General features: G+C 51.1%; 3 protein-coding genes across 5 annotated transcripts in view; 1 reads left to right on the forward strand and 2 right to left on the reverse strand.

Annotated features, from left to right (window-relative positions):
* Positions 1 to 7,951, forward strand: part of Meis3 (Meis homeobox 3) — a 12,026-nt gene extending 4,075 nt beyond the window's left edge. Inside the window, exons 6-14 of one of the 2 annotated variants that reach the window (XM_041654779.1) lie at positions 70 to 120; positions 276 to 425; positions 3,807 to 3,918; positions 4,089 to 4,237; positions 5,583 to 5,659; positions 5,828 to 5,886; positions 6,436 to 6,519; positions 7,158 to 7,227; positions 7,515 to 7,951. In XM_041654779.1, coding sequence (XP_041510713.1) covers positions 70 to 120; positions 276 to 425; positions 3,807 to 3,918; positions 4,089 to 4,237; positions 5,583 to 5,659; positions 5,828 to 5,886; positions 6,436 to 6,519; positions 7,158 to 7,207 — 732 coding nt within the window. In that variant the 3' untranslated portion in view covers positions 7,208 to 7,227; positions 7,515 to 7,951. The remainder of the gene's footprint in view (positions 1 to 69; positions 121 to 275; positions 426 to 3,806; positions 3,919 to 4,088; positions 4,238 to 5,582; positions 5,660 to 5,827; positions 5,887 to 6,435; positions 6,520 to 7,157; positions 7,228 to 7,514) is intronic. The other variant, XM_041654780.1, reaches the window with a different exon arrangement.
* An 8,381-nt stretch (positions 7,952 to 16,332) lies between these two features.
* Dhx34 (DExH-box helicase 34) lies at positions 16,333 to 39,631 on the reverse strand. 2 transcript variants are annotated; one of them, XM_041655018.1, is made up of 17 exons: positions 39,599 to 39,631; positions 35,672 to 36,649; positions 34,759 to 35,070; positions 33,833 to 34,087; positions 32,978 to 33,080; positions 31,492 to 31,709; positions 29,050 to 29,224; positions 25,912 to 26,105; positions 25,386 to 25,487; positions 23,334 to 23,567; positions 22,930 to 23,103; positions 22,477 to 22,594; positions 19,893 to 19,999; positions 18,010 to 18,294; positions 17,192 to 17,368; positions 16,872 to 17,007; positions 16,333 to 16,535 (listed from the first exon to the last, which is right to left on the reverse strand). In XM_041655018.1, exons 2-17 carry the CDS (start codon positions 36,380 to 36,382, stop codon positions 16,402 to 16,404), a joined length of 3,435 nt encoding a protein of 1,144 aa, XP_041510952.1. In that variant the 5' UTR covers positions 36,383 to 36,649; positions 39,599 to 39,631; the 3' UTR covers positions 16,333 to 16,401. The 2 variants fall into 2 exon arrangements, with proteins under 2 accessions (XP_041510952.1, XP_041510951.1); XM_041655017.1 differs by lacking the exon at positions 39,599 to 39,631 and adding an exon at positions 39,448 to 39,573.
* Positions 39,632 to 49,478: 9,847 nt separating this feature from the next.
* On the reverse strand, positions 49,479 to 50,720 carry C5ar2 (complement C5a receptor 2). Its single transcript, XM_041653255.1, has one exon. The coding sequence runs from the start codon at positions 50,713 to 50,715 to the stop codon at positions 49,687 to 49,689; it is 1,029 nt and encodes a 342-aa protein (XP_041509189.1). The 5' UTR covers positions 50,716 to 50,720; the 3' UTR covers positions 49,479 to 49,686.
* Positions 50,721 to 51,095: the final 375 nt, after the last annotated feature.

Raw genomic sequence — 51,095 nt, forward strand, 5'->3', positions numbered from 1 at the left:
CAGATGCCGGGATCCCATGTGTGTGCCTCCACACCTAGCTGCTCTTCTTTCTTCCTCCTCTGTTTGCAGATGGTCCAGGCCATCCAGGTACTCCGGTTCCACCTGCTGGAGCTGGAGAAGGTGAGGGTGTCTCACTTGCACCTGCCTTACCCCTTTCCCTGTTAACCCCCTCCCCCTACTCCCCACTGGAGTGGAAGCAGAATGTTCCCTCACGCTGCTCACCCCAGCCCTAGCTCCCCCGGGTGGCCCCCCCCAGTACCCCGCTGCCCTCCCAGGTCCACGACCTGTGCGACAACTTCTGTCATCGCTACATCACCTGCCTCAAGGGGAAGATGCCCATAGACCTGGTGATCGAGGATCGGGATGGTGGCTGCAGGGAGGACCTTGAGGACTACGCGCCCTCCTGCCCCAGTCTCCCAGACCAGGTGGGCATCAGCAGGCCACCAGGCACTTCCTGGCAACCACAGGTGGGCATGGACACAGCAGGAAGGCACAGACACCTCGGTAGTGTCTGCCATGGAGTGTGCATCACACTCACACTCCCATGTCACAACAACACACAGATGCAGCTGGATCACAGCACAGGCACAGACAGTCCTACTTAGCCTCCTGAAACAAGTCCCAACCACGAGATAGTAGCACAGACCCGACAGTCATTCACACACCGCCACACGGCTACTTCCGATGGAGCCAACCAAACAGCTCTAGGCACTGCTGGACAAACTCAGATCTGGTCACACTTGGACACAGACTGATCACTTAACGATCGGGGCTGCAGGCATATGCACACGTGCCTTGTTGCCCAGGAGCCAACCCCATGGCCTCATATTCGTCTGTGTAGACTTAAAAATATAGGTAAATAAAGAGCCATTGGCTCAGAACACCAGACAACAGTTACATATGTAGTAGCTGTGTGGATCCCAAGTCACCTCAACTGGAAAAATCATGCGACGGCCACACCCACATGCTCTCAACACATCCAGCAACGGCACAACCCAACTCCAGAGCCTGGGGTACACCCACACACTACCACACAGGAGAGTCTCATGAACCCTCAATTCAGTAAGTAAAGTGCTCACAGTGCAAGCCTAGGGACTTGGGTCTGGATCCAGAGCACCCACGAGGATGCTGGGTGAGGCTGATAGCCTGACTCACAATCCCAGCACTTGGAAGGCAGAGGCAGGTACACGGAGCAAGCTGGCAGACTAAACTAACTGTCTGGGTGAGCACTGGGTTTATCAAGAGACCCTGTCTTAGTACATAAGGTAGAGAGAACTTAAGCAAGACTCCAGACCTTCAACACACATGTGCACACATACAGATATATACACAAGTTCACACATGCACACACATACAGCCTCTTTGACCCCAGACTTGCCACATGAATGTGCTCAGGGAAACTTGCATGAGAGGACTGGGTATCACTCCCAGGGAGGTCCCTGCTCAGACTTTTACACGTCTCTGTATGCTCGAAGGACAGATCTCACACACACACACACACACACACATACACAGATGTCCCCACAGAGTCACACACACACACACAGATGTCCCCACAGTCACACACACAGATGTCCCCACAGAGTCACACACACATACGCACACACACACACACAGATGTCCCCACAGAGTCACACACACACACACAGATGTCCCCACAGAGTCACACACACACACAGATGTCCCCACAGAGTCACACACACACATAGATGTCCCCACAGAGTCACACACACACACACAGATGTCCCCACAGAGTCACACACACACACACACACACAGATGTCCCCACAGAGTCACACACACACACAGATGTCCCCACAGAGTCACACACACACACAGATGTCCCCACAGAGTCACACACACACACACAGATGTCCCCACAGAGTCACACACACACACACACACACACACAGATGTCCCCACAGAGTCACACACACACACACACACAGATGTCCTCACAGAGTCACACACACACACACACACACAGATGTCCCCACAGAGTCACACACACACACACAGATGTCCCCCCAGAGTCACACACACACACACACACAGATGTCCCCACAGAGTCTCACACACACACACACACACAGAGATGTCCCCACAGAGTCACACAGACACACACACACACACACAGATGTCCCCACAGAGTCACACACACACACGTGCATATCCACACTAGCCACACCCACAGCCTGGAAGGCAATCTATTGACCGGTGAGAAGGCTCAGTGAGCAATGCCTCTTGATGCTAAGCCTGACAACCTGGGTTTGAGCCCCCTGACCCATATGATGGAGGGAAAGAACGAACCCCTTCTAGTTGCCCTCTGACCTCCACACACATGCTACGGCACACTTATGCCCATACAACTAAATACATAGATGAAAGTATTTTTAAAAACAGACAACACAACTCTCGAATTGTGTCACAAACTAGAGGGAAAAATGGCTGTAATCACCACAATCAGTTTTGGCCATATGAGCCTGATACTGGCCACCACAGTCACCCCTACAGTACCCCAGGACAGCCACACACAGTGACACCCTGTCTGTTGGCAGTGCTGCCACCTGGGAAGTCTGGAGGAACAGCACTCAGACTCAGTTTATGTTCCGTTATATCATAAACGAAAGTTTCAGGACAAAGCATGGCATGGTGGCATAGGCCTGTAAGTCCAGAAAACTGAGGACTGGGGCAGGACTAGCACTGTGAGCTTGAGGCCATCTTGAACTACACAGTGAGTTTTCAGGCCAGATTGATCTACAGACAGACACCATCTCAAAGGAAAAAAAGGCCCACAAAAATAGTACCTGCACCCCCTTATATGAAGTTCTGAAAGCAAACTGGGGGCATGGTTCAGAAATAGAGCCCCTGCCTAGAATCCCCCAATGAGGGGCTGGAGGTGTGGCTCAGTGGTAGAGCCCCTGCCTAGAATCCCCCAGTGAGGGGCTGGTGTGGGGATCAGTGGTAGAGCCCCTGCCTAGGATGCAGGATACTTCGTGATCTGTTCCCAGCACTGAGCAAAACACAACACATTTGGAAACAAGAATTTTTCTTCACAAGTTTAGTGCAAATTCCTTGCCAAAAAAAATCCAACCTGAACTAATGAGCGGCTATTTATAGCCTGTATTTTTCCACTTAGTTAATATTCATGTGATTTGCCGGGCATGTTAATGGGGTTGGTGCTAAGGCAGAACCCTGCTCCTGCTGGGGGTAAATAGGAAACTCACTCCCCCAGTATCCTGGCTCAGAATGAGAAAGCTTGTTTGTTTTGTTCACTTCATTTATTGATCTTTCGAGGCAGGGTCCGACCCTGTAAGCTAGGCTACCTTGGGATTCATGACAATCCTACCTCAGCCCGCTGAACACTGGGTCTAATGGGCATCACCATGCCTGGCTTTCAGTGTGAGGTCTGAAATCTCAAGTATCTCTGGTCTTGAGGGTATCAGACATGGGTGTGCTGTAGATTGTGCTAGCCTGTCTGACAGTCATGGTACACCTTCACACAAGTGAGCTCACCTGACAGTCATGGTACACCTTCACACAAGTGAGCTCACCTGACGACAGTCATGGTACACCTTCACACAAGTGAGCTCACCTGACAGTCATGGTACACCTTCACACAAGTGAGCTCATCACACACTTCTTGCACCAACGACAGGGCTACTATTGTCTTCCATCTCCCAGCTGAAAATGGCACAGAAAGGCGAAGTGACTCACCTTAGATCACAGTCAGGAAGGGACAGGTGTGACCTATAGGGACTGGCCTCCCTGGGCTTTCTCACTGACATCCTGTTCTTGTTTCCCAGAACAATACATGGATCAGAGACCATGAGGACAGTGGGTCTGTACATTTGGGGACCCCAGGTCCATCCAGTGGAGGCCTGGCCTCCCAGAGTGGGGACAACTCAAGTGACCAAGGTGAGGAACTTAGGAGTCTAAGACAGAGGAAGTTTGGGAGTGTCTCTGAGGATTAAGGTTAGACTTCCTATAGGACTTCCAGGGAAACGGCTGCAGCCTGGTGTCTTGGGTGAGGGTACCGCAGTCCACTGTTGCTTCCCACCATCAACTGGGCATAACCCCCTCCCCAGGAGATGGGCTGGACACCAGCGTGGCCTCTCCGAGTTCTGCAGGCGAGGATGAGGAGCTGGACCTGGAACGTCGACGGAATAAGAAGAGGGGAATCTTCCCCAAAGTGGCCACCAACATCATGAGGGCCTGGTTGTTCCAGCATCTCTCGGTGAGAGCCTTCAGACTGGGTGGAAGCAGGCATGGAGAGAGGGAAGTCACTATCCCAGAAGCTAAGCCCCAACCAAGAGCCACCCAGAGGTGAACCTTCCCAGAAGTCCCTCCTCGCCATCCATCTACGCAACTACCCATCAATCATCTACCCACCACCCACCGCAGGATACTCCATGAGGATGTCCTGTTGCTGAGGTCACTCAGCCAGACACAGGTTCAAGTGCAAGCAGTCTAGCCTTAACTCCATCCACCATACTGCCTTGTGGATGGAGACCGATAAGCAGACAGGGAGAGGCTAAAAACAGATATGGGTAGGGCCTGGTGGGAGGAAGGTAGTGATGGAATGGATGGTCTGAGGACGGAAGAAGAGGGACACAGAAAAATGGAAACTTAGAATGGGAAATGGCGGCTCAGCCTGCAATCCCAGCCTCAGGAGGCTGAGGCAGGAGGATTCTGAGTTTGAAGACCACCTGGGCTAGGTAGGATTACTCCCTGTTCAAACCACACACGAGTTTGTCTGGTGAGGTAGTTCAGTGGACTGCAGAGCCTAAGTTTGGTCCCTGAAACGCATTTGGTGAAAGGAGAGGACCGGCTCCCACAGTTGTCCTCTGATCCCCACATGCATGCACACACACACACAGAATGAAAATATAATTGCAATTTTAAAGGGGGGTGTTGAGCTGTAGTTAAACTGGGTGGGTTGCTGGCCTAGAATGAGAAAGTCTTGGATTCCACCCGGTGCTGCATAAACAGGAAGTGGTGAGCCACACCTGTAACCCCAGCACTTGGGAGGCAAGGTCATCCTCAGCGATAAGGTGAGTTTTAGCCTGGCAACGGTGGGGCACGTCTTTAATCCCGGCACTCGGGAGGCATAGGCAGGTGGATCTCTGTGAGTTCGAGACCAGCCTGGTCTACAGAGCTAGTTCCAGGACAGGCTCCAAAGCCACAGAGAAACCCTGTCTCGAAAAACCAAAAAAGAAAGAAGAAAAAAAAAAGAGAGAAAAAGAAACCACCTGAGGGTGGAAGGTACAGCTGAGACTATATAGTGGAAGGGGGAGAAGGCGAGGAGGGACTCCGTGGGACGCCTTGAGCAGGACCGGGTGGGTGGGACTGTTTGCCACCTCTGCCTGTGAGTCCCCTCCTGCCAAATTGCCTCTCATTGCTGTGAAAGGTGGGGATGGGAATAAATCGCCAAGACTTGGTTGGGGCTTGGCCTCCTTGACCAGGGAGGGAGAGTGGCTCTTCTACCCTCCTCCTGCCTTGGGGACCAGATGCACCAAAGCTAGACCTTAGGGAGCCGACAGCAGTGGGGCAGGCAGAATGACTCTTGTTGGTGACTGCAGCACCCGTACCCCTCAGAAGAGCAAAAGAAACAGCTGGCCCAGGACACGGGGCTCACCATCCTGCAGGTGAACAACTGGTGAGTGGCTGGGCGGGGAGCTGTCCGTGGTCCTGAAACTCCATTTCCCGCGCCTTGAGCTCCACAGCCCAGATGCGGATTGCCTCTGCTGTCCCTTCTTCTGGTGACTGACTATCTGACCCCACGGATACTTACTCGCACTTTTTTCTTGCCCCTGACACTTCCCAGGTTTATTAATGCCCGGAGACGGATCGTGCAACCCATGATTGACCAGTCCAACCGCACAGGTACACCAAAGGGCAGGAAGTTCCTCCAATCCCAGGTGGGACCAGACCTATTGTGCCTCAGTCTGTGCTCTAACATCTTTGAAGGCTTCCCGAAACGCATCTTGTACCCTTGGTCCCCTCTTGGTGCTTCTGTAATTCCACCTGAGCCCCAACTCCGTTCTCTAGACTCCTGGGGCTCTTTTCTATAAGTATTGGCAACTTTTTATTTTATTTCTGAGACTGGGTCTCACTGTGGAACTCTAGCTGGCCTGGAACTCACTCTTAGACCAGGCCAGCCTTGAATGCACAAAGATCTGCCTGCCTCTGCCTCTCAAATGCTGTGGTTAAAGGCATTTATCTCCCCATCCAGCTCCAACCCTATTCTTGTGACTTCCGGGGGGTCTATCTCACTGAAACTCTCTCTGAAGGGCCCCTGGGCCTCTGCCTGTACCCCAGCCCACTCTGAGGAGCTTCCGGGCCTCAGCCTCAGCCCCTTCTGAAGCTTTGTCTTCATGCCAACACTTTTGTAGACCTCCTGGGGTTTACCATATACCCCATCCCCTTTCCTAGGGCAGGGTGCATCTTTCAACCCTGAGGGCCAGCCCATGACAGGCTACACAGAGACCCAGCCACAAGTGACAGTTAGGACACCAGGTAAGTTCCCTATCTATGCTAAACCACTCTCTGTACCAGGCTCCACCTCTCACAACACAGCTGCTAGACCCAGTTCATGAATAAGTCATGACTCACCTGTACACAGGGCGCAGAAGATAACACCACAGGCCTGCTCCAGTTCCTCCAGCTCAACTGAATTCGAGAATAGTTTATCTTAAAAGACCAGAACTATCATCACCTCCTCTTCCTCTCCTCCTCCACCCCTCTTCCTCTCCTCCTCTTCCTTCTTTCCCTCCTCCTCCACTTCCTCCTCTTCCTTATTCCTCTCCACCTCCCCTTTTTCCTCCTCCACCCTCTTCCTCTCCCACTTCCTTTCTTCCTACTCTACCTCCTCTTCCTTCTCCTTCTCTGGTTTTTCGAGACAGGGTTTCTCTGTGTAGCACTGGCTGTCCTAGAACTCGCTCTATAGACCAGGGTGGGCTCAAACTCACAGAGAGCCTGCCTCTGCCTCCCGAGTGCTGGGATTAAAGCCATGTGCTCCTACCGCCTGACTCAGAACCTTCTTAAACACTTGACTCATCTGATCCTGGTGACAGACCCTGGGTAACAGAAGGGGAGAGGAGGTCTTAGGGCATCTGTGGGCAGAAAGGCTCACTGACCCTCTCTTTGCTTTTCAGGATCAATGGGGATGAACCTGAACTTAGAAGGAGAGTGGCATTACCTATAGAGGTTGGGGTCAAAAGGAGGGTGAGTGTCTGAAGTCTAGAGATTGGCAGTCAAACTTTAACAAACTTTGTTAAACTTCAGAAGTGGTCCCAACTAGAGCAGTCCCAGTCTGGGTCCCTGAAATGAGAATTTTCCAAGCTTGGTGGGAAGATGCTCCATCCATCTCACCATCTACCCATTCATCACCTGTCTGCCCATCCATCCATCCATCCATCCACTCATCCAGGATCCATCTACCCATCTACTCATTCACCTAGCATAAGGACCGATGCAGGACCTCCTGACTTGGCCTATCTTCCCTCCCACAGGCCTCAGCCTCTGGACTGTGACCACCAGCCTTGTACTTAATTGGTTCCTGCTGGTCCTTGGGCTTCAGGACTTTGCCTCCAAAGCTCCCTCTCCCATTCAACGCCTACCTCCCTGGGGCCCCCAGAGGCTTGGGGACCCAAGAGCCCACTTGAGGGCCTCTCAAGGGCAAAGACAGAACCTCCAGGTCCTGCACCCTTCTGTCCTTCTCTTTGCCCAGGACCTGAGCTGAGAACTGGGCCAGGGTCTGCAGAAGATGGTGGATGGGGCCCCAATCTAGGACAGAGAAGGGTTTGGGGTTTGGCAAGGGTGGTCACGGAAAGAGGGTCACCTGCATCCAACGTTTAGGAGAGTTTCCTCCATCCTCCTGCCCTCTGCCTCCCCACCTCCCTTCTCTGACATTCTTCTACTTTTCCTTTTTTAATGATAAAGTCTTAAAAATCTAAATCAAAATTCTCATTTGTCCTCTAAGATTTCAAGTCCTTAGTAATTTGAAACTGAAGAATCACAAACACTAACAGTCACTGGGTCTTTCTCCCGATCCCTGCTCTGAAATACCACACGCATCAGTTAGATGCTGCTGTGTAACAAACTGCCCCCAAATTCTGTGGCTCAAAGTATTTACTCTTGTTGGGGTCATCATGCTTCTGTGTGCCCTCTTATACAAGGCACAGCTAGACTTTAAAAGTGGTCACAGGGGTCAGCAAAATAGCTCATTGGGTAAAGGTGCTCGTAGTCAAGCCTGGTGACTTGAGTGTGAGCCCCAGGACCCACATGGTGGGAGGAAAGAACATACTCTTCCCAGTTACTCCCTAACACACACACACACACACACACACACACACACACACACACGGCTTCCTGTAGAGAGGAGCATAAAGACCAGAACTGCTGAGAAGATTCGGGGGGTTAAAGTCCCATCACCTGACCACCAAGTCTGAAGACACAACAGCTTCAATACACAAGCTCCACACAGTGGAAGGAGAGAATCAGCTCTTGAAAGCAGCCCCTAACTTCTACATGCTTGCCATGACACCAGTGGGAGCTCTCCCTGCGAAATAAATGCCAAAGAGGTTCTCAGAAGGAAGCATACAAACCTTAGAAACATTTCGAGTCTCTGCATGGGTGGCCAGTTCCAGCAGCCCCTCAGACTCAGCAGTGCACAGACATGCCAGCGTGGAGCCTAACACCGAAGCCTACAAACCCCAGGGCCAGTCTGATACTTGCCCCCAAGACACCATGAAACTACGTGCAGAGCCAGGGTGCTCAGATCTGAGCGCCTGCTTACGGAAAGTGACCAGCTCCATCCAGCTTCGTGGATGGTCTGTTCCAGGTGCCCTGTGGACACCAACCCATACAAGCTCAAGCCCCTCACAGAAAATAGCCCAGTAGGTTCATAGAGCTATGGATGCGCTGTACGATAAGAGTCGTTGTCCACCAGACTGCTGCTATGCTGCTCTGTTTCATGACGAGGAAGAGTCTAGAGCAGGGACAGTATCAATCCTAGAATTGGTGTCCAGAACCCCTAGTGAGGGGCTGGGGGAGCAGCCCTGCCTGGAATCCCTCAGGGAGAGGCGGTCTTTTGACTTCTACAGCTTCCTGTGGTGCAGAGGTGGGAACACCCTGAGATTAGAACTGAACAAAGGGCCAGTGAGCCGGCTCAGTGGGTGGAGGAGCTGCCACCAAACCTAACAACCTGAATTTATTCCCTGATACCTGCACGTCAGAAGGAGAGAGCTGACTTCCACAAATTATCTTCTGACCTCCACACTTGCAGTGTGCAACTCAAACTTGTAAGAACACACACACGATAACTTAATACATTATTAAAAAATAAAATAGGAGTTTGACTGATGGCTCAGCGCCTAAGTGCACTGGCCGTTCTTCCAGAGAACTGAGTTCCATTCCCAGTACCTACATGGTGGCTCACCACAATCTGTAACTCGAGTTCTGGGAAATCTGACACCCTCTTCTGGCCTCCATAGGTGCTGCACATATGTGGTAGACATATGTGACATACATGCAAAATACCTGTGCTAGTCAAGATTATCTAGAGTCACAGAACTTATGGAATGAATATATATATATATATACACATAAATACACGTATATGTCTCTCTCTGTGTGTGAAGGGAATTTATTGGAATGACTCACAGGCTACCCAGCAATAGCCAGCTGTGAATGGAAAGCCTGAGAATTGAATGGTTGCTCAGTCCCACGAGGCTGGGTGTCCCGAAGCAGACCCAATGCCAGTGACGGGCTGACAAGGCGAGGGTAAGCAGTGAAGAAAGACCAGACCACCTTCTCTTCTGCCATGGTCCTGACAGAGGCTTCTAGCAGAAGGTGTAGCCAGACTAAATGTGTGTCTTCCTGCCTCAAGATCCGATCACAAGTGTGCCCTTCATTTCTGGAGTGTAGTTCATTCCAGAGATAGTCAAGCTGACAATCATAAACAGCCATCACAGAACACATACATGCAAAATAACCACATAAAACTAAAATATAAAATTAATCAAAAACAAGACTCCAAAATTCTTGGATATTTTAAAAAGGTGACATAGAGCCAGGTTTGGTGGGGCATGCCAGCAATGCCATCACTCTGGATCTAAGTTCTGCCAACAGCGAGACTCACTTCCTCGGCCTGACACAGCAAGGGTCTCAGCAGCTGGCCGGGGGACTGTGGGATTCTGTATAGACTCTAGCTAGTTGTAGGGGAAAGGTGGGTGGAGCTGCTTTACCAACCCCCATCTTCTCAGTGACTGGAAATGACTCCCACTTAATTCTCCCTAATTAGCAGGGTCTGATGGGCCACCCAGAAGGAGGAAAACAGGGTGGAAGGGTAATTGCACCTAAAAATACCTCTTCCTGGGGGAAGAAATCAGCACACCCTTAAGGTATGAGTGGCAGTGCCCGGAGGGAGCAGGTAGTGGAACCAAAGTGAGGGTGGAGAGGTCAGATTTGGTTCTCAGGGTGGGAGTCAGCTGTCTGAAGACAGCATGTGGTGACAAGCTGATCCTTCCGTTATTTGGAGGGATTGATGCAACTAGAACCACTGTGAGTGTGACCCTGGTTAGATGCAATACAACGTACCACCCAGGCTGTTTGCCCTGTGTGAGTTCCCATCCAGAAACATGAGTCTGTGTATCCTAATGACACACTGGAATGGTTGGCAAGTGGAGTCTGTGACATCTCTATGTGTGGAGTTGGGTGAGATGACCAGGCACTTTCCATGTTCACCCAGTGAGTCTTCCTCCTTGCCCTCTGCCTGTGGCTATGTGGCATTACGTTGATGGTGTGCTGTGGTTTGGGTGTAGTGAGTCCCCCAGACACTCAAACAGGCAGCGATGTTTCCTGGCATTGTGACACCTTTGGTATGCAAAGGCTGGCAGGTCACCAAGGGCATGCCAGAGGGTTACAGCTCAGACTACTTCCAGCCTGTATTCACCAATTGTTTTTATTTTTTTATTTTTTTTTAATATTTATTTATTATGTATACAATAGTCTATCTGTGTGTATAATGAAGGCCAGAAGAGGGCACCAGACCTCATTACAGATGGTTGTGAGCCACCATGTGGTTGCTGGGAATTGAACTCAGGTCCTTTGGAAGAGCAGGCAATGCTCTTAACTACTGAGCCATCTCTCCAGCCCCTCACCAATTGTTTTTAATATAAATGTTTTTGCCTCCATGTATGTTCACGAACCATGTGTATGCAGTGACCACTGAAATAAAAATGGGGAAGATGTTAAATCCCTTGGAACTGGAATTACAGGCAGCTGTGAGGCACCATGTGGGTGCTGGGAACGGAGCCCAGGTGCTCTAAGCTGCTGCACTGTCTTTACAACCCCTCACTGTGGTGTTTAAATAGGTATGGCCCTACAGACTCTTGTGTGTGGATGCTTAGCCTCACTATCAGGCGGTGTGGAAGAAGAGCCTGACTGTGCGGTAGGCTTTGAAGTCTCATATGCTCAAGCTACATCAAGTGTGGCATATAGTCTCCTGCTGCCCACAGATCCAGATGTAGAACAAGATGGAGCCACTTCCAAGTCCCATAGCCCTTTGCAGGAAGCAGGGTGTGGAGGAAGAGAAGGTGCCAGGCATGGAAGGCTGCTTGCAAGCCTAGGTACAAGGAAGACTGAGGCAGGAGGATCTTAAGACCCTAATCAGCCTTGCAATTTAGTAAGGCCTGTCTCAGGATGAGAGGGGCTGTCCTGAGAGGGGCTGTGAGACAAATGAACTGGGAAAGGTGTATGTTCACAACCCTGATGACATGAATTCGATCCCTAGACCCACATGTTGTCCTCTGACCTCCAAATGCACACCATGACATGCATGTGCCCACACACAAACTAAATACAAAAAAAAAAAAAAAACGGGCCTGGTGGTAGTGGCTCACGCTTTTTAATCAGGACACAGGCAGCAGACCCCTGTGAGTTCACGGCCAACTTGATCTACTGAGCAAATTCTAGAACAGTCAAGGCTACACAGAGAACACCTGTTTCAAGAAAACAAAACCAAGCAAACAAAGAAACACACTAACCAGGGCTGGAGAGATGGGTCAGTAGTTAAGAGCACTTGTTTCTCTTACAGAGTACCTAGGTTCGATTCCTAGAACCCATGTGGTAGCTCACAACCATCCTTAACTCCAGCACCAGTGGACCCAACAGGCATGTACATGGTACACATGCATGCAGGAAAATCATTCATATGCATAAAGTAAAATAAATCCAAAACAATGAAGTAAAATGAACCTGGGGACCTGATGGTTTTGTAATAGAGTACTACCTAGAATCCCCCAGTGAGGGGCTGGGGTGTGGCTCAGTGGTAAAGCCCCTGCCTAGAATCCCCCAGTGAGGAGCTGGGGTGTGGCTCAGTGGTAGATTTCCCTACCTAGCATTCTGTGAGGCTCTCGACTGGATCCTCAGCATTTAAACAACAACGAATACTAGAAATAGGCATCACTGATCTTTCTCTCATCCTCACCCCCACAAAAGGGACTGTGGCTTCATCCCTGAACCACTATGCACTGGATAAAAGAAAGTACTCCAAATTTGGGGACTGAACCCCCATCTAGGGAGACTAGGAATTTCACTGGGGGGCCTCCTGTCAAAGCAGGAGCTGATGGAGTCAGGTCATCCTCGGGGTTAAATTTGCAGTACTTCACAGCAGCCTGCTAGGGCTCCAAACCCAGCCATGACTATCTCCAAGTCTCTTGTGCACCTAGCTCCCTGGCAGGGCACAGTTGCTATGATGAGCACTGGTGATGTCATCAGCCCCCCTCCCCCTAGATATGGGCACTAGGAGTCTCTATCACTGAAATCTAGAGTACCTCAGTTTTCCTGGGACTCATCCTTCATAGCCAGAGCAGAGGCCATTTGCCAGCTAGGAGTCAGGGTCAGCTTCCCTTGGAGGCCATCAACACAAGGACCACGGAGCAGCAGTGAGCCAGGTTCCCACAAGGGGGCACTGAGGAGCCATGAAGTTTTTAACTTTTTCTCCCATTTTGATGGTTTTACTGTATAGTCCTGGTAGAACTATGTAGACCAGGTTAGTGTCAAACTCAGAGATCTATCTGTCTCTGCCTCCCAAGTGCTGGGATTAAACCCAGGTGCCATTACACCTGCCGCCCCCCCCCCCCATTTATTTCTTTAGTCGTTGGGAGGAGTGTGTGTGGAGGACAGACGACAAGCCCTCAAGAGACTGGGTTCCTCACTATCCTGAGTGAGGTAAGCCAGACCCAAAAAGAGGAACATGGGATGTACTCACTCATATTTGGTTTCTAGCCATAAACCAAGGACATTGAGCCTATAATTAGTGATCCTAGAGAAGCTAAATAAGGAGAACCCAAAGAAAAACATATAGGCATCCTCCTGAATATTAACCTTCAGCAAGCGATGAAAGGAGACAGAGACAGAGACCCACATTGGAGCACAGGACTGAAATCTCAAGGTCCAAATCAAGAGCAGAAGGAGATGGAGCATGAGCAAGGAACTCAGGACCGCGAGGGGTGCACCCACACACTGAGACAATGGGGATGTTCTACTGGGAACTCACCAAGACCAGCTGGCCTGGGTCTGGAAAAGCCTGGGATAAAACCGGACTCTCTGAACATAGCGGACAATGAGGACTACTGAGAACTCAAGAACAATGGCAATGGGTTTCTGATCCTACTGCACGCACTGGCTTTGTGAGAGCCTAGGCAGTTTGGATGCTCAACTTACTAGACCTGGATGGAGGTGGGGGTTCCTTGGACTTCCCACAGGACAGGGAACCATGATTGCTTTTCGGGCTGAGGGGGGGGGGACTTAATTGAGGGAGGGGGAGGGAAATGGGAGGCGGGTAGCGGGGAAGAGACAGAAATCTTTAATAAATAAATAAATTAAAAAATTAATAAAAAAAAAAGAGAGAGAGAGACTGGGTTCTTGCCTTCCACTAGGAGAGTCTCAGAACCAAACTCAGGTCTCAGGCTTGGCAGCAGATGCCTTTTACAGAATACCGATGATGGGTGTTGCTGGACGACAGCTTCACTTAAGTATAACCGTATCATTCACCTTTAGCATGTGAGCCACTGGGCTTAATCAATGGGTGTGGCTCGCACAATCAGGTTTGATATTATCACTACCTTTTATTTGTTTGGGTTTGCTTTTGTTTTGAGATGTGGTCTCAGTGAATTGCCCAGGCTGGTCTTCAACTCCAGATTCTCCCTTCTCTGTCTCCCAAGTGCTGACTAATTACAGGCCTTACAACATGCCCATCTTAAGGTAGTGGGTTTTAAACATCCTAAACATCTCTGTGGACATTGTGTGACAAACTTTTCCTGGGGAGGTGCAACACGGTTTACTCACCCCAGATGGGAGCCCATGACAGTATGGACACCACCAGAGTCCACGTTGGTGAACCAGTGAGTATTATTGTGGTCACTAATAGGAGAAGAGATGACTCAACGGCAGCTGCATCACCAAAGTCCACCCCAGCATGGGTGTCAGTTCTGGGAACCTGCAGCCAGCTCAGCATGTTGGCAAGTGTCCTCTCCAGGGGCCTCAGTTGGTCTAAACCTCTTCCAGGAGGCTCAGCCAGTCCGAGAAAGACTCTTTGCTGTTTCCTCGGAGGGAGGAAGAGGCCTGGTGGATCTGGGTGGCTTCAGGAACTGGGGTGTGGCTCGGTTGGGGAGGAGTTCCTAGAATGTGCAGGGCTCTGAGTTCGCCCTCAGCACCACAAGAAGACAGTGAAGTGTGGATGCGCTGACCTCCCGCGGATGAGTCAGCTGCTATGATCCACGATCATGAGTGTGCAGGGTCCAGAGCAGGGGAGACAGCCCTGCAATCTCTGTCCAGCCTGCAGGGAAGCTCCTTACAACAAAGTACACAATGCAAGACTGCTTCTGGAAACCCTTCCTCCCTTGTTTCTTTCAGACAGCTGAGAAAAACAACCAACAGTGAGTTTTGGTAGACTGTGTCTTTGAACAAAGTGCCCTACTGAGCTGAGCTGACTGTATCTGCTTTGGGACACAGGTCCAGAACCTGACGCTACAGGGCCTGCAGCACTGGCTGCTTCCATTCCTAGGCCTCAGTTTCCCTCCTAGCTTTATTGCTCCTTCAAATTCAGTATCCTACTTCTTTTCTCTGCTCCATTCCAGCTGACTGCACTCTGCACTTGTGTGTGTGTGTGTGTGTGTAAGAGAGGGAGGGAGGGAGGGAGGGAGGGAGGGAGGGAGGGAGGGACAGAGAGACAGAGACAGAGAGAGAGAGAGAGAGAGAGAGAGAGGGAGAGGGAGAGGGAGAGAGGGAGAGGGAGGGAGGGAGGGAGGGAGGGACAGAGAGACAGAGACAGAGACAGAGAGAGAGAGAGAGAGGGAGGGAGGGAGGGAGGGAGGGAGGGAGAGGGAGAGGGAGAGCGCTCAGTGGCTGGTGTCAGGTATCTTTCTTGATTACTCTCCACTGTTTTGAGACAAGGTTTTTCGCCAGCCAATGAGCTCTGGGGATCAACCTGCCTTCAGCCCTAGCCCCAGCTTTGGAGTTGCAGACAGCTGTGGCTATGCTCAGCTTTCCTGTGGTTCTGAGGATCCAAACGCAGATTCTCCTGCCTGAGCAGAAGGCACTTTTCCAACTGAGGTGACTTCCAGACTCCATGCTATTGTTGTGGGAAGCTATGGACCTTTAAGGGTGGGACCTGGCCGACAGAAGTTTCTGGGTACAGGCCTTCAAAGGTTAGTCTCTCACTTCTGTCCACTGTCTTGCTTCCTAGTCTGCAGCGATGAGATAAAATCCCCCATCCCTTAAGCAGCTTCTGTCTGGAACTGAGGTCATGGCAATGCAGAAGCAACTGCACAGCTGGGTTCCACCTCAGACTCCTGAGGCTGCATTTGTCACTAGTGGCTGGGGGTGGGGTGGAGGTTTCTGAAGCAGGGCCTGGATGAGCTCCCTAGGGGATGAAGAGGGACTCAGGGCAGGGAAGGGCCCTGTGCACCACCTGTGCAGGTTTCCATGAAGAGGCGTGTGACTAGAAGTCCAGCAGAGGCCCCGGGAACTATACCCAGCAGCAGGAGGGGCCGAGGGGGGGGGGGATGTTCAGGCGCAGCCCGTGGTCCCACATGAACATTAACAGCCCCCACCACATCTCTACCCCAGAGAGTGGAAGGACAAACCTAGGGCAGCAGACTGAGGGGCCTTGCGAGAGCTGCTAGACTCTGAAATTCCCACAGGGATTCTAGAGGCAGCAGCAGCCTAACCTGCCCAGGGCCCCTCAGGGGTACGAATGCAGGGGACAGAAGCTCTCCCTGGACCACAGCTATGGATCTCCCCACTGGGAGGCAAAGGTTCAGATGCAAAGTCAGCTTTATTCACACAGACACCCCACTGTCCCCCACCTGGGGTGCTCCCTGGAGCTCTGGATCACAGGTGCTGCCTGCGGTGTCTCAGCACCTCGGTGGGGGTGAAGAGGAAGTCCTCCCCGCACACCTGGCAGTGGTAGGGCCTCTGCAGGGCTGAGGTCTTCTGCGGTGGGGCAGGAGCAGCCTCCTCAGATCCTGTGGAGGAAAAGGGTGGCTATGGGTCCCACCCAACCCTGGTGCCAGCATTTGGGGCACCCAGCCCCAGTCCCCCCTATGGACTGGTACTGTGGCAGATGTGACAGCAGCAAGCTGAGGCAGAGGTGGCTGTGCAACAAAGAAACCATGACAGCCACTGAAGAGAAAAGCAGAGGACAGGTAAAGGGGGGGGGGGGCGGTCAGGGTATTGGACTGCTGGTCCCCAGGATCCACAATCCAGACACAGGCAGCAATACGTGATGGATAGTGGCTAAGGACAGCATCTCAACACAGGATCCTCGTACCCTTACATCCCCACCTCCTCCCCAGACTTGCCTGGATCATCCTTCGGGGCCTCGGGGCAGGTGTTCTCGTGAGCGATGCGCTCCAGGGGCGTGAAGGGCATGTGCAGGCCGCAGTGCGGGCAGGTCCAGAAGGAGCGCAGACAGTCACTGTACAGGTCGGTGTCGCTCTACAGCACAGCAGCAGAGCGAGGCGTCAGGACCCCTGCCTCACCAGCTGGGAGCCCTGGACCCTTCAGGGCTAAAACCCATTCCGAAATCTAGCCTAAGAGGGACTGTGACAGTCGGGCACCTGGAGCTTCAACCACCCACCTCCGGAGCAGGAGGCTTCAGGAGGCAAGTGACCACACTCACCGTGAGGCAGTTATAGGTGAGAAACTCGGAGACAGCATAGCCCCCCTTGGTGGGGTGGGGGGACAGGGTAGAGTTTCCAAAGAGACCAGGCAGATTAGGGGCGGCTGTGATGGTTTGGGGTCCCACATAGAGGTTCTGGGCTTCTAGGCCAGTGAGCCGTCGGAGGCTGTAGGGGACCTACAAAAGGAGACCAGAGACAGAGACAATGGAGTGGGCACCCCGAGTCAGCTCTGCCTAAGGCCCTCCCTTGGACTTTGTGGGCATGGAACCACCAGGCCTAGGCTACTCATGACTTGCTTTCAGGCCTTTGTGACCCCAGTGGCCCCTCCAACTACCCTCCCCAGGCTCTCCTCTGCTCCTTCTTGCTGATGGAACCATAGCCAACGCCGAGTTACCGTGCCCCTTCTGTAAGGTATCTCAGGCTGGTTCCCCTTTTTGCAACTGCCTAGGCCTGTCCTCACCTCCAGGAAGTCAGCCTGGAGTCAGCCCTCCCCATGGACTCCCACGGGACAGGATCAGAAGCAGCTGTCCGTTCCCACCTAAGAGTGTGGTTTCAGTCCACCCGACCCACATCTCCCTTTCTGTTCTCACCAGGGCACCTGAGACCACACACTCCACGTCCTTAGCTCGTACCATGCATGCAGAAGGCGCCTATCATTTGTTAAATGAATGACACAGGGTGGTATCTAGCATGGCCTCAGGAGCCAACTACTAGTTCCTCCCTTTAGCCCTGTGACCTCGGGTACTACTTAGCCTCTTTAAATTGAAAGCTCTTAAATGAACCCTCACTAAGTGACAGCCCTCTGGTCACACAGCACCTTGGTCGCCATGAACTGCAGCAGCTCCCGGCTCAGAGCAGCTACCTCCTTGGGGCTAACCGCTGGCGACTCCACCTCTTCCTCCTGCTCCAGCCTCTGTCGCTGGGCCTGGTGGGCCAGTTGCCGGTCCAAGGCACTTTCCCAGTGGGCACGGAGCCGCAGGGATGTTGCCAGGAGCTGGACGGCACTCTCACTATCTGTGAGCTGCAGCTCCAACCAACCATCAGCCACCAGGCGGGAGCAGTCACCGTTGGTGTCAATGGACCGGCTGAACAGCAGGAGGGACTGAAAGAGACAAGAGTCAGGAGCCAGGAAACAACAGTGCAGCTCAGGATGGCACCTCAGAGTGTCTACTGGGTTATCTTTCTGCCTACCCATCATTCACAGCCCATCCATTTGTTCTTTCCCTATCTGCCCATCCCCCACCCGTCTACTCAGTATTAACCACCCAGCAATCCTGCAGGCTCCTCTGCATGCTCTGGTGCTGCACACCCAATGCACAGCACAAAGTAGCCCCACCACCAGCCAACATTCAACTTGGAGAGACAAAGACAAAATCAAAGAGTAGAATGTCCTGGGAGTCTAAGAGTCATGGAATCTTAGCGGGGAAGGGAATGGATGCTATCAAAGGAAGTAGTATACTGATGACACCTGCTTTAATCCCAGTGCTTGGGAGGCTGAGGCAGGAGGATGGAAGCTAGAAAGACCCCAGACACAGGCACGTGGGTCTCTGACACCAAGGCAGAACCAGAACCACCTGTGCAGGGTTCGGTGGTGATATTTTGGGAACAACCCACAGGAAAGGCAGGACTGGCCATGGGTAAGTGGGCTGGAGGCTGGTGATGGTACCAAAGGGCTCAGCGGGTGATGCCCATTTGACATTCCACATCCTAAACAAGAAGTAAAAGGGGAGCGGACTGGGGTTCAGATCTCACCCTAAATGGCAAATGTCTCATTCCCACCATCCCACCGGCCACCATGCCACCCTTTTCTCCATAGTAGACAGGAGCCCTGGCTGCACTGTCTCCCATTGCATGTGAGCCCCATCTGGCTGGCACCCACGGCTTGAGGGAAAGTCCTCAGTGGAGGTCACGGGCCACAGCCTCCTGAAGGCCCTGCACAGTGCACAGTTTCTTTCTTGTCTCCGGAAACAAAACGAGAGGGGTCTGAATAGTGGGGACATCCAATTGACAGGGGGATCTGCTGGGGTAGCTTGTGACCCTAGATATGTGGTTGTTACTCCCTCTGTGTGTGGCCCAGGTGGTGATGCGACCTCAGCTTCCTATGTGTGAAGTGAATGCCTAGACCATGGAGGTGACTGTGAGCAGGACTGGACTAGGCTTGGCTTCCCACAGCCACTACATCAGAACCTGTCCCTGTCTCCAGCCGTACAGCAGCACACTCCTGCCTTGGGGCCTTGGCCTCAGAGTGTGACACGGTCTCTTCAGGACTGCGGCCAGTCAGCACGCCTCATCAGCTCCTACCACTCCTCCCCATCTCTATTTTTCTTGGTGATTTAAAACACACACACACACACGTGCACATGCGCGCGCGTATACACAAAATTTCAAACAGCCCAGGCCGGCTTCAAACTCATGAGTGTCCTACTAGGGTTACAGGCATTCGTCTGCATTCCCGTGTTCCCTTGAAGACATGACACAGGCTTCCCTGACCTGCGGGCCCAAGAGGGCAGAAGAGGGCCTGAGCCCTCAGTATGCCACTGGGTTCTGGGAACAGTGCTTGGCACCAGCAGACACTCAACAAGTTACCATGGCATAGAGTCACAAATAATGACCCACAGCCACAGCCCATGCCAGCAGCCAGCAAGGGCAAAGGGCAGCTCCTCCAAGCAACATTCAACCTGAGTCAGGCAGGAGGCCTACCTGGAGGGCGGGGATGCGGACGCAGTTCACCAGGTATGGTTTGTTGGTCTCCAGCAGGGAGACGAAGGCCAGGAGCTGGTGCTTGCAGTTCATTTGATCCTTGCCATCTGAAAGGTGAAAAGCAGCCAGCTCAGGCCCACCTGACTCCCAAGCTTGGGCTAGGGTGACTTTCGGGTTATTGCAAACACTCTGCCACAGTCTGTGAGCTCTGGGCTGCCTGACACTAAGGAACTGCTGTCCACCTAGATGAGGTCGTCAGCACTGTCCTGACACAAACAGTCCTTGCTACTAAACGACATGAAGTCTGGCATGTGCTTTCAATCCTCTAGGTGGTATAGCTGCTTGATGCCAAGCCTGACAACCCGAGTTCTATTCCCAGGACACACATGGTAGAAGGAGAACTGGCTCCCACAAACTCTGCATGCATGTAGTAACATGTGTGCCCTGAAACACACAAAGTAAAGAAATGCAAAAACATTACTTGTAAAAATACAATGCTCCAACAACAACTAAAAAGAAAAAACAAACACGATGCTCCAGCAGGAAGGTAACAAGGGGGTGCACAGAAGAAACAAGGCTGACGGAAGGTGACAGTTGTTGAGGCTGCCTGAGAGCACCCAGGGCTCACCCCTACCTTGTATGACTGGAAATTTTCAAAATGAAAAAGAGGGAGAGAAGCTAAGGATGTAGCTGGGTAGGGCACTTGGCTCACTTATTTGAGGCTATGGACTCAATATCTTTTTTTTGTTTGTTTGTTTTTTTGTTTTGTTTTTCGAGACAGGGTTTCTCTGTGGTTTTGGAGCCTGTCCTGGAACTAGCGCTTGTAGACCAGGCTGGTCTCGAACTCACAGAGATCCGCCTGCCTCTGCCTCCCGAGTGCTGGGATTAAAGGCGTGCGCCACCACCGCCCGTGGACTCAATATCTTGTTGTGGACTATTTAACTATGCAAAAGTGTGTTGCATTGTTTATGCTATGGAATATGACTAGCTGTGTAAAGGTGTGTTACATTTGTGTACGCTGTGAAATATGACTTTAGCTGTGTACAGGTGTGTTATATTTGTTTATGCTGTGGATGAGTTTAGCTGTGTAAATGTGTGTTACATTTGTTTATGCTGTGGACTATGACTTTCACTGTGAAAAAGTGTGTTACATTTGTTTATGCTGTGGACTATGACTTTCACTGTGAAAAAGTGTGTTACATTTGTTTCTGATGCATTGATGTAAGAATGTGTTACTTTTTATGCTGCATTTAATTATGAAAAAAAATGTGTTGCTGCTTCACCTTGCCTGCCTAAGGAACCTGACTGGTCTAATAAGAAGCTGAATGGCCAATAGCTAGGCAGAAGAGGAACAGACTGGACTGGTAGACAGAGAAAATTAAATAGGAGAAGAAATCGAGGCTTGAGTGGAGAGTGGAAAGAGAAAAGAGGAGGCAAGAACAAGGGAAAAAGAGCGGGATGTGCCCAGGGCCAGAGCCAGGCAGCTGCCAGGCAGCCAGACAGAAACAGCAGGAAAGAAAGATGTACAAGGAAGGAAAGAAGGAAGGGAGGAAGGAAGGAAGGAAAAGATAAAAGCCCCAACGCAAAAAGTGGATAAAGAAAAACAAAATAAGAGCGAAGCTAAGGCTGTGAGTGTTCATAACTAACGAGATGTCTCTGTGTTATGATTTGGGATCTGGCTGGTGGCTCAAAAGAAAAAGCCTGTTACAATATCTAGTACCACAAAACAAGAAAAAGGAAGGCAGGAAGGAAGTGGAACTGGCAGAGGGGGCTGCAACCTGGTCATGGTGGTCAACAAAGTTGATACTACTCTACACCCCGACACTAAACCTTGTCACCCAAGGAGGGTGAGCTGGCTCCTGAGTTTGCAGTCAGGCTTCAGGGTGATGTGGGATTCCCCTCTGTATGCTGTTATGTTTTATTACCACTGGTTAATAAAGAAGCTGCTTTGGGCCTGCACAAAGCAGAAAGAGCTAGGCAGGGAAAACTAAACTGAATGCTGAGAGAAAGAAGGCGGAGTCAAAGAGAAGCCATGTATCCTCACCAGAGACAGACACACTAGAACCTTGCTGGTAAGTCACAGCCACATGGTACATGATACACAGATTAATAGAAATGGGTTAACAAAAGATTTAAGAGCTAGCTAGCAATACGCTTGAGTGATTGACAAAGCAGTGATTTAAATAATACAGTTCTGTGTGATTATTTCGTGTCTGGGCAGCCTCCCCACAACATCAGGGGACACAGTGCCAGGCTGGGGCTGGGCGCCTGGGGCTGGGCGCCTGGGGCTGGGCACCTAGGGTTCTCCCTGCATGTCTGCACAAAAGCTGGGGAGCGTCCCTCCTTAGGACCAAGCTGAGGCTGTGGCAGACTGACCAGCACAAGGCCAACCGAGGTGCCATCGGCTGGATTCAGGCAGCAGCACAGAAGTTCAGCACTGTATGCTGCCCACAGCTACCTGGCAAGGCTTCTCCCCTCCCACAGCACAGCACAGACGGTGTGTCAGGAGCCCTGGAGAACACCCGAGTGAGCAACCTGAGCTTGCTGTGTCACCATCCCTCAGGTGCCACCAGGGCCACTGTACCTTGACTCCCTTCACGGCCTGAGGTCTCCTGCCCCTGTGTGTGCAATACCTCAGGGCTGTTGGCGAAGACACAGGTGGGGTGCAGCACGGTGCCCTGCTTGGCCCGGGTATGGAAAATCTGAAGAGGCCAAAGACAAGCATTGAAACAGAGGCCACAGACCTGCTCCACACAGTGCCCAGTCCCCTTTTCTCCTCCCTTGGGACAAGTTCCCTCCTCCATGACTGTACTCAGACGCCTCCTCATCTATGATGTCCTCCAGACCCCTGCATCAGCTGGGTCTGACCCAATGCCTTGCCCTCCTCCAGCCCTGCCCCCTCTGGCTAGCGTGCAGAGCAGCTAGCAGCCCAAGGAAAAAGCCAAGGGTCCTTCTGTCACACAAAGCTATTGGAACACAGAGGTGCTCAGGAAATGTTAAGTGACAGACTCAGGACAGAAGGGAAAAGAAACCACACCTGGTCCGAGTCCTTGCGGCCACTGTTGAACGCATCAGGCACAGCTAGCTGTGGGTAGAGGCCCCGCCCCAGCACCAGCTTGAGTAAAGCCAGCTGGTCGCGGGTCAGGTCCTGGGCTGAGCTGGCTGCTGCCTGCAGCTGCTCCAGGTTGTGCCGAAGCTTGAATTTTACATCCTGTAGAGACAAGGATTGATGGTGGCCCCGGTGCCAGCTCTGGGGATGGACACACACACACACACACACACACACACAGGAAGGTGCTGTGCTAGGATGCACGGGTTGGAAGGGGCTATGGAAATCCTATGGGGTGAGAGCAAGGTAGAGTCTTTAATCCCTTGGGGGTGGCTGTTTCTCCTGTGTTGTACACCCCTCTATGCCCCTGACCAAGTACCTAACTGTCTCACCTGAATGTCAATGCTGTCAGCCCTCTGGGAAGCAGAGCCCTCATTGTCCTCATCACTGGAGCAGCCATCTTCCTGCAGCCGCAGGACCTTGCGCCTCCGTCCTCCACCCTCCTCATGCTGCCGCTTCAGCTGGTGCAGGGCCCGGCGCTCTCTGCGCTGCTGCAGCCGACTGTAGCTGTCCCCTGGGGCCACTACCTTGGCCCCACTTAGCAACCCATGATCCTCCAACAGCTCCTGTGGACAGGAAGGCCACAGGGGAGTGGGCACAGTTAGTGGGCTCTGGGCTGACATAGGCTCCTTGAGTCAGTGTTTTCCCACTGCAAAATGAGGGTGCCCCAGTTCCCCTGCAGAGCTGAATGGGAATCTTTTGCCCAAGTCTTGAGTTCTGTGCCCTGGAAAGGGCTGTTACTAGTTACCTTAGAACTGGTAACAGCCCCAAAACTGCACAAGCACAGGTGGTTCACTGGGACACCTGTTCGGGCACAAGTGGTTCATTGGGACACCTGTTCAGGCACAGATGGTTCGCTGGGACACCTAGTCAGGCACAGGTAGTTCACAGTAGGGTCATAGCAGCTGCTCCCAGAGCTGCCTCCAGGTTCACTTGAGGTCTAGAGTGGGCCACACATCCTCTGATCCCAGAAGATTCCTCTCAGAGCCGAGTTGTACCTGAGAAACTGTCAGGAACACCAAATCTCAAGCCAGACATGGCCATGCAAACCTGTAATACCAGCACTCAAGAGGCTGAGGCAGAAGGATCATGGCCATGCATACCTGTAATACCAGCACTCAAGAGGCTGAGGCAGAAGGATCATGACTTTAAGGCCAGTCAAGGCTACATAACAAGGCCCTATGAAGAAAAGTGGGACTGGAGTTTCTGCTCAGTAATAGAGTACTTACCTAGCATGAGCAAGACCCTGGGTTCAAGATTTAACACCACAAAAATACAAAAAGAAAAGAAAAAAAAAGAGCCAGGCAGTGGTGGCACACACCTTCAATACCAGCACTTGGGAAGCAGAGGCAAGTGGATCTCTGTGAGTTTGAGGCCAGGACAGCCAGGGCTGTTACATGGTGAAACAGCCTCAGGGGAAAAAAATCCCATCAACCTGGACCCTATTACTCCAGAATTCAGTGGGAGCTGGAAAGACCTGAGTCTCCCTTCGCCCACACCCTGGCGACAGTTTCATCAACAGTCCTCAAAGGATGCCATCTCACGGGCCTGTTCCCCACTGTGTCTGAGAACATGGATGCTGTATGTGTGCACATGCGAGTGTGCCTATGTCCTGACACACAACACATCAGCCTCTCACAGTGCCTGGGAGTAACAAGGGTAGAATCACAGCTCCAAAAGCTGCAGACATGGGGAGGGAATGACTGGGCCCAACATGGGGATCCTGGAAAGGTTTCTGAGCCCCAACTGGCGCCCCTGCAGTCAGGGTCATAGACGACCCCAGGAACGCCTGTTATGTCTACTCTACAGATGCCGCTGGACCACGGCAAAGCCCAGTGTATCTGAGTTTCCTGCCAGCAATGGAGAGACAGAAGCCACATGGGGGCCAAGTTCATGATGGAGAGCATTTACTCTGTCTTTACTCATCTCCAGGGACCACAGTGACACCCTGCCCACACAGCCACACGCATGCCTGTCAGGCAGCCATCTAGTGAGCTATGTATATTTGCTCAGTGGGATTCGTGGAGGTTGCAAGATTGTCACTACTTTCACGTTCCAGTTTCCATGGGAAGCTAAGGCCCACCCAAGGGACAGCATGCCTGCAGCCACACTGTCAGAATGTGGCAGAGCTGGGACATGCTGCATGATGTTGGGCTCCAGACACACTGGCCGTCCTGTCACGTTACACAGTCCCCAGCACTCAGCCTGAGCTGAAGGTGCTCCCTGGGGCCAAGGGGGGCTTCCCCATCAGGATGCCACACGCAGTGATCCATGCACCTTCCCAAGGAACCCTCTTCAAGGTCCACACTTTTCCACCCTCCTGCTTGTCTGCTTGGACAGTGACGTTGTGAGGCCCTGGTCACCAAGAAGAGTCTGGTCCTCACCTTGAACTGGCGCCGCAGGTTGGCCATCTCGTACAGCCGATGCTCCTCCACACCCCGGTGGCGGCACCACTTGCGAGAGTTCCCACTCCGCTCAGACTTCACCTGGTTGAGGGGCAAACACCTCAGAGTCAGGGCCTGGTTAGCTTGAGGAGGGAGCCCCAGTACGGGAGGCCCTAAAGTAAGGACAGGCTGGGAGCCTCCCCCAGGACTCAGCCTCAGCACTGTACAAGAGCACCCAGACAGCATGCTGGGTTAGGTGCCCCGAGTCATGACTCTGAACTGCCACTGATGAGAGCTCAGGAATGGTGGGCAGGATATACAACGTCCCCCAGCAAGGCTGGTTTTTTTTTCCCAGACAGGCTTTGGCAATCCCAAGCTCCCCATTGATCCTGGGCTGGACCCTGACTGTCCCTTGGCCCCAAGACATGAATGGCAGGGACAAGGAATTCCTTAGGTAGATCCAGGGCTCAGATACATGAGCTGTGTAGAATGACAGAGGCACCCAGCCCACCCAGGCCAGCCTCACCTGCACCCAGGCGTTGAAGACATTGAAGAGCGTGAAGGGGTCACCCTGGTCACTCTCCAGTGGCCGCCGGGCTGTGGCACAGTCCAGGCTGCTCTGGGCACTGCGGGTGAATGGTGACTGGACGCTGAGGGCAGCAGCAATGGTCAGCACAGGCTCTGCCAGGCTGAACATGGAACCCAGGATCAACATCTTCCCTGTGGGTGGCAGGGGCAGAGCTAAGCCTCCCAGACCCTAGGAAAGCAACCTTTCTACTCTGGGGGGACTCTGGGGCCCTGACTGAACCTCCTTTCCCCTTGCTCACAAAGAGCCTCAGAACCCAGATGGACAGATTCAAACCCACAAGCTGAGATCTGTGATCATGTAACCTTGGACAAGAGCCTCCATCGCCCCATCTCTCCGCTGGAGGTGACCAGCGTTTCTACCTCCTTAGGCCCACGGGGCCCTGTTGAGTGCTGGTCACAACTCTGACCACCTGTGTACTCCCACCAGCCCTCCCTGGCTTGTCCTTAGCTCTCTATGGCCACAACTTTCCTCCCTGAGTGAGAACTGCACGTGGCCTGCCCTGTCTGCTCTGGTCTGCTCTGGTACCGACTGTGCCTATAGCAGAATAAAACTGACTGCCATCATCATTTAGCTCAAGGACAAAGAGGAGATAGAAGTCAGAAGTAAAGGAAGAAAGGGGGGTTGAAGGAGAGCAGGGAAGGCCATGGGAAGAAAAGTGATGGGCACGAAACTCAGTGTGGTGGGAGCACTGTAGAAACCCACACCCGTAATCCAGGCCCATCAGGAGGAGCAGGGAATCCCCTGCCTCTGGAGACCTGTGTAGAGCTCAGGCTCTGACCGCCTGCCCCAACAAATGCCTACTGAGCCTCACTGTCCTCCAATATCTGTCACTGGCCCCACGGAACGAGAGGCACTGAAGCAAGGCTGTAGCTAGGCTAGGCAGGGCCCGGGCCTGCACAAGGTCTCTATCATTCACCTGTTTCGTGTCTGTGAAACAACACTGGGCTTCTAGGGACCAAGACCATCTGTCTTTCACTGTGGATACTTAGAACCAGTTCGTTGTGGGTCACCTGGGCCTCACGCCCTCGGCTCTGCGCAGGCTTGCTTTCCCCCAGGTATCACTTTAGGAGACGATGTAGAACATGAAGCCAAGCTCCACGGCTTCCCTGATGGCAGCTGTTCCACACCCTGGGGCACCATGTCGGTTCCCCAACTGAGCCTGCTTCCTCACCTATCCTAAAGAAGATCAGAGGAAATGGGGGAGCTGGGAGCTCCCCTGGCATGGCAAAAGCCCCAGGAACACCCTTTATCCCTCAGCTCTGATTCCTTTACTCTAGTCTGACTCCCTCTAGACAGACAACACTAGCCACCTGCTTAGGCACTGGAGACCTCAGAGACCACAGCACCCAGCCTCTCAGGGCTGCTTTGCTGGGGATGTGAAAGTTCGCCTCGGCCACAGATTTGGGCAGTGGTGAGTGGGTGGCCCTGCTGAGGTGGCAAAATATGGGCTGCGGTGGAAACAGAACATGGCGAGTCAGGAGAACTGAGGTACTGGAATGACTCAGAATGCGTAAGAGGAAGAGACAGCCTCCTTGACACATCCTGTGATAAAACAGGGCTGTCAGGACAGAGCAGGGGTAGGCTGTACAAACAAGAGGGACCCGCCTCGGGATGAGCGGGGCAAAAGGCCTACCTTTTCAGCAGCGCTTGCTCAATCAGACACCCCCAGCATGAGCACCTGCCACGGGTTAACTGCCCTAAGACAGCACATACTAACACGCGTGTCACTGGTCAGAGTTCATGAGCCTAATCCCTCAGGGCAAAGGCCCCTACTTGGTAACGGGTGGAAACAGGCTCGCTGTATCTGCTCCAGGTCACTGAAGACTTCAACAATGTGGAGCTGGAGGTAACACGGCTCCAGGGGGCCCCAGACCGAGCCCTTCTGACTCACCAGGCTTTCTGTTTACTTCCCGCCCCACAAACCAGTTCTCCTTAAACACTCCCTTCACCCAGCCTCTCGTGACCCCAGGCCAGACACAGCACCATCCACTGTCCCTGCCTGCCACAGCCACCTGGTGCCCCTCCCAGGCAGTGCTGCTGTGTCCCCTCGGGAGCAGACCTGTCCTCCACCGGCTTCTACAATACTCCTGGCTCATGGCATTTAACCATGGAGCTAACACTGTGGCAGGAACACCCCAGCTGTTGGAAGCCAGGGAGCAGTTTACTGTGTCATACCGGCCAGTGGGCCTCTAGTGGAATGACACTCAACACCACAAAGCTGGAGTTTCATGCATTTTTTGTTTGTTTGTTTCTCTGCTACATACCTTTCAATTGTTTTAAACTACAAGGCAGGGACGGCTGGACTGAGAATGGCGGGGAAGAAAGGGGGCTGCAGAGCTGTGGTCAGTACTTGCCAGCGCACACACACCTGGACTGGACACTGTTTTCCTTTTCTTAGCCTTCTGAGGCCTCTCCTCCCTGAACCTCATCTCCACTCTTCCCCTGCTAGCCACACAGGCTTCCTCCATCACACCCGAAGGTTCCCACCACAGGGCCTCTGCACATCTGTTCAATATGGCTGCCACTGGCCACATGTGGCTACTGAGCACTTGAGATGTGGCTTATCCAAACACGTGTGCTGGAGTAAGAAATGTACATTGGATTTCCAAGATTTACAGGAAGAAACAACATAAATACTGTGATAATTTTATACCAATTACATGTTGTAAGCATGTTTGGGGTATTTTTGTTTAAGCAAAATGAATTATCGAAAATGGATTCTCCCATCTCCCTTTGCTGAGTCTGAGGTTACACATGCTACTTCTAGCTGACGCTGGGAATGCACTGCCCTTTCCAGCCACACCGCTCACACCCTCACCTCCACGTCTCCGCCCACTGTCAGCCTCCCTTGAGTGACAGCGGGGCCTGACCGTCCCAACACCTCCTGCCCGTCTCCTGCTGTCACACCTGTGACATCAGGCCCCTGTGCACACTGCTCACTTTCCTGGTCTGTGTGTGTTGCGTCCACTGCACCCGCATGAATGAGCTGCTGGGAGGGAGTGCCCAGGGAAGGTCTGTACTTCCTATGGTCACTGAAAGGAGCAGCACCGTGAGCTCTGCTTGAGGGGTCCTTACCAATCACAACATCTACAGGCAGCTGGGCCAGCAGAGACCCAATGGGGGTGAGGGCCTCTGAGCTGTCCAGCGCCCCCTGGTCTCGGAGATACAGGATAGCGGTTTCCAGGCTGGCAGGTGGAGGGGGCTCAATGAAGGGGAAGGTCCGTGGATCCCCCACGCTCATACTCTTCATCTGAAATGAGAAGCAAATATCCTTGGGGGACCCAGGGGCCACTGTGGCTCAGGGACTACAGGGTGTCAAACTCATCAAACTCCAGAATGTCTAATGCTGAGGCCTATCTCCCTTACAAATCTACACGGAAGGAATTGCAACCCTCAGCTCTCACCCTCAGCCCTTGAGAGCCAGCAACTGACTTCCAGTGAGCATGTAACTGCACTGAGCCCATCTGAAAACGTCCCTGGGACAAGGCACCCTGCAGCTGGAGCACCCTCCACACCCTCCGGGTGAGGGAAGCTGGGTAGACTCAAGCTACCAGGTTACTGGACTGCCCAGACTGCTCCTCAGCTGGACAGGTAGCTCTGAGGGGACAGTGACACACCTGTGGCAGTGTGGGAGAATGTAACCAAACACCCCATCACCAGGCGCGTCCTGGCGTACAAGCCGAGCACCTCTCTGGAAAGCGGACGAAAGGCCGTGAGACAAGGGTTTGGAGCACCTGCCTGGACCATCAGGGCCTTGGAGATTCTGCCGTCCACCTGCTCACCTACCAGCCCACCTTCCTCCTACCCTGGCCCAGTGCTGTTGAGAAGATCATCTAATGAGTAAATATGACAGTGTCATCCAATACTCAAGAGGCTGAGGCAGCAGGGTTCTGAGTTCAAGGCCAGCCTATGCTAGCGAGTGAGGCCCTGCCTCAAAACACACACACACTGAAAAACTGAAATTTAAAAAGTAACCAAAAGTGAGGAGTGTGCCTTTTGCTTTAGATTTCCCACACTGCTCAGGCTAGTGCTTTTGAGGTTGTGTTTTAAGTTTGAGACAGGGTCTCCTTGTATAGCCTCCTAATCCAGCCTCCTAGATGCTGGGACTCCAGGCATGTACCATCGTCCCTGGTAAGCCACTGTCGCTTTAGCTGGCAGTGGATACGTCACCAGTGGGTCAAGGGATCTGAGTTGTGTCACAACCAAAATCCCTTTAAAACCTGAGTCAGAACAGAGGATGCCAGAGTGTACGCCAGTAGGAAGGGCACTGACTTGTGCCACTTCCTGACACACCCGGGGAAGCATGGGAACCAAGGCAGACGTGTGGCTGCGTCACTTGCTCTCTTTCCTCTTTTTCGTTCACTCTTCAACAGTGAACCCAGGGCCTCACACGGGCTAGAATGTGTTCAATGTCTGGGCTCGAGGGCCAGCTCTCTCCACGTTTCATTTTACGACAGGAACTTACATCTTAGATCAGTCTAAGATGAACCTGACCCTCTTCCGCCTCCACCTCCAGAATGCTGGGGGACAGGTGCAGCCCCCATGCTGGGTCTACTCGTGCCAGGCAGGTGCTGTCCAGCTGAGCTGCAGCCTCGGTCCTGCTGCAACTCTGCACCCTCCTGCTCAGTGTCCTCTGTGCTGGGGCGACAGGCGCACAGAGACTCTGCTTCCCGGCCTTCCTAAAGTGACTGGCAGGTGACTGAGCAGTGCTGGATTTTGTTGTTGTTGTTGTTTTAGTTTTCGTTTTGGTTTTTCAGCACAGATTTTCACCATGTAGCCCTGGCTATACTGGAACTCACTTTGTAGACCAGGCTGACCTCAAACTCATAGAGATCTGCTGAGATTAAAGGTGTGTGTGGCCACACCCAGCTCTTCTAGGCTGGCCTTTAAATTGCAGCTGTCCTCTTGCCTTTGCCTCCCGAATGCTGGAATGACAGGCCACCACTCATCTTCACCAGGCCTTTCACGGGAGAGGACCCTGGAGTGAGAACAGCCAGACATCGGATCTTGATACAAAACCTAGCACTGGGCCGGGTAGTGGTGGCACAGGCCTTTAATCCCAGTACTTGTGAGGCAGCGGCAGGCAGATCTCTGTGAGTAAAGGCCAGCCTGGTCTAAGTACTGAGTTCTAGGACAGCCAGAGTTACAGAATAGAGAAACCCTGCCTCAAGCTACACACCCCCCACTAAGGAAAAAAAAAGAAAAGAAAAAGAAGGAAAGAAAAAAGAAAGAAAGAAAAGCCTGGGCTACACAGCAAATTCTAGACCAGCCAGGAGTACAGAGATCCTGGCAAAAATAAGAGAGGCCTGTTAGCCATTCCTTCCCTGTCCAGAAACTAAACCACAGCTACCTTATGAAACAAAAGGTCGTGAGTTTAAAAGTGCTGTCAAAAGCCACTCTGCGCTGAGTTCTGCTTCCAGTCAAAGCCCTATCTGTGCCCTTGGAGTAATTCTCCAACCCTGACTGGGCCAAAACCCTCCCAACTCCTCCCTAGCAGCCGAGGTCAGGAGGCCTCACCTGAAGCACCAATGCGTCCAGAGCCACCCTGCGAATTTCCGGGACTGGGTATGGAGCGAAGGCATCGTAGTCAGACTCAGCATAGAGGCGGTAGCAGACACCTGGGCCTGTGCGGCCCGCTCGGCCCTTGCGCTGCTCGGCACTGGCCTGGCTGATCCAGAATTCCTGTAGCCGCTGCAGTTTGGCCTGAGGGTCGTAGCTCATCTCCTTCACCTTTCCTGGGTGACGAGAAGGTAAGAGTGGTGCTGAGGAGGACACTTGAGTGTGCACAACAGCACAGAGAAGTGCTAGACACCCGCTCAACTCCACACATGCCACCCCACCACAGCCCTGAGAGAATATTCTGTTCACTTATGCGTTCATTTCTTCGTCTATGCCCTGCCAGCGGGTGGACAGAGTGTGCCTGGCACATACCAATCCCTAGCCTTTCAAGAGGTGGGACTGAAGGACGTGTGCTTCGGGTCACTGCGATGTGAAGAGGATTTGCTTCCTGGCCCTGAGAGAGCTGTCTTGCTGTGTCTATCACAGGCCCAAAGTAGCAGGGTCACCAGACCATCGACAGAAGCCATGAGCCAGGGTACATCTCTGCAGAAGCCATGAGGCAGGGTCTGTTAGGTAGAAGGGTGGCTAACACACACGCCCCCTTTTACCTTTTCTCTCTGATCTTTGCTCCTCCGGATGGTCATCGCACATACCCTGATTAAGTAAGCACCTACCATGCCCAGGCACAAGCACCCTCACAGGTTCTGGGGAGACAGTTGCAAGCAAACAAAAGCCCTGGTCTCCCAGGACCAAGTGCACTGCCACACAGCGCCCGCTGATTTTCCCACATTCTACGGCCTCAAAATCAAGAACATACCATGTCCAAACTGACGACATTTAAACAATATCTTCATGGCACATGATATTATGGGATGCTTTATCTACCATGCCACCACCAACTGCTAAGGCTCCTGGGCATTCACAGTGCACCAGGTGCCCACACACCAAAGAGGACCAACTCACTTTTCCTTGCAACTTAAGGATGGAGTCATTACTATTTCCATCTTACAGAAGGGTCAACGCTAAGAACCCAATGGCGAGCTCTGTCATTTCTTAGCAACTATGCCAGGCTGACTTTCCAGTGATGTCCCAGTAGGAGCACATGTATAAACAGAGTCACAGGCTTAAAATAGAGTTCTGGTCCCCACAACAATGGAAGAAGGGGAGATTGCTAGGTGTGAACGCTTGTGCAAGCCATGAAACAAGAGGACAGAGACAGATCTCAGCAGGGAGAGCAGCAAGTACAAAGGCCCTGGGGCAGACAGGGACAGAGCATGGAACATCCGCGGGACACTGAGGTGTTGCCTGGGCCCCACAGCTCAATACCACCTCCGCCCTGCAGTGGTCTGGGGCTCTGTGGTCACATCTGTGCCTCTCTCACTATGCCTACGTTTCTCCCGGGTCCTCATGGTGGTGGTACATGGGCACTGAGCGCTGTCCTTACCAGAATCCACCACAAAACGAATCCCGTCGATGGTGACTGAGGTCTCAGCAATGTTGGTGGACAGGATGCACTTCCGTACTCCAGCTGGAGCCTCGTCAAACACCTGGGGCAAGGGAGGAACTAACTCAGCCCTGATGGACCTGCTTGCTCAGTAGCCTCAGGACCTCCCTGGTGCCTCTACACTTCACCTGAGCCAGCCGAGGCTTCCCTCCCTCAGCTCCCCAGACCCTGAACATCTTAAACTTTCCTTCTCCATCCCTAAGCCCTAGCCCTTTCCTTTAGTCCAGGCCCCTCCATCTCCACCGTCAGCCCACAAAGCTGCTCTCTGGCCTCCAGTCAAACACACTCTAGCCACCTCCCCCCCACACACACACACATTGTTCAGAACTTTCCTATGGCTCCCCAGTGTACTTGTGACAAAGTCTGGGCACCACACTGAGTCTTCAAGGGCCTGGTGGTCCAGTCCCCCACACACACACACCTGTCAGTCCCATCTCTCCTGACTTCTTCAGGCTGTCACCCAAGTCCCTTTTGCAGAAGCCCTTCTCTTGGTGCTAGGCATAACGGCTAAGAGCAACAGCTATGGCCACATCCAGCCTGCCACATATCTTTGTAACTCAAAGAGAGAGCCTATGGCTTACAAACCTGAAAGCAAAACCCTCTGGCCTTTCATAGAAAACCTGCTGACTCCTGGTTAAGCTCTCCAGAGCCAAATATCCTGGATTTACAGGCTGCTTGGCCATTTGATGGCTGTAACCCCATACTAGCTCACTGACCTGGGGCCAGGGATATAGCCAGTGCTATGTGTAGCCTAGAGATTCCCGCCAGCCCTGTCTTGCAGGTTACATGTAGTACCTTGTCCTGGTCGGCCACAGAGAGAGCACTGTGCAGGGGCAACACCACCCAGCGCTGGGTGAGGCTGGCATAGGCTTGGGCAGCATCCAGCACTGTGCTGATCTCTGCCATGCCGCTGAGGAAGACAAGGAGGTCCCCCCTCTCCTCAGGGGGATACTTATTGTCAATGGCCTCCAGCACTCTCAGGAAAGGCCGTGGGTCCAGCTTCTCTGACTTGGATGCTGTCTGCTCTGCCTCCTGCGGCTGGTACACTACCTATGAGAGTCAGGATAGGAATACGCAATCATTCTAGAGCAGCAACGGGGAAGGGACAACGGGCTCACAGGGGGACACAGGCTGGCAGGCGGCACACTCCAGGTGAGTGACTTTTGTAGGAGACGGTGAGATCAAAGAGCAGCGAGGTGATGAGACGGCTTCTGGGTGCTGACCACAAAGGTGTATTAACTGAACAGCACATATGCTCTTACAGAACCATATTCTGAACAAGAAAAAGAGTTGGGCCTGTGAGGACCCCACCCAGCACATAAGGAAGCATCCTCAGTGGCATGCAGATCCATGAACTCCCAGCAACAACGAAGTCCTACCCGAGGGCTTGACAACGCAATGGCAACATCTGGACTGTGCCAACAGGGGGAAGGGAACACATCTGACACATACACGGAGGGAGGGATGCAGTTAAAGGTTCTATGATGACAGTCCCTGCTGTGAGAAAGAAAGGAGGAACCTGAGTGCCTGAAGGACCACACGGAGCAGAGCGCTCTTCCACCTGGAAGGGCTGGATGTCCTACAGGAAAAAATATGCTTTTCCCATAGCAGACCTCAGCAGGTCAGAACGCTCGGGGGCCAGATGCTTTAATGAGGGGGGCTGTCGGCTGCAGAGATGGCACAGGGTAGTGGGAAGCAGAGGCAGGGAAGCCAGGGCTCACCGTGATGGGGAAGAGTCTCCCAGGCACCTGCACCACCGGAGCATGGCTGAAGTAGCTGGAGAAAAGAGAGATGTTGATGGTGGCCGACATGAGAATGACCTTGAGGTCAGGCCGCCTGGGCAGCAGGCCACGCAGGATGCCCAGCAAGAAGTCATTGTGCAGGTGCCGCTCATGGACCTCGTCCACGATCAGGACCTGGTACTGCGGCAGGGTGGGCTCCCGCTGGATCTGGCGTAGGAGCAGCCCCACCGTCAAGAACACGATCTTGGTGGCTGCCGAGCGTGTGCTTTCAAAGCGGATCTGGTAGCCAACCTGGGGTGGGAGGGAGGAGGGTGTGAGGTCAGGAGAGGACACAACAGAGAGTTAGCAGGCTCCTCCCTGCTCCACATGGGAGTCCGAGGCCAAGCCATGTCTGTGCTTGGGGTGGAATGACAGTTCTGCTATGAGGCCACTGACCTAGGCACACAGGGCCACCCTAGACACCAGATTTCCTCCCCCTGGATGCAGAAGACTGTGTGTGGTTATGCTCGTGCAGTGTGTGATGCACTTCCTGATAATGGAGAGTTACAGGCTAGGGAGGCAGCCCAGAGGCAGAGCAACTGTTTGGCATGAATGAGACCCTAGTTCAACCCCCAGCACTCCCACAAAAAAGGCAAAACAAAACCCCAACTGTCTTTAATCAGAATTTTCTAATGGCTGCTAGGAAATAAGATGCTTCCATCTGTCTGGCTGTTAAGGTGCTAGACCAGGTAATGAATGCTAGCACCTCTGTCATTTGGACACTGTATAAACTGGGCTAAAGTTAGGAGATCTCTGGGTCAGTGCCTAAGTGATAACGTACATTGCCATGAGGACTATCAAATCATTCCCCAGTGTCTCAAGGGAAAACCTGGGACCCTGCTGTGTCGCTCACCTGGGAGCCATACTGACTGAGGCTCTCGAAGCCAACCCGCTTGGCCAGTGAGATGCAGGCAATTCTCCGAGGCTGAGTGCATGCCACATGGCTGAAGCCAGCAGCTAGTAAGTACTGGGGGACCTGAGTAGATTTGCCACAGCCCGTGTCTCCGGCCACCACCACCACCTGGTTTTCCTTGAGTGTCTGCAGGATGCGGTTCCCATATTGGGCAATGGGAAGAGCTGCCCGCTCACGCTGCAGTTTGGCGAGCCGCCCAAAAGCCTGCTTCTGCACAAAGTCCAGGTAGTGAAGCAGTGCCCGACGGAACTCAGACACTCTCTCAGGGGGCAGCAACCTGCCCGGCCCCTGACCACGCCGAGTGTCTGGGCCAAGGATGGAGAGGTTGATGCGGTAGCGTGGGTCATAAATGTGAGGTAGGTCAGCTAGAGCAGGGACGCCATGTGTGGGACGGCCAGGGTCCTTCTCCTGCTTCCTGGAAGCCTGGAGGTGCTGGAATCTCTGCAACCGTTCAAAGAAAGCCCAGAACTTCTGGCATTCCTCAGAACCACGACGGATGTAATCCTCATCACAGAAGAATGTGTCTTCCAAGAGGCGACGAGTCTCGGGACAGTTCCAGTCCCATTTCTCCAGGGCTTCTTCTTCCCTGGGAGCTCGATGGTGGTGGCGGTCCTGGCGATCCCTCTCGTCCCTTGTCCTGGGAGGAGGCATGGTCCCTACCACAGTGCTGTCACCAGTAGTCTCTGTTCTGCTCACTTAGACCAAGTAGTCTCACCTACACCCATGTTCCATCTCCAGCAAGCAGGAATTGCTTCTCCTCAAAAAGTAAACTCCCTTTTCCTTGTACGAGAGCAAAGTGGATGGCAGGGTGGGTAGCCAGGGGCCTGGAGGAGCTCGGGACACACAAGGCACCTCATGACTTCTGCAATGATGTCTGAAGGGGACAAGGGTTCATCTTGGACTTCCAGCTCCTAGATGCTTAGTGGAGAAAAGAGAAGACATCCATTCGCTTTTAGAACATCAACTAAATGCCGGGCAGTGGTAGTGCGCACCTTTAATCCCTGCACTTGGGAGGCAGAGGCAGGTGGATCTTGTGAGTCCGACGCCAGCCTTGTCTACAGAGCTAGTTCCAGGATAGCCAAAAGTCCTGTCTTGAAAATTCAAGAAAAAAAAAAGAAAGAAAAAAAGAACATCAATTAAAAGCCTGCTATTCTTAAAGCACTGGACTAAGAAGAGGAGGTTATGAATGCCACTACATGTAGGTCACATGGTCAATCAATAAGAGAATCTTGTAAGAAGGAATAACAGAAATAATGAAAATAGGGAACAGGCTTTTCATCTGGTATCCGTTGGGCTTCACAACACTGAATGAAGCCCTCTGAAATTGAATTTCTTGAAATGAAACTGAATTTGAAATTGAAAGTACATGTCTATGGTACTAGGGATTGGTTTTGCCTGCCTGGCACAATGCCATCTTTTGTCTGGTAAGTTTTCAACTTCCTTCAGAGAACAGCCCCATCGCATCTACACGGCTCTGGTGGGTTGGGCAAATCACAAAGGCCTGGCCAGCCATGGTACTTTCTCCCCCTTTAATCAGTGACTGGTTAGAATGGGCATGTGACCCTTTCAGGTCCCTGCTCTGGAATTTACACTTGGTTGCTAAGAGAAAGAACCTCTCCTTTTTAAACCTATTCTACCTAGACAAATTGGGATACACCTGAACCCATCCAGAGTAGCTCAGGGCGTCAGTCTTTCCCAGACATGTGCCTTAGACAATAACCTACATACAGACACAATGGGCACACACGGATGACCACTGTAAGAGGGACAGGCAGATACCTGGGAACATTAGTGTTCAAGAGTTAGCTCCTGTCAGCCCTCTGCCTTCTTTCCCTGCAGGGCTGAGACGGAATCCAAAGCCTCACACATACTAGGCAAGTGCTCTACTACTGAGCTACACCACCATCCCACAAAATGCCATTCTGTTTAAAGTCGGGATCTTGTTTTCTCTCAGTTGAAAAAATATCCTAGTAAAGCTATATGGCTGTCTGTGCAATTGCCCTGGAGATGTAAGCAGCCCTGGCTGTCCTGGAACTAGCTTTGTAGACCAGGTAGGTCTCTAACTCAAGGTGATCCGCCTGCCTCTGCCTCGCGAGTGCTGGGATTAAAGGCATGGGCCACCATGCCTGGCTCATTCTTCCTTCTTAAAAGGACTTCTCAGACCAGTGAGATGACTCAATGGGTAAAGGCATTTGCCAAAAAGTCCGGAACCTGAGTTTGAGTCTTGGAATCATATGGAATAAAAAAGCTCTATCTCTCTCCCACACAAACACAAATAATTAAAAAAAAAAAAAAGACAGTGAAAAGGAGAGGATTCCTTTTAGGCAACGAACTACCTACACATGCTAGGCCCAACATCAGCATGCAACGCCTACCAAGGAGTCTTTTCTTCAAGCACTCATTCTTTTGATTTGGGTTTTGTTTGACATAGGGGTTCATGTAGCCCAGGCTGACCTTGAACTCTCTATACAGGTAAGGATGACTTTGAATTCATCTTGTCTCATCATCCAAGTACTAGGATTGCAGATAAGCACCATCGTGCCTAACTCTCATTCATTAACTTGAAAAAGGGTATGGCTTCTGGATACAAACTTGCCACTGTAAGCCAGATTGGAATAAAACTCAGCCTCCAAAGTGACCGGACTACAGGTGTGCACTGGCACACCTGGCCCTTTAGGGTTTAGATCTTCCATTTTCTTTATAAACTGGGCTCTAACCATCTCTTGATTCTTTGGACTCCTTCGAGGCTCATGTCCCTTTTTGGGTTTCTGTCACTCTCCATCGTCAGATGTCAGTCTTTCCCAGTCTGTCTTACTTCTTTTTCCTACCAGTACTAAGGTTACAGGCATGAGCAGCCCATTCCCTCCAACTCAAAGCTTCACTCTTGCCCAGCAAGTGGTTACAGTTTACTAAACCATCTTCCCAACTTTTTTTTTCCTCTTTTGCCTGTAACTCAACTCTCTTACTCAAACCTCCATTTGACTCTCTCCACCTTCTTCATTTTGTTTGTTTTTTTTTTCTTAAGCTTCATTATTTTTGTAGGCAAGAATCTTCCTATGTAGAGTGGGTTTGCCTTTAACTCACAATTCTCCTGCTTCAGCCTCCCGTGCTCAGATTCCACTCTTGATTCCTGACCCTCCGTTTATGTGTTCAATGCTCCACTCGAACTTTTATCTTCCATTGGTCTATTTTGTGTGTGTAGGCTCAATCGTGTATGTAGACATATATTTCACTTTCTCACAACAATATGAAAACACCATTCCCACTCTATTTTCATTTTTTTTTTCTGGTTTTTCTCTGTATAGCTTTGGTGCCTATCCTGGAACTCACAGAGATTCGCCTGACTCTGCCTCCCGAGTGCTGGAACTAAAGGCGTGCACCACCACTGCCCGGCCCCACTCTCTTTTACTAAGATAAATAAGCATCAGGAGAAATGTGAATTTGGGGTGCATTTCTTCCTTTTCGTCATTTTTCAGAACGACTCTCTAACTTGGGAGGGTTGTTCAAACTCCGTTTTTCCCTAAGTGTGGTTCTCATCACCACCCAGTCGTTCCTCCCAATCTGTCCCCGGCGCCCTTCAGAGCCGCTCTCCGAGGCACCCCATCACCCTGGGCCCCTCTTCCTCTCCAGTTCCCAGACTCTTGGTCTATCTGTGCCCCAGCTCCTCTCAGTTCCGGGCCTCTCAGTTCTCCAGCTTCTCACTCAGGACCGCGCACCGTCAGAGCTCCCTGGGCCCCGGCTTCCTGGAATATTCCTTCATTATACCGGGGGTCTCTTAGACCGACTCGCTCGGAACCAGCCCTACACAAGCCCCGCACAAGACACCGCCGCCACGCAGTCGCCCCGCGCGCATGCCCCGCCCCTTACCTCAGACACAGCGGCGGACTCCTCAACTTCCGGTCCTGAGTGGTCTGCGCCTGCGCAGATCGCTACAGCGCGAGCTTGCCCCTCTGAACAAAGGAACCAATACGGAGTAGGGGGCGGGCCAATACATGCTGCGCCTGCGTACAACGCGCTCATGCCCCCCTTCGAGCCGCTTCTTGGGCGATTCGGCGCCCTCTAGAGGCCTAAAATGGGGCTACAGGTAAGTGCCTGGTCCTGGTCCTGCCCTCCCCACAGCTGCCTGCACCCCAGGATTTCGGGAAAGCCAAAGTTTGGGACTAGCAAGGGCGCTTATGCACTATTAAAACAGTCCTGTGGCGGAGCGTGGTGGTGCACTCCTTTAGTGCCAGCACGTGGTAGGCAAAGGCAGGAGGATCACTGTGAGCTGAAGGCAAGCCTGGACTACATAGCAGGTTCCAGGTCATCCAGGACTACACACTGAGACTGTCTCAAAAATTAAGTTAATAAGACATTCATGTGATCACTCTACAAATATAACTCACTAATAAGTAGTCAGATCTGACCCCAGCACCCTAAAGTCAGGGGCCAACTCTGTGTTCATCAAAGCCTCTGCAGAGCCACAAATGTCGAATTAATGACTAAATGGGTGAGGAAAGACTCCAGAAAAACTACTCAGTACCAGTTACTGGGGAACTGAACCTCAGTTTCCCCATTCATAACTTAAGAATATCTGTTCTTTCAAACTTATTGCCAAAAAAAAACCCACTGGAAAGTATATATATAAATATATAAACCTAGAAAGGCTGTGGTGGACCACAGCTTTAAACCCAGCACCCAGGAGGCAGAGGCAAGTGAATCTCTAAGTTCAAGGGCAGCCTGGTCTATAGAGTGAATTCCCAGACAGCCAGGGCTACACAGAGAAACCCTATTTGGAAAAACCATATAAATATAAACCCAGCTGAGGTGTAGCTCAGTTTTTGCATTTTCTGCTTCCTTTTCTGCTAATACTTCCCCTTCAGGCTTCTCCATGCAACTCACTTTTTCTTTGTTTTCCGTTCAAATATTATTTTACTGAAGCAATTGCCTCTGACTTTGCTTCTATAAACAGCATCCCTTCACACCCTCCGTATCTGTCTGTGTTTCTCCAAATAGCAGACAATATTGCTTAGTATTTTTCTCCACCATGCATAGAAGCAACCCCAAACCCTAAGACTTTTGTGCTCCCAAGGGTAGTGCTGGCCTAAGGATAAAGGAGGAAAATCTGAAAGTATATAAGATCTACCATTTACTGAGCAAGCAGTGAAAAAAAAAAGTTTATATATTTTTTGAGACCGATTCTCATGTAGTCTAAGCTAGCCTCCCCTATGTAGCTGAAGATGATCTCCTGCCTCCACCTCCTAAATTCTGGTCATCCAGACTTGTACTCTTTGGTGCTGAGGACAGATTCCAAGGACTCTTGTAAACCAGACAAACAAGGGGCACTGAAGAGGGAGGCTCCTGTGACCGGATGGAGGGGAGGAAACAACCTGGCAGTAAGACAGGGAAAGGGGGAGGAAGGGCTGTAGAAACCATGGCAAGGACTTGTGAAGTGAGGGGGAGGGGAGCCATGGAAGGAGTCTGAGCAGAGGAAGGACTTTGGATAGGATCTGGCGCCCATATGAAAAACAGACAGTAGGGAACTGTACTGGGGTTCTCTAGAGTAGGAGAACTTATAGGATGAATCTCTTGCTTTTTTGGGGGGGTTGTTTGTTTTTTGAATCTCTTTATAGTATATAGAAGGGGATTTATTACAATGACATACAGGCTAGGGTTTAGCTAATCCAACAATGGCTGCCTATGATTGGAAAGTCCAAGAATCCAGAAGCTGCTCAGGTCACAAGGCTGGATATCTCAGCTGGTCTTCAGTAGATGCTGGAATCCTGAAGAAGTAGACTCTAATGCCAGTGAAGGAATGGACTTGTGAGCAAGACTAGAATAAAGAGGCAAAGATCAAAAGCTTCCTTCTTCCAAGAGACGGTATGGTCCAGATTAATGGTGTGTCTTCCTGCCTCAGGATCCAGATTAAAGGTATGAGTCTTCCCTCTTCAAGATCCAGATCGAGGCTGGGCTGTGGTGTGCACACCTTTAATCCCAGGACTCAGGAGGCAGAGGCAGGCAGATCTCAGAGTCTGAGGCTAGACTGGTCTACAGAGCAAGTTCCAGGAGAGCCAGGACTGCATAAAAAAACACTGTCTATAAAAACGATAGATAGATAGATAGATAGATAGATAGATAGATAGATAGATATAGATTTAGAGTAAAGGCATGTGTCTTCCTACCTTGAAGGTAGACCAGAAGTGAATCCACCCACTTCAAACCAATCAAAGTATTATCTCACAGGTATGCCTTCCATTTCTAGATTATAGTTTACTCTAAGTTGACAATCAGGAACAGCTATCTCAGAAACCAAGATGAGAAAAAGAAGACCAGGGTAGTGACCCCAGAGCAGTGAGGTGTGATGTCAGCTGGGCCAGTGAGATGGGAGAGGAGATGGTGGAGATTTGAGCCTGAGCAACTGGAAGTGTGACCACTGAGATGAAAAAGATGGGAAAGCACGGCTCCATAGCTGTTGCGCATCCTTGCTCCAAGATGCTTGGGATCAGAAGTATTTCAGATTTCTTTCAGATTCTGAAATTTATATATATATATATATATATATATATACATTTATATAATAAGATACCGAGATACCTTAGAGATATGACGCAGGCCTAAACACAGAATTCACCATTTCATATATCCCTACTCATAGATCCCTATTTTTCTTTTGCCATGATGAGATACTATGACCGAGGCAACTTATAAAAGAAAGCATTTAATCAGGGACTCGCTTACAGTTTCAGAGGGTGAGTCCCGTCCATAGACATCATGGCAGGAAGCATGGCAGCAGGCAGGAGGGCATGGCACTGGAGCAGTAGCTGAGAGCTTACATCTGATTTGAAAGCAGGAGGCAGAGAGAGAGAGAGAACTAACTGGGGATAGTGTGGGCTGTTGAAACCTCAAATCCATCCCCAGCAGCACACCTCCTTCGATAAGACCACTCCTAATTCTTCCCGAACAGTTTCACCACCCATGGACCAAGTGCTCACATATATGAGCCTATGCAGGCTATTTTCATTCAAACCACCACAAGCTTAAAGGTAATTTTTATACCATAGTTTGAGGGGGCTGTAGGTGCCCAGGGGGGCCAGAGGAGGGCATTGTATCTCCTGATACTGAAGTTACTCTGTGGGTGCTGGGAATTAAACCCAGGTCCTCGGGAAGAAGAGCCAGTGCAAACTGGAGAGCCATCTTGCTAGTTTCAGGTTTTGGTTTTGGAGACAGAGTCTCCTGTAGCATAGGCTGGCTCAGACTCACTAAGTAGCTGAAGATGACCTTGAATTTCTGATCCTCCTGCAGCTACCTCTTGAGTGTTCTAATCGTAGGCACGAGTCACCACACACCCTCAAGTCTCTATTTGAGACCTGTCATAAGAGGTCTTGTTGTGGGATTTTTCATTTGTTCTTCTAGTATGCATTCAAACAGGCTTGAGGATGCAGCTCAGTTGGTAGCTACTGCGCAAGGCTCTGGCTTCCATCCCTAGCACTGAATAAACTGGGTATGGTGGATTGACTGGGAATCAATCCACTGGGATCCCTATAATGCCTGATATCTGCATGAAACTCTACAGTTGGAGTATTCTATCTAGATTACCGATCAACTCTGTCCCGCCAGCTGCTCCCCAAATAACCGCACAGAAACTTAATATTAATTATTAATGTTCAGCCGATAGCTTAGGCTTGCCCCCAGCCAGATCTTACAATTTAAATTAACCTATTTCTATTAATCTATGTGCGACCCCAGGCTCTGTTACTTCATCTAGGAACTTCCCATGTTGTTTCTTCCATGTATGGCTCTCAACTCCTCCTCCTTCCTGGTGTTCTCTCTGCCCCAAAAATCCTGCCTAGCTATTGGCCAATCAGTTTTTTATTAACAATGAGAGCAACATATCATCATAGTGTACAAAAGGATTATTCCACAGCAAAACTGTTTGGGGAGGATTAGAAGGTATGACTTTGTTGAAGGAGGTAAGCCACTGGGGTAGGACTTGACCTTTTAAAAGCCCACACCAAGCCTCCTAGTCTGTCTGTCTCTCTCTCTCCCTGATGCCTGTCTGCCTGTCGATCAGGATATAAAGCTCTCATCTGCTACTCCAACACCATGCCTGCCTGCTTTCTGCCTTGATTACGAGCTAACCCTTTAAAACTGTAAGCAAGCCCACAACTAAATCTTTCTTTTGTAAGAGTTGCCTTGTCATGTTGTCTCTTCCCAGCAAGAGAAATAATTAAGACAATGGACAAATGGGGCTGTGGTGGTGCACACCTTTAGTCCCAGCCCTTGGGAGGCAGAAGCAGGTGGATCTCTGTGAGTTCGAGGCCAGCCTACTCTACAGTGAGAGTTCCAGGACAGCAGAGGCTACACAGAGGAACCCACCAAAAAAAAAAAAAAAAAAGACACTGGACATGACAGCTTATTCTTATAATCTCAACACGTGGGAGGTGGAAACAAAGCGTTAGAAATTCAAGGTTGCCTTCAGTTCCATATCAAGTTTTAGGACACCCTGGTCTACATGAGGCCTTGTTTCAAAAAAACAAAACAGTTTTGGATTTTGGAGCATCTTGGGTTTTGTTTTCCATGTAAAGTACTGTATTTGTGACTTTCTGTTGCTGTGAGAAAAACACCACGACCCAAAGCAGCTATGGAAGAGTTCATTTTAGCTTCAGTTTCTAACAAGGTGTCCATGATGGCGGGAGAGGCATGGCAGCAGGCAGCCAGAGCAGGGAGGTCACACTTTCAGCGGCAAATGGAGCCAACTGGAAGTGGAGCAAGGCTGTGGACTCTCAAGCTGCTGCCAGTGATGGACTTCCTCCAGCAAGACTCCCCAAACAGCATCAACTGGGGATCAGGTGTTCAAGTATGTGTGCCTGTGGGGCACATATCTTTCAAACTACCAGACCAGATGGGGGCGAATGTTGAGAGAGAATTTAGAGAATTTAGACATTAGTATCAAACATTTGGAAGACAGGGAGCCAGTGTCCACATCAGGCTGTTTACAACCACCTGTAATTCCAGCTCCAGGAGATTGACACCCTCTTCTGGCTTCCAAGGACACACACACACACACACACCACAAAGTAAAAAAAAAAAAAAAATGGAAAACAGCTCATATAGGAGCTGTAATGATCTGTTCTGTCTCTTTAAGAGACAAGCCCCTCCCACTCCCTCCCCTGTCTGCTGAGGCCGGCTGATCTTCAGCTTCCAGCCTGAGTTCTTTCTCTTTTCTGTCTCCCTTTCAAAGAGACAGCTTCTGCCTCTCCCCACTTCTCCCCTTCCCCTTTCTGTCTCTCCCTTCTCTCTCTCTTCTCTCCTTCTTTCTCTAACCTTACTCGGCATGGCGTACCTAGCCATGTCTCTGTCTCCTGCCCATCATAGTGTGTCTCTCTGCCCTGAACCAGCCACTGCTCGGGGACCTGCAGCCATCCCTGCCTGGGACTGGCTGCTCTCAGAGCCTGCTACCTGTGGCCACATGGCCCACTGCCACCACTGGGGGACCTGCAGCATTTCTGCTGCCTGCTACCTCCAGGGATCCTGCAGCATTTTTGATTTTTCCATTACAGGAGCCAAATCAACATAATCATCAAAAGAAAACAGAAAAAACTAAGCATTTTTTTAGTCTTGCAAAGAACTACTTTTTTGTTTTGTTTTGTTTTAAGAAATCCTTTCTCTGTGTAGCCCTGGCTGTCCTGGAACTCACTCCGTAGACCAGTCTGACCTTGAACTCAGAGAGATTTCACCTGTCTTCTTCTTCCAGGAGCTGGGTTTAAAGGCATGTACCACCACCACCCAGCAAGCTACATTTTTTAAAAAAGAAAATTAAAGGAACTCAATGGCAAACCTGTAGCTAAGTAGGAAGCCCCCACCCACTGCCAGCACCTGCGCATGAGACAAGCAGTTCTTGGAAAGTCACCGAGTTGTGATTTCACTGGAAAGGAAATCACTGTTCTTACAGCCACCAGGAGCGGACACCTAATTTCCACGACAAATACGGAAATGCTATGTTAGCAGCTGGAGGCCTCTTCTGTATTTCTGCATGGACATATACAGCAACACAAAATGGAGTAGAATGGAGCCTGTCACCTGTTGGCAGAGTCACCCCTAAGGAATGGAGAGATCAGCAGTCATGTCAACTGGTGCAATGGTCAAGGAATTGTTTCAAAACCAACCTATAAGTGATCCCAAGTCAAAGAATCATGTATTCACCAAAATATGGCATAGTGAAGAAAAAATAAAGTACCTTTGAAATCTTCACAAAAAAAAAAAAAGAAAGAAATTAGCAGAAGCCGGATGTGACAGGAGTGAACATTGACACCTATATTTATGTGAGAGGTTGGGGAAGGAGGCCTGCTAGGAGCCTCAGCTAGAGAGACAGCAGCAGTGTCTCAGAAAACAGATTTACAAAACACACAAATAGGGGCTCCAAGACAGTTCTGGGGCTAAGATATTTGCCACACAAACAGGACGTGTCCCCAACACGCATGTGAGAAAGCAGGCACCATCTCATACACCTGCAGATCCAGCACTGAGAAGCCAGACAGGAGGATCCCCAGAGCTTGCCTTTCAAGCAGTCTAGCTCAATCAGTGAGCCCCAAGTTCATGGAGAGACGGTCAAAAAATAAGACAGAGGGCTGGCAAGGTGGCTCTCAAGAACTTCAGGTAAACCTGATGACCTGCGTTCAGTTCCTGAGACCCACAGAATGGCAGAAGAGAACCAACTCCTGGAAGTTGTCCTTTACGTACTACAGTGTGGGTGGCAATGTCACACACATACACACACACTGATAAATAAATATAAAAAATTATTGGGGGGGGGCGCTGGAGAGATGGCTCAATAGTTAAAAGCACCCATTGCCCTTCCAAAACACCAGGTTCAATTTCCAACACCCTCACAGCAGCTCACCAACTGTCTGTAACTCCAGATCTGACACCCTCACACACACACACACACGAACACCAATGTACATAAAATAAAATTTTGTAAATATTTTTTCATTTGTTATTTTGTCTTTTTTTTTTCTGGAGTTGAGGACCAAACCCAGAACCTTGTGTTTGCTAGGCAAGCACTCTACCACAAGATTTTTTTTTGTAAGGTAAAGAATGCTAGAAGAAGACACCCTCTGTGAACCTCCACCATCCTCTGTACACACCCGTGCCTGCACGAAGACTTCACACACAGACATGTCCGTACACGTAAACAGAAATCATAGGGTGTGGCACCATAGCTGAGGAGATGTGAGCAAACATCTTCTCACTCCAGATGGGGAACTGATGTCAGCCCAAAGTAAGGGCACCACTAAAGTCCAACTCGGTGAACCTCCATCACAGGAGGACGGCCCCAGCATGAGTGATGGTTTGTGAAGGCGAGAGAGACCCAGGTCAGAGAGATCTCTTCTCAGCAGCCCTCACTGTTTAGTTTATATAAGTTGTTGTCCTACTTCATCAGCCTACGGGAACCTCAGCTGAAGAATTGCCCCCTTCAGATTGGCCCGTGGCTGTGTCTGCAAGAGATGGTCTTGATCAATGTGAGAGAGCTGAGTCCACTGTAGTCCATCCTTGGGCAGTTGACCCTGGGCTGTATCAGGAAGCCGTCTGAGCATGACCAAACAGCTAGCAAACAGATAATCTTTCTCCATGGTTCTTGTATTCAGATTCCTGCCCTGACTTCTGTCAATCATGGATTTTGTTCTGAAAGTGTAAGCCATATAAACTTTTCCACCTCTGAATTGCTTTTGGCTAGAGTGCTTTATCACAGTAGCAAGAAGACTAGAACACTTGGAAAAAATGGGACCTGGTGTGTGTACTCAGTTTCAGGAACACCCTGAGACTTGTGAGTTGTTTACTCCCTGACTCTTAAGGATTATTTCTTGTTTCAATTTGGAGAAATTATTATGTAACAGTCTGGACGAGAGAAAGTTTACAATAAGCAACAGCCAGTATCTTTAACATCAAGAGATTTTATGTATAAATGCACAGAAATACATTTGGAAACTGTCATGAAAGTTCTCCTTCATTTCTTAAGACCAAAGAATAGAAGTGTGTCTTATAAAAAAAAAAAAAAAACAGAAAAGGCCTGTTGAAAAGGCTCCCCGGTCCCAGTAAATTAACCAGAAATTCTTTGAACTTTGCAGACAGCTATCTATATTGTTCAAGGAGGTCTGGGGGTGGAGCTCAGTACAAGGACATCTGCCTAGAATCCCCCAGTGAAGGGGAAGCATGTTGGAAGCATGGCTGAATACTGAGGCATCTGCCTGGAATCCCCGGTGTGGAACCAAGGATGTGGCTCAGTTGGTAGAGTACTTGCTTAGCATGCATGAAGCCCTGGGTTTGATCCTCAGCACACATAAATCAGGTGTGATGGTGCAGGACTGTAATCCCAGCACTCAGGAAATGTTGAAGATCATCCTTAGCTACATATCAGGTTCAAAGCCAACCTAGGCTATATGAGACCCTATCTCAAAAAAATTAAAAAAAAAAAAAAGAAGCCGGGCGGTAGTGGCGCACGCCTTTAATCCCAGCAGTCGGGAGGCAGAGGCAGGTGGATCTCTGTGAGTTTGAGGCCAGCCTGGTCTAGAAGAGCTAGTTCCAGGACAGGAACCAAAAAGCTATGGAGAAACCCTGTCTCAAAAATTAAAAAAAATAAAAAAAAAATAAATAAATAAAACAAAGGCAAAACCCAAGGATTTGTGGAGGAGAGTTGGTGGACACAGTATACCATAGGTGTTAAAATCCTGCAAACCTTAGGTAAGGGTGGGGATCTATTCAATGTACAATATATATCTCTATGACATTTTTTAAATAAAATTGCTTAAAGATCTTTAAAACAAACTAACACAAAAAGGCACTGGCAACATCAAGGAGCCCACAAGACGAGTTGAGAAAATTAGAATTGAGACAGAGAAAATCCAATAATTTCTAAGTCATGGGATGAGATAAGACTGAGGAGCTTGGGGTTGGCGAGACGGCTCAGCAGCTGAAGGTGATTGCAGCCAAGCCTGACGACCTGAGTTCAATCCTTAGCACCGTCCTCCAACCACATTACCCCACCCCTTCCTGACACATAGTAAACAACTAAACATAAGACAACAATTTAAAAAATGGAGTAAGTCCAGCTCTCACCTTTGGGGAATTTATAATTAATATGGGCATTTGTGTTAAAGAGACTGTAAGACAGGAGGAGCCCTTGTCCCTGGGCAGGATGCAAGTCAGGGAGGGCTTCTGGGAGGAGGCACCCAGGGGCAAGGCTTTTTCACTTGCTCTGCCTGCTTGGAATAGCTACCCAGATTTAAACGTGGATCTTCTCTCCATTATTCAGATTTTGGCTCAGTCATAACGTTTTTCTCAAGGTGCTAGCCGGGCTGACCGAGGCTGCCCCACCTTGTGTGTGCCTGTGTGCACACACACGTGTGTATGGGGGGTTAGCCTACAGTCAAGGTTGGATATCCTCACCTGGAACTCACTATGTAGATCAGGATAGCCTAAAACTCACAGAGATCCACCTGCCTCTGCCCCCGAAGCGTTATCATGAAAGGTGTCACCACCATGCCCGCTTCACTCTATTTCTCGAGACGAGTCTCTCACTGGAGCTTCTCGTTGGCCTAGACAGGCTGGGCAGAGGACCCCCCCCCAGGAACCGTCTATGCCCTCAGTGCTGGGTTTATAGGCGTGCTGCCATACCCAACTTTTGCGTAGGTGCTGGGGCCCTCCTTAGGGTCTATGAAACATCTCACCCCTGACATTTTCCACAGCCTTCTGCTTCTTCCTATCTGTCTTCCTCTACAAAGTGCTGGTTCCTGGGGGCAAGAATTGGTTCAGGCCACTGCCACAACCAGCACCTGTAGATCAGGGCTTGGCACAAGCCAGTGCACAATGAATGTTTATAAAATGAAGAACAAAAAACCGTCGCGGAGCTCCTGGATCCAGCTGTGCCTGAAGCTGCACAATTGTGAAATGGCCTAGGAAATTCAAATTCCTCTTGCCTACACAGCCATCTCAGACATCACTTCATGGCTGGTGGATACCTTGCTCGCCACACTTTCCTCATCCTGTGGATCCCTCAGGGCCCAGTGGCATGCAGCCTGGAGTGACTGGCGGAGTTGTTTCCTTCCAAAATACAAAAACATTATGGGATTGAGAGCACTGTGAGCAAGGGCCAGGCCTGAAACCAGAGGCTCAGCCTCCAAGACCCGGGCAAGGAGCAAGGAGAATGGCGCAGCCACTGCAATTATGACCTTCAGGATGTGGTAAGGGGTCCAGCAGATGAAAAAGCCAACCACAACAGCTGTGCCCAGTGGCCAGTGACGTCGGGTCAGTTGCCATTGGAGGATGCCGTGGCAACTGGCCATGAACACCAATGGCCCCAAGAAGCCAAAGAGAAATCGAACGGCGGTGATGGTGGCCTCTGCAGCGACAGAGTGCCCATAGTCTATACCGCACAGAAGCCGTGGAGGGAAATGCTCCTGATACAGCTTACGGTAGACAGCAGAGGGCACCGTTAGCACCAGGGCCAGCATCCAGGAAGAGACCTGGGCCACCCGCACCCCGAGTGTCCGGTGATCAGCAGTCTTCCAGGAGGGCCTGAAAGCCAGTAGGAAGAGGTCAGCGCTGAGGGCAGTCAGGAGCAGCACACTGGAGTACATAGACAGGACAGTGACCGAGGGCAACAGCCAGCAGCCTGCTGACCCATATGGCCAGTGACCCTTCTGGGCGATGGGCACAGCCAGGAAGGGCAGAGACACACAGCAAAGCAAGTCAGCCACGGCCAGGTGCAGGAACCAAGAGGCCCCAAGCCTGTGGCAGGATTCTTTCCAGGTCACCCAAGCCACCAAGATATTGCCTGGCACACCCACCAGGAAGATGGCTGCATACAAAAGAACCAAGGCTATGAGGTAGACATCACTAGATAAGCATTCGCCATCTGGGCAGTCTACGGGAACGTCCGGAAGGTCGTGGTAAAGATCGTAATCATATTCATAATCATGTTGGTAGATGGTGGTATGGTTCATCATCCTGGCCCCAGACACCTGCAGGAGACAGACAGGCAACAAGTCAGTGGGAACACTTCAAGAGCCTTGCTGTTCTGGGCCGGGCTGGCCCAGCGACACCAGACTAGAGAGTCCAGTGCTGTGATGTTAGGCGCCTGAACTCCAGGGTTCCTGCATTCTGTGATACTTATTATCAACTGGCAACCTGACAGATTCTGGAAGCATCTTGGAGATGGGGTCAGCCTTTGTTGTGCTGATATGGGAAGACCCATGTTAATTGTGGAAAGGACCCACCTGGGATCCTGGACTGTATAAATGGAGAAAGGGGGCCAGAAAGATGGTTCAGCGAGAGAAGGTGCTGCCACCAAGCCTGATGACCTGAGTTCAGTCCCTGAGACCCACAT

Source organism: Microtus oregoni, unplaced genomic scaffold (assembly GCF_018167655.1).
Source record: "Microtus oregoni isolate MIOR12 unplaced genomic scaffold, Mior012 000006F_ref0000085, whole genome shotgun sequence".
Lineage (NCBI taxonomy): Eukaryota > Metazoa > Chordata > Mammalia > Rodentia > Cricetidae > Microtus > Microtus oregoni.

What these genes read in the sequence shown, in the direction of transcription:
- Dhx34 (XM_041655018.1), bottom strand. Translation starts at nt 36,382, where the DNA reads ATGCCTCCTCCCAGGACAAGGGACGAGAGGGATCGCCAGGACCGCCAC. An exon ending in CTGTGGCCGACCAGGACAAG is followed by an intron (nt 33,081 to 33,832) that starts GTACTACATGTA and finishes CCCTTGCCCCAG; the next exon opens with GTGTTTGACGAGGCTCCAGC. An exon ending in TCGTTTTGTGGTGGATTCTG is followed by an intron (nt 31,710 to 32,977) that starts GTAAGGACAGCG and finishes CTCGTCACCCAG; the next exon opens with GAAAGGTGAAGGAGATGAGC.
- C5ar2 (XM_041653255.1), bottom strand. Translation starts at nt 50,715, where the DNA reads ATGATGAACCATACCACCATCTACCAACATGATTATGAATATGATTAC.